This window comes from Diaporthe batatas (assembly GCF_019321695.1).
Source record: "Diaporthe batatas strain CRI 302-4 chromosome Unknown Contig00007, whole genome shotgun sequence".
In the NCBI taxonomy this organism is placed as follows: domain Eukaryota; kingdom Fungi; phylum Ascomycota; class Sordariomycetes; order Diaporthales; family Diaporthaceae; genus Diaporthe; species Diaporthe batatas.
The window spans coordinates 1336198-1400228 of NW_025408554.1; the positions used below are offsets into that span (position 1 = coordinate 1336198).

Here is a 64031-nt window from a genome sequence, read left to right on the forward strand (position 1 = left end):
CAAGCATCATGCACTTCTACCAGTTTCTCATGGCAGCACTTGCCTTGGTCGCCGTTAATGCTATGCCTATCGAAGGTATGTGGTTCCAATTCATTTCTCCCAGACTGGACAATGTCGTCTGACCAACTCAGATCCCGAGTCATTCGAAGATTGGTCTATGGCTCCTGAGGCCGACAGGCCTGTTGCCGAGGGTGCCGACAACGTTGCTGTTATGTTTTGAGGATAGGAAATCTTGATGCCATTCGAGGCTCCTATGAACGGGTATTTGATATCCTACAGTCAGATCGAGTAGTTTGATGATTCAGACGCGTGGGGACAGAATGTGATAGATTTTCAGGCTTGCACCCTCTGATTCCTCCGTGTATGCGTAGAACATGTGCAATTCATACTGCGGTGACGAGATTGTGGCTACGGGGTAGGTTCTGTTGAACCTAGAGTACACACTAGGGGACGGGAAGGAGGGCGGGAGGAACCGACGGCAGTGGCGACATCCCTGACAATCAGCCACGGCGCATGTCAGGTATCTATGGTGGTCCCACCACCTTCTACGTGTTTTTTCAGCCTTGTTTGTGGTTTTACTGTGTTCGAAAGACCTCTGATGAACTAATTCAGACCTCACAGCCAACACGAGTGGATAAAAATTCATCGTAGTCGAGTGGTCATCTAAAAACAACATCATTGGCTTGTGTACGACACGTCATGACACTGTTTCTCCTCTGCAGGAAGTAATTCCAGTTTTCCGTTGCATCCAGTTCCACGTTGCATAAGTCCACTTCTAGAAGAAGGCCATCATTGGATGCATTGTAAGACTCTTGCGGCTGATTTTCATTCCGCCGACCTTATCATGTAGGATCGCGCAGCAGCGCAGCTTACATTGACTGTGATTCTTGGCCCCCAAGTGCGGGGCAGGTTGTCTTGAAGGATTTGGAGGATCAGGTCATGATTGGATGCCTTGTGGGATTCTTCCGGCTCAAATCTCACCCGGGACCGACGTTGCACCGCGGCACATCATGTACAACCACCACGCATCGAAGGATCGTGGCAATAGAGCTGTTGTATGCGGAAGGCAGAGCGAAGCAGCTGAAATTGACAGTGCTTGGCCCCCTAGTGCGGGGCAGGTTGTATGAAAGGATTCTGCAATGCTGCATGCGAGTGGGTAGATTTCGACTCGAGTGATCCCAAATTAAAATTCGCACCATTCAGATGAGATTACAGAAATGAAGACTGAGGCTCCGGCTCCTCGTATCCCAGCCTGACTTTTTCCCGCACCGCCCGCATATTCTTGCATTGGTGCCCTACAATGCCAGGGCGAAGGAACAGAGGGTATCATTACGAGCTGTCGTGACGCGACGAAACCTGTCCAACATCACACAACGTATTCTTGGCTTGCCCATGCGACAACGCGCGAGACAAGCCATCGTGTACAGGAGTAGTCGGTGTTGTAACCACCTACTAAGTATGTGCGCATGCAGCAGGCTTTCCAAAATCCTGCTACAAATTTGGGCAAATCGTACTAAGGAATGCATCACATCAGCCCCAGGATGCAACGTGACGTTCTGCACCAACGTATCGCACTGCGTGCATCCCAAAATTTTCAGGGACCGGAGTCATCATCAGGCTGTCGAAGTGGTCAGGACGACAAGCACAATCTTCCAGACATTCACACCTCAGTTTTCTAGGAGGCATTGCGCCAAATACCCCGAGGAAAAGAGGCTATAGTGTAGTCCTAGGATATCCTCTCGTTTCTGCAGATCAGCTTTCTCCATTTCTTTCCAGAAATGTCTAAAGAACGGTCATATGTCACGGAGCCGGGATATGTCATAGCGGCTGCCATGCTGTTGTCCGTCCTGGACGTCATTGCAGTAAGCCTAAGGTTTTTGGCCCGGATCAGACAACGAGATGCACTCAGAATAGACGATTGGCTTGTGCTACTTGCGACAGTGAGTTCACCATTATCAGGACATCTTACTAGTGTTTTAAACTTACTAGATGACAGATTTTGGTCATTGCCATTTCCATAGAGGTAACTTATGGCGTCTCCCAAGGCGCTGTTGCTCATCCAACTCAAATACCTCCCGAATTTGCCGGCGATCCCCTTGAACTCACGACGCCTCAAATATCTCTTGTGTATAAGGTAATTGAATGAGTAAGCTTTAGATGAGACACAAGTGTTGACACAGTGACAGATTCAATGGGCCTTTGATCTGATGCTACCTTTGGCACTGGGTAGTGTCAAGACTAGCTTCCTATTCTTCTACTTGAGAATCTTCGTGGTGAACAGGAGAAGCCTGGCTGGCTACCTTCTCGGCGGTCTGATTATACTAGTGACTCTGTGGTCTATTTCCTTCTTCTTTGCATCCCTTTTCCAATGTCGATTGCACTTCTGGGCTCTTTGGGGATCCACTTCGGACATTGTGAACAATTGCGTCCAGACGATGCAATTGGTTCTCGCAGTATGCATCACGGGATTTATAACAGATCTTTGCATTATTTGTGCCCCAATACCGTTGGTAAGCAAGCTCTCCGAGTCCATTTAGGCTTATGCTTACCGATTGACAGGTCTGGCAGCTCAAGCTTTCCACGGCCAAGAAGATATCCGTCATTGCAATCTTTCTTCTGGGATCAATGTATGACATATCTAATTTGTGAAACCCACTTGAAGGGTCCGCCACTAACCAGTGTCTTGATAGAACCATTGTGGCTTCCCTTCTACGACTAGTGATGATGGCTCGGCTTGTTGTGTTAGGTTTTTCCCCAGATGAGGATGGTCTTCGTAAGCAAATCCCCAAGCCATATCTAACATGGTGTAAGTTCTAATACAGTTCTCAGTCGTTGTTACTGAATACCTCTACTGGGGAATTGTTGAATGCGGTGTGGGGGTCCTCGCTGCTTGCCTCCCGACCCTTCAATCTCTTTTTAGACATTGGTCCTTGGCTCCCGTCATGACAAGTATTAAAAGCTTTCTCAGCACCATTTCAACGCCTTTAGAGTACGCCAAGTTCAGGGGAACTTCCCAGGGTTCTAAAATGACTGGCCATCCGGATCATGTACCACTGAGCAGGGACGACACCAAGCCGGGATCTTCTAGGTCGGAGGCCGGTATATTAGAAAGAGCGACTGACATTGAGGCGTATCCAATGGAGCAGACGAGGGCTCATAACCTTGTCTAAAGGATTTTATTTCACACTTGAATCTACCTGAGCTCAAACATTCATTTAGGCTGGTACTTAGGTTTATTGTTGCGCAGGATGCACTTCGACAATTAAATAATCGCAGAGATTTAATTGTGAATTGGGTTTTATATGAGTTTTAGCCATCTGCAGATCTTTCTGAAGTTGTACCGGATCAGGGAGTTTGTACATAGTATCGTCTAGGATGCAGGGACGCTGATGGAGGTGTTCCTAAATTGCAGCTGGTTTGGTGCAGTAGTTCACTAATTGTGGAGTACCTTGGGAGGTGACACCGACATAGGTTCACCTGGGCATGTTGTTAGTCGCTGCAAATAGCCCACTAGATGTGGGGACTGCGGGCCTCTTCTCAGCGGCCTAGGCATCACGTTTTTACGCGATCCCTAACATCAGGCAAGCCTCCCGACTTTCTACATCAGCACAACATAGAGACGAACAAATACCAATACTCCCCACTATCAAGCCCACACTAGATTCATCTACTTAAACTCTACCCTAGAGAAGATTTCAAGAACTCCTAGCTCTCCATAGACCTCATCACCATACCCCTTAATAAGGCCCCTTCATTTAAAGCCCTATCATACACTTAGAGTAACCCCTTACTATAGATAGAAATCCACTACTCTAGTCTTACAACTAGAATAGGTTATAATATCTATAACACACTAACTTAACTAGCACCTTATACTTTAAAGCCTAATTAATTAATTTAAACTAATATACTCTATATTAATTAAAAAGATATCTTTAAATAAAATAATTAAATATTAATTATAATTAATATTTATAGGGAATAAAGATTTATAGGGTAAAAAACGGAAGGTATAAAGTAAGAAGTACTATTAGTTAATTAGAAAGCTTTATTCAACCTTCTTTCACTACTTATACTACCTTAATTAAATACTTTTTACACTCTAACCTATACCTATTAATTTATAAAAAAAAGACTTAAAGGGAGATTTAAGTACTTAAAAACTTATTAAAATACTTTAAATAATAATAAAGAAAGTAATAATAAACTATTAAAGTAAATAAAAGTAATAAGAATAATATTTATATAAAGTAATAAATATATAGTTAATAATTATATAATATTATTATTTTTATATAGTAAATTAATAGTATAAATTAAAGTTTATATATTTAAAATATATATTATTTTATACTTTTATTTTTATTTTATAAATCTTTATTCTTTATTTATATAGTAATATTAAAGATATTAATTTAATTAAATAAAGAAAATAAGCATATTATTTATATAATAAAATATTTTAAATACTTCATAAAGTTATAAAAATTTATAATTACTTTAAAAGCTTTATAAATTTTATATAATTATAGTTTTACTTCTATTCTATATATATTTAAAGATATATATAGTGTTTTATATAGTAATAAATATTTAAAACTTAATACTTAAAAGAATATAATATTAATAATAATAATTATAATATAATAAGTATTTATAATTTTAACTTTATAATATATAAATAAAGTTAAAGGGTATTATTTTAATAATAATATTAATTAAAATATTATAAAAGTTATATAATAAAATTAAGTTTTAAAAATAATTATTATATAAATAAATTATATTAAAAAAAGTTTAATTAAAAATTATTCTTTTAAATATATATATATATATATATATATAAGACGGTGCCCCTTAGCCTTATCTGTATATCGTAAGGCTAAGGCTATAAGTATCTATTATATTATAACTATTGTTATCGGTATTATGTTCTTTCCAAGCGCTAGGTCTTAAGTGCTTACCTGTGGGAGCCCCTCGGGGGTGCAAGCAAGTCAACTGGATTCTAGCTTAGTCATCAGCTTAGTCAGCAGGTTCTTAGACCCAAGGCTGGGGCCTTCGCCCCAGCCCGCCTACAGCCTAACTTAGTAACCAACCAACCCAATACACTCTTTTCAGACCTAACTGCTTACCCCCCCATTTATCTGCCACATTACCACTATATAAAGGCGCTATGTATGTCCTTGGATGTATACGGAATAGAAGTGAAACCACACTATATATATATATATATATATATACTTTATAATAAAACCTTTATTAAATAAATATTATAATCTTTATTTAAGTATATAGTTATTAACTTTAAAAGAATTTAAGATAAAGAAATAATTTATAATATACTATTTTTAAAACTTTTATAATAAAGTATTAAAACTTTTAAAAGAGTTTTAAAAGTAATTTATAAAAATAAAAAAGATATAATAAATTTATCTTTTTTAGTTTATATTTTATTATTAATAACTATTAACTTTTTAATAATATAGAAAAATATAATAAAAATAAAGAAAAAGTGAATTTAAAATTTCTTTTAAGAAAATTATAAAGATATATATAAAGTTATTAAAACTTTATATATAAGCTTTAAACTATTAGAGAAGAAATAAGTAGTTAAATTAAAAGATAGTTATATAATATAAAAGAAAAATATAGTATAGTTAAAGTTTTTATAAATTTTTAAAATAATATTTACTTTAAGTTTTATAAAGTAATTAAAGTAATAATAACTTTAAAAACTCTTTAAAGAATTATTAATAATAAACTAACTTAAATTAAAATATATAAAAATATTTAAAACTCTTTTATAAAAGCTATAGCATAACTCCCGGCAAGGATGATCCAGGTGTTGAGTTCAATAGAATGTTACCTACCTACTCCGTACTTAGTAGGTAGGTAAGCGGGGCTGTGGGGGCCCCACTGCGGCGCTTGAGTGCTGCTGTGGTTGGCGAGTTTATGGGTCCCCTCTCAGCCATTCACCAGCGCGATTTTCTCCATGTCACTAACAAGTATTCAATACTTGGAAGTTGATTGTGAACCGCTCGCGGTGGATACCGTGGTCGGCATCCAGTCGAATCTTTTATTGACTGCCCTGCTGGAAAGCCGGGGAATCGCAACCGACCAATTCACCGTGGATCAATGATCCACGGCCGACATCAGGAGTCAAAGACAAGAGATCCTCTCCCCTTCTGAACTCAACACCTACGTCCATCTTCGAGGTTCTTCTGAGTCCTCTCACCCAAGGTCCTTTGTTAAGTACGAAATATTTGGTACTATCTATTTGTTTTCGGAACCAACCACATTCAATCACCATGGCAGATCACCAAAAATTTGCTCCTAAAGGCACTGTCCTGCTGACCGGAGCCAATGGCGGACTTGGAGTAGCGATGGTCAAGAAGATCGTTTCGCGACCAGACCTAGCTAATCTTCAAGGGCTCTATGTGGTTCGAAATGCGGCATCAGCCCCATCACTGCGTTCCGCTGTCGCTGGTGCCGTGCGTCCTCATCCTCACGACGTGATATCGCTGGATCTCACCCGGCTGGATGATGTACGCAAGGTGGCGGCAGACATCAACGCACGTGTGGCATCTGGGCAGATCCCTCCGATCCGTGCGCTTATCCTCAACGCCGCATATCTCGAGTTTGAGCAGCAGACATGGACAGAAGATGGATTCGATACCACTTTTGCGTCTGCTTATCTCGGCCACTGGCTTTTGACAATGCTTCTCTTACAGAGTCTGGACCACCAGGTCGGCCGAATTGTTGTAATAGCTAGCTCTGCACACGAGTAAGTACTACTGGTTCCGATATTGATTTTCCTGCACTCCCTTCCATCGTTGTTTTGAGTGGCATAGTCCCTTGGTCTCTGGACCTGGCTGATGACTTTAAATGTAATTAGCTCGCAAGACAGGCGGAACGATGCGGGTGGCCAGTATCTGGGTGAGAAGTGGCAGACAGTATTCCACGACAGCACTGAGCCCATCGCAAGAGGCACATGGAGTACTACCAAGGAAGATCCTTCTTTCCGCGGCGGCTTCAGGCGTTACGGCGCAGCGAAGCTCTGCCAAGTCATGATGATGTAAGTTCAGGCATCCTCTCTTTTGCAACATGCGGTTGATTGTGCGGCATTCGAAGACTAATCATCCTCGCAGGGCTGAACTCCAACGTCGCGTCGATCTTGACCACGTTCTGAGCAACATATCCGTGCTTGCAATTGATCCTGGTTCCACGCCTACTCAACTGATACGACGGGGCAACTGGATGATTCGTGGACACTGGACCTTTATTATGCCATGGCTCGTAATTATTCTTACGTGGCTGTGGCCCAATGGGTCAAATCGGACCACCAAAAAGTCTTCCGGTGATCTCATTGCAGCGGCGTTCGACTCTAATCCCACACTGGGCGAGAGGCCCAAGGGTCTCTATTTGGACGGCGAGGAGCCACGGCAGATGGCTGCTGAGGCCCGTGATCCCAGGAAGCGTGAGATCCTTTGGCATGACACCGTAAGGTATACGGGCTTGAAGGGCGACGAGACGGTCCTCTCCAACTGGGCATAGAATAGCGGAAGTTAAACTTGAAATCATCACTGCGGTCTATATCATTACCGCCTTGCATATAGAAATAAATTAATTCTTGCACACTGGGATTCCCGTTCCTCGATCTCTGAGAACCAGAGGCACTCGTTGAAGTGATGTCTTGACTGTACGGCATAATAGTACCGCATTAGTACCTAGCTACCGCATTAATCGGAGTCGTGCTGGTGCGATGCATTTCACTGTCTGTGGAAAGTTACCAGCAAAAAGGGCAGAAGAGCTGACACGGTTTCCCACATCGATGTCCAGATTGGAACTGGTTCTGGACCACAAAGTGGAACTCAGGTCGCACGCAAGGTGGAATCTAGGTGAATCGGGCAAGGTGTTGGATACATCAAAATTGGAATTGACTAACCTATTTCGGGTTGCCGACCAATCCCCAGCAAGCTGCACGTCCGGCACGTATCAGGGCCCACTACCCTCGTACCTAGGTAGGTGTTGGTGTTTTGTGGTATTGAGGGTGGGTAATGGACGATCCAATTGCCAAAAATGTGTTGTACACCACAACCAACAGAAAGTCTATTCTAGACTAATAGCAAAGATCGCCAAAAACTTCTGCCTACTGGACACTTGGGCGGACGAAGTATTGGGTCATCTGTCATGCCGACCCTCGCTTAGCGTGGGTGGAATTTTCAGGACGTTGCCCGACTACACCACTGTGTGCTCGTTGCGGGGCGGCGCCTGCGCAAGTATGCCTTCTCAGATGCGACTCGATGCCCGGTTGTTCCGGAGTTTGTGCCGCGAAATGGATCGTACTAAGTCTTCATGCAACGGTAAGGCACACTCAGCGGCAGAGGCGGCCTTCATTTTCAGTCATCTCCCGGTGCAGCAGGAGACCTCCGATCTTTTTCTCAAAGCATTGTACCTGGATTATTAGTCTTAAGAGATGGCATAGTTGAGTCAGAGTTCCCGCTGGTGGTCGTGGTAGCGACAAGTGAACTGGATGCCAACTTAAGTACTTAATACAGCTTTAACCACATTATATTTTTTATTTAATTATTTAATTATTTATTATTTTCTTAACTTTTAAATTAATTATTAGTTTATATAATAAATATAAAGTTAATAATTATTTAATATATAATTTTAAACTTATTTATATATAAAGAAAGTTATTAACTTTTTTTATAAAGCTTTTTTTTTATTATATTTTTTATATATTATATAAAAATAAATAAATTCTTAATAATAAAGTAATATATTTAAAAAAATTTAATTTTTAAATATTTAAATTTTACTTTTTTATATAATATTTATTTAATATATAATAAATAAACTTTATTTAATTTTTAAAAGTTTTAATTTTTTATAAAATTTATATAAAAGTTTTTAAATAAGTTTATTATTATAATATTATTATTCTATTAATAATTATATATTTAAAATAAAGACTATAATATATTTAATTTATTTAATAATAGTAAATTTAAGTAATTATTAAGTATATTAATAAGGAAGAGCTAACTTATTAAATTTTATATTATAGAATTCTTTTCTTATAAAAGTTATTTTAAAAACTATTTTAATTTTATTATATAATTACTTTATTAACTTATTATAATAAATTAACTTTTAAGTTACTTATATTAATAATATAATATTATTAAGAATAATACTTTTAATTTTATAAATATAATATAAAACTTAATTATATACTTATATATTATATTCTTTTTCTATTAATATTAATATTATATTTCTTTAAATATTAAGTTTTAAATATTTATTATTATATAAAGGCGCTATATATATTTTATATATAGAGAGATTAAAAACGAAACTATTAAATACTTAATATACTTTAAGGTTATAGTGTTATCACACACATTTAGAGTAGATGCAATTTTATTATCTTCTATATAGCCTAAATAGAAATTATCTAACCTAAATGGATACATAGATGCATATTAAGGCCTTGGCCCGAGTACGAGCTGCACTTCCAGCTAAGCACTAGTAGTCGACTAAGCTGAGGTCCACAACATTTCGAGCAAGCCATGATGCTCGGAATTAGCATGAAGCCCGCCAACAACGCCTTGCAAATGGACTCCTCTTACAGCGTTAAATATCGAAACAAATGTAAATTCAAAAGTGAGACCTCATCCGTAGTTGAAACGAGGTGTTAGGAAAGAAGGACATTAGGCTAAAATACACACATCTACCGGCTTCCTTGTGTTAAAGATCATTTTCATCATCTAAATCCGTCCTCCGTCACTCATGCCTTCCGATTATCCTGTTGTCTTTCACCCTAAGTCACTATAACGGGGCACTATATCTAAGATTAAGGGAAATCCTATAAAAAGATTAAAACCTTTTTAGAAAGTTAAGTAGAGTTTATTTATAATATATAAGATAAATATTATATAAGGAAAATAAAAGTTTAAATATTTAAAAGTTAAATCTTCCTTTTTAAATATATTATTTTATTATTAAAAATTTATTTAATTTTTATATAATATATAAAGAATATAATAAAAAAAGAAACTTTATAAAGAAAGTTAATAACTCTACTTTATATAAATAAATTTAAGAGTATATATTAAATAATTATTAACTTTATATTTAAAATATAAATTAATAGTTAGTTTAAAAGTTAAGAAGATAACAAATAGATAAATAGTTAAATAAAAAATATAATGTGGCCGAAGCTGTGTTCGATGAAAAACTCCATAGATTGCACGTCGCAGCGATAGACGCACCAAGTGGGTAACGGATGTATTTTTACACTCTAAAATGCATCTGTTGGTGGCTTTGCCAACGATATCGCCCTGCCACCGAGGCATATTCGAGCTTGGGACGGCATTTGTCATTGGGATGGTTGTCCTGGGCTCACCATGACCTCGGGCATCAGCCGGGCGAACATGCTCTCCAGGGCTCATGTCACAAGCATGTCTGTCCCATATCGCAGACGTATTCAGGTCAGGTCCGCCTACCCGTCACTCATCCTACCTAGGCATATGCAAGGCCCTGGTTCCTCACCATACTGTCGCGCGAAGAGTCTAAGTTGAAGTTCGAGAAAAAAAAGCTCTATCTACGTCGGTACGTGGGAAGAAAAGCAATTCTGGGACACAATTAATCCCAACTTCATTTTCCAAAAACGGTTGACGGCAGCTTCGAATTTGCAATAAACTTGGCAATGCTGCTCAATACTTTTCTGCAAGTGGCCGAGGGCAACTTGGCACTGTGGCTCCTTTATTTGCTGGTTATATTTATTACATGGACTGCTTCGAACGCATTGTCACTTCGCCAAATGCGTCCTGTGAGTCTCGTGTCATCCTGTTACTGTTACAGAATTACCAAAGACATCATCGCATCTGCTAACATCTACTTTAGAAGAATATCATGATCGTTGGCGACTGTCTCACCTGGGGCAAATGGGCGACAACCTTGAAGTTTATCACTCATGGAAGTGAGACCATTTCAAAGTCGTATCAGAAGGTCAGCATGCAGTGTAGCGTCTTCAATTCCGGTTCGAAATTGCTAATTTGTCTCGCAGATCAGACATGCGCCGTTCGCCGTACCTGCAGTCAAGGAATATATGATTCTCGTATCACGGCCGGAGCAAATTCTGGAAGTAGCGCGGTGCCCTGAAGCCATTCTGTCATTCCATGCCGCTATGAAAGATGTCAGTTTGTTGCCTTCAGTTTGTTGCCTTCATAAATCTCTCGTGCATCGAGAAAATTATGCTTGCCCATCACATTAATAGCGTCTGCGACACAAGATAACCATGATGGGATTCGAGCACAATCATATTGACCCAGACGAGTATGTCACATTGCAAGTGGTAAAAGTTCATCTACGTAAGAACATGGGTGTCTTCAGCCCCGTAATACACAAGGCAGTATTAGAGGGCTTTCGAAAGGAATTTTTGAAGGCCGAACCCAAAGGAGGTATGTGGTTTCGCTTCTATTCCGTATACGTCCGAGGACATACATGGCGCCTTCATACGGTGCCAAAGGAGGTATACTCCCCGACGTGCACTCATATGAGCTTAGACTAGCAAAATATCTGACAAGCGCCTTGTTAGGGACATTATCCATCTTTTCGGTGGCGATGGCTGTTGTGGGAAACGTCAACAATCAGATATTCTTCGGCGACGAACTGAGTAAGCCCACTCTCAAATGCGGACTCCACAACCGCAATAGAGCGCCAACACTGATGCTATCCAGGCAAGAATGAAACATTTGCGAAAGCTGCATTATAGTACCCCTGGCACGGCTCTACCACAGCCGAGCTCTGCAGATATGTCCCTGAATTTCTCACGCCGTACGTATCTGTGTTCTGGGCCCACAAATGCTTTGCTAACAATCACCATTATTGCAGGCTTTTCGGTCGATGTATGATGTATTGCCTGGGTTCAATGCGAACTGTGGACAGATATCTTTCGCAGTTGGTTCACCGAAGATAAGAAGAAAGGTTGAGCAGCACTAGCATCAAACATGTAGGCCGTCCATTCATACATATGTCTACAGAATTCCCAGACTAAAAATGTCTAATCAAGGTCGATATCACGCAATTCATTCTTGATACGTCGAAGACTCCCGGTCAACGTGACCCGGTCCGGATGAAACAACTGATAGCGGCGCTCCTTTTTGCCGTCTCGCTGGCTGTGCCAATGGTGAGATGAACAGTCCACATTGCGGCCTGGAGATGCAGGGCTAACGAGAGTTCTACAGGCTGCCTATTGGGAAATCCTCAATCTTTGCATACACCGAGACTTTGTGCATCTATTGCGGGATGAAATCTATAAAGTTGAAGCGAGAGGCGACGCTGACCCGATCAAGAGCCTCCGGCTACTTGACTGCTTCCTGCGAGAATCGGCAAGACTCTGTCCCCCAGATGCAGGTAAGTTAGTATTCCTTGTTATGCAAGTGGGAAATTCAGGTTAATGATAAACAGTGACTATGCAACGCAAAGCTGTCAAGGCGTTCCAATTCTCCGATGGAACTTTCGTTCCTGCTGGAAACCTCATCGCTATACCTCAACATGCTGTAATGAGGGACCCGGCGCATTACGTTGAGCCTAACCGATTCGATCCTTATAGATTCTACACTCCTGAAGAGCGAGACTCAAGCTACGCTGTTCACAAACTTACGGATGTCAATATGCAGTACCCATACTGGGGAGCGCCCACTAAGCCATGGTGAGCCAGTCCTTGAGCCCCACGCACTACATACTCGGGAGTCATGCTGACAGGAACATGATGCTGCCAAATAGCCCTGGTCGCTGGTATGCATCAGACGTTTTGAAAGCGATTCTCGTCCACCTCCTCAGGAACTACGATTTTGACCTTGTCCAGCCGGCGAACTGCTCGCCCTTGACAGTTACGACAGCACTGGCACCTAGATCTGAGGTCAGAATGACGCTACGTCACAGGGGTGAATAGCGATGCTCTTCACTGACACCTTTGTAATTCGCAAATCATGTCGTATGTAGCCGCTCCGTCTAATAAAATTGTCAACACCACAAAAATATTGCCCCCATACCTAAGTACGCCCCCGCCAGCTCCGACTAATGGTCTGCAGTCAAGCGGGTTTATCGGCCTCACAAATCCAGAATTGGGGGGAAGATGCTGCGCGTATATATTTGCCGTGTTGATTAGGAAACTAGAACCTGGCCAAATAGTTTCGTTTCTAATCCCCATACCAGTAGTTTTGTTTTTAATCTCCAAGTATAAAGAGAATATAATAACATACCCAACCCACATTCTAACTATCCTTTAAATTTAACTACCTCTATACCTATATTTATATATATATATATCTATCCCTACTCTATTTATACCCCTTTATAATTTTATAAAGAATTTTTTTTTAATTATTAAACTTTCTTTAAATATTATTTTAATTATTATAAAGAAATATAAAAAAGATTTATAATATATTTATAATAGTTTAAAGGAAATATTTATATAAAAAATTTTAAAATTTAATATAGTTTATATATTATACTTTATAATTATTTTTAATATATAAAGTAAATTTATTATTTATAAATTCTATTAATTTTCTTTAATATTTAAAAGAATTAATTAATATTATTTTTAATTAATTAAAATAGTTTAAAATATATTTTAATTTATTAAAAATATAAACTTTAATAAATTAAATAACTTTTTTTTAATACTTTTTATTAAAGAAAAATAATTAAAAACTTTTTAATCTATTACTCTATCCTTAAAAATTATAAATATTAATAAGTTAAAGCAAAATAATTAAAAATAATAATAAAAACATATATTTATATAATTTAACTTAATATAACTCTTTATTATTAAAATTATTAAATTAATTAACTATTAAAATATTAATAAAAAATTAATAAAAGGAAGTTTAAAATAATATTTATAATTAACTATTTTAAAAGTAGTAAATTATTTTAAAAGAACTTTAATCTATATATATAAACTTTTTTATAAAATATATATTTATTATAAATAAATCTTTAAACCTTTTATTATTTTTAAAGAATTAAATATATAATAATAATAGTTTTTATAATCCTTAAAGATTATAAAGATTGATAGTTTATAATAAAAATAAAAGTTAAATAAAAAGTTTATTATAATTAAATAATTAAAAACTTATTAAAATAATACCTTTTATAATTAATATATATTATATATATATTATAATTAACTTTATATAAAAATATCTTTTAAATAATATTTATATTATTCTTTTATTAATTATTAATTTATATATATTTTAATTATTTAATATATTAACTTTTAATCTATTTAAAACTATTTTTAAAATATATTTATAATATTAAAATAATTATAATTCCTTATTAATAATTATAAAAAAGGTTTTTTATTATTATTATAAAATATATATTAAAACTTTTATAAAATTAAATATTTAATTTAAATAATAAATAATTAATTTATAATTACTTTTAAACATAAAGCTTTTAATATATATTTTATTAAAACTAATAAATTATTAAAATAAAAAATAAAAGTTATTATTAAATAAAATAATATATATTTTCATATTAAATAATATTTTTATTAATTTTAAAAATTATTTTAAAACTTTTAAATAATTATAAAAATTATATAATATAATAACTAAATATATTTATAATAAATATTTAAACTTTATATAATAACTTTTTTATAAAATTTTAAAAATTAAAATTAAAAATATTAATTTAATAATATTTATAAAAAATTTAAAAGTTAAAATATTAATTAAAAATTAATAAAATAATTTAAAAGAAAATTTAATTTAATTTAAATAAATTATTTATAAATATTAAAATAATTTAATAAACTTAAATTAAAATTAAATAAATATTTTAAAAAAAAAATAATTAATTAAAAACTTTAATTATTAAAAAGGATAAAATTATAATAATAATATAAATAAAGTTAAGGTAAAAAGGTAATTAAAGGAGGAGGTAGTTAAATTTAAAGGACGGTTAGAATGTGGGCTAGGTATATTATATCTATAAGTATGTAGCCTTAGCCTTGTACTAAACAGACAAGGCTGGAAGGTATCGCTCCCGACAGCACCGCTTACTAGAATCCTTAACACAAGTAGCCTAAGGGCTAAGCTACTAGGGTAGAAAATAAAGCTTCCTTCTAAGGAGAAGTTTGAGAGTATGTACTAAGTAATTATTAACTTCATATATAAGGTACGGGGTGGAAAGTCTGAAGGCCGAGAAGACAACTAATAGACAGATAGTTAGTTAAAAAAAATATATAGGGTGACCGAAGCCAGCACATTCTGTATGTTTTGCATTAGCGGATTGCCTCGCTGCCTCTATGGCGAAGACCGCTAGCTCATGAAAGTGAACTCATATGAACCTGGCGTGGTCCCAATCCGGATCTTAAAACACTTGTGGAGTCACCAGCATGAGCTGATCAAAGCCATGTGCACCAGGAGCATGTTGCGCAGAACGCCGTGATGAAGTCTGTTCTCTTTACAATCCAGTTCGTTTTATATATCATCAACTAACTCAGGGCATAATTATAGAGAGAAGTTAGTCTAGTCTGGTAATTAAATAGGTTGTATTCTAGTAAAGATATAGCCTTAATAAGATCCCTATTTCTAATTTAATAGTAGTTCTTACTTATAAGTAGATTTATCTACTTATATATTATTAAATTAAACCTTAATATATACTTCTTACTTTATTATAATTTCCTTATTAATTATAATTACTTTAAGAAAAAATTTATATATATTTTATTATTAAACTAAAATTTTTAAACTAATTATAATTAATTAATTTAGTTTAATAGACTAACTTTTATATATATATTTATAATAACTAATTAATTAATCTTTTAATAACTACCTTTATAGTTATTTATTTAACTATATATTATTATTTATTAAAAATTAATAATAATAATAAAGTACTATCTTTATTAATATAGAATATTATTATTAATAATAAAAGGATAAAAATAAACTTAATATTATAAATAAGTTAATAAGTTAATTACTATATAAAAATAATATATAATTTTATAATGTATTTTAAATATTAAAATTAACTTTTAAAAACTTTTACTTAACTAATTAATAATATACTTTTAAGGATATAGAATAGTTAATAATAATATATTAATTAATAGTATTTTTAGATTTATATATATAATAAAGTATAATAAAATTATATTTATTAATTTTTTATATTAATTAACTATTAATAAGATTATAAGAAACTATTTATAATATTTTAAAATTTATATAAAGAGATTATTTATCTTAAACTATTTAAATAGCTTAATAAATAATATAAACTTTAAAAGAATATTTATTTTAATAAATATATTAATATAATTAATAAAATATATATTATAGTTTATATATTTATAAAAGTAAAATAAAATAAAAAATTAAAAGGAATTAATATTATAAAATATCTTTATTATAATTAAAATAATAAATTATTTATATTTATATTAATAAATATTAAAAGTTTAATAAATAATTAGATTTTTTTATATAGTATATAAAAAAGTTTTATAATTTCTAATAATAAGTTTTATTTAATAAATACTAAATTTAAATAGTAAAAAGTTTTAATATTATTTTTATTAATAAAATATTATTTATAAAATTAAAAGAAGGAAAAAAAGGTACTATTTAATATAAAGAAGTTATATAACCTTTATTATATTTAACTTTATATTATAATAAAGTAAATATTTAGGTTATTAAAAGGAAATAAAATTATATAGATTTTTATATTTAAATATAATATTAAATAGTAGATTAAATTTATTTATATTTATATAATTTTTAAAACTTTTAATTAATTTTAATAAAATAAAAAAGAAGGATAAAATAAATAGTTTATAAAATTTAAAATAAATTATTTTATACTTTTATTATTATAAAGTAAAATATATAATTAAGTAGATAAGCTTATTAAATTTAAGGAAAATAATAATTATAAATATATAATTAGATTATTATAAGAAATAGTATAAAGTTAGTAATTAAGAAAAAAGGAAGAATATAGTTATATTATTTATAAAAATAGTATTAATTTATAAGTTAAATTATTAATTAAAGGTTTAAAGCTTAATTTTAAAGTACTTTTTAGATAAAGTATTTTACTTTAATATTATTTAATTAAAATAGGGTATTTTAATTTAAAAGTTTTTATTTATTAATTAAATCTTTATATTTATATAATTAAAATTAAAATTAAATTTTATTTATTTATAAAAGATATAGAAGTTTTAATATTTAAAATAAAAATATATTTTATAATTAATAAATCTTTATAATTTATAGTTAAAAATATTAAAATTTTAACCTTTATAATAATACTTTAATATAACTTTATATATAAAGGAGTTAAAAATATTAAATTAAAATATATATTTTAAAATTTTTATATAATATAATTTAAGGAGTTATATATATATATTAATTATAGCCCTTAAAATAGTTAGTAATCTTTAATAATTAGTAATTCTTTAAATATTCTATTAACCTACTTATTTTATAACCTTAATTTAACTTTTAATTTAATAAGTTTTTCTTTTATTAATATTAATCTTTTATTTAATATATTATTTTAAAGTTTTTAAAGCTTTTAATAAAATAGTTTATAAAATTATATTAAATAATATTTATTTAAACCTTTTATTAAAATATAATTAACTTTATTAAGAAATATATTTAATTAATTATTTTTATTATATAATATTTTATTATATTTTATATAATTAATTTAATTATTTTAAATTATTAAATTTTTATTAATTAAGTTATTAAAATAATAATTATTATTATATTATTATTAATAGATTTTTATTTAATTAAATAAAATTATTAATTTATAAAGATAGATAGTATTTTAAAGTTAATAAAGTATAATAATATATTATTAACCTTAAAGGCTTAGTTTAGATTATTAAAGTTATTTTATAAGTTATAATAATATTTATATATTTATTATTTTATTTTATTTTTAAATATATTAATATTTTTATTTTTAAAATAAACTTTAATATTATTATATTAATTTCTAATTTAAATATTACTTTTAATAAAAATATTATTATATATATTCTTATTTTTAAATTTTATTTTTAAGTTATTATAAATTATTTAAATATTAAATAAATATAATTTTAAAGTTTTATTTTAAATCCTTAATTAACCTTAATTCCTTATTATATATTATATTAAAATAGTTAAATAAAGTAATAAATTATTTATATTACTTCTTTTTTATTATATTTAATTTTAATACCTTAATTAATTATATTTATCAAAATTACTTTTAAATAACTTATAAATTAATTTATTTTATATTAATATTTATTACTTTAAATTTAATAATTTAAATAATTCTTTTACTTTATACTCTTATAATAGCTTTATAAAGTATTTTATTTAATTTTATAATATTTTAAAAAACTTTATAGGTTATAAAATAAAAATAATAATCTTTTAATTAAAGTAGATTATTATTTAAATATAAATACTATTATAATTAATAATATAACCTTTTACTTCTTAATATATCTTTAATTTCATAATATAATTAATAATAATTTTAATTAATTAAAAGTTTAATTAATAGATTTATTAATAAGGAAATTATAAATAAATTTAAAGAGGTATTTATTTTTAACTTTAAGTATAACTTTATCTTTTATTAATAATATTATAAATATATTTAATAAAAATATATATTCTTAAAATCTTTAATATTATTATTAATATAATTAATAAAGAATTTAAAGTTTATAATAATAGCTTATAGATATATATATATAATTAGTAATACTTTAATTAACTTAATTATAATAAAAAACTATAATTTTATAACTATAATTATAATAATTTAAACTTTTTTTTATTAGACTAACTATACTATAATAGATAGATAGTAATAGCTTTAAACTTTAATAAATAACTTTTTACTTAATATTTAAAAGAGTATAATATTATATATAAGTAGTTTAATAAGAAAGTTATTAGATAGGGGTTCAGACTAGACTAACTTCTCTTTATAATCACACCCTTATAATTTTATATAATATAGTTGTCTAGTTATGTTGTCGCGGCTAAAGACGGGGATATCATGGAAGTCCTCCTTGATCAAATAAGCCGTGGCATGTTCCCGGATGATGCCTTCGCCACGCAATTGATCGAATCACGCAAATCACAAGCTCGGCGATAGCGCTGCTAATAGCTGTTCTAGCCTAATTCCTTCATTAGGAAACAAGACAAGTGCCTAAGTATAGCCCTTATGCATATTAATATATATAGTTAGGATAAGTATATTCTATACACTAGCTATTACTTTTTACTACCTTTCTATTAAATAATATAAGTAAATTAATTTACTTTAAAGAATAAATAAATATAAAATAAAAATTAAATAGAAGTTATATATTATTTAATTTAATTTTATTATTAATAAAAGAATTAAAATTAAATAAATATTATTAATATATTAATTATAATAAAGTTTAAATTATTTTTATTATAAAAGAATTAAACTTTTAAATAAAGTTATATTATTCTTTTAAAATAATTTTAAGTTTTATAATATTTTAAAATTAAAAGTAATAAAAGTTTAAAAATTTATATTAAAAATATTAAATATTTAATTTATTAAAAATAATATTAAAATATAATTTAAAGTTCTATAAATTTAATAATTTTATTTATATAGTTTTAAACTTTTATTAATTAAAAATAAAAATATAAATTTAAAATTTTAATAGCTTTATTTTTTAATATATATATAATAATAATACTTTTAATTTAAATTAAAACTTTTTTTTAAAGTTTTTAATTAATTAAAATTATTTCTTTTAATTTCTTATATAATTAATTAAACTTTTTAATTAACTAATTAATATTAATTTAAATAATAATATATTATTAAAGTAGGTAAGTATAGTAAGTATATAAAGATAAAGTATTACTATTATAATTTAAAGGTTTTTAATTTAATTTCTATTAATACTTCTTTTAATTAGAGCTAGGGGTTAAGGGTGGTAGGTGGGCCTTGTAGGGGTCCCTATAGGTCCCCTTATTAATAAGCCCATTACACTATTACCTCTCACCCTAAAGCCTAAGGGGTAACCTTCCTTTCTTCCTTTCTTCCTTAGGTAACCCTACTCTTTAAATCCACTCTATTTAATGCAAACTTCGAGCCTTTATACTATAAAGCTTAAGTAATGTCTTACTTTTTAAAAAAAACTTTTTTTATCTTTAAAAGAATAACTTTTATAAGTTTTAAAAAAGTTATTTATATAATTATATTAAATATAAAAATATAAAAATAAAAATATAAATATAAATATAAATATATAAATATAAATATAAAACTATAAGTTTTAAAACTTTATATTTAAAAGAATATTAATATTAATATTTTTTAAATTAATTTTTAAGTTTTTTATAAATTAATTAATTAAAATTATATATCTTTTTTAATTATTTATATTTTTTTAAAAAAAATTAAAAATAATAATCTTATCATAGTATAATATTTATTTATTTATTATTAGAAATAGTTAGTCCTTTAGATTTTTTTTTCGTCTTTTAGTAGGGCGTGTAGAGCGTGTGGGCTAGCAGTCGTGCCTCGGGTTGTAGTGTATGTGTCTAATTGTGCTGCCTCTACCTAAGACAAGCTCGGTGATACGAGTCTCCGTCTTCTTGCACACTTGTCAACTGGGATACGTGGAAAGCTACGTAATGGCCGAGTGGGTGTAAAAGTTTCGAGGTTGGACCAGCTCCTCGGTCGCATCACGTCCCAGCAAGTGTGGGTCGTGGTGGGACACAATCGTCACCCACGCCGAGACCGGGGCTCGAGATGATCCCACATCTGACGGGGTACATGGGTGTCCAAGGCCATTCTAAGGTGTGGAAATCTTATCAGATCATCTGATTAGGTGCTATCTCGGGCACAGGTTCGCTTGGCACACCAGGATCTAGACTACACTACAAGCCCATCCATGTCCTTGCACCACCTCGCTAACTGCATGTGGCAGCTTCAACGGCCAGGCCGCCGACTGGGCTCGGCCTTGGCCTCGGAACATGACGGTGGTCCTGTTCTGGGTCCCGTGCCAGTGTGGGTGGAAGCTCGAACGGGTAAAGAAGGGGAGATGTCCTGACAGCCCCACGGCGTCTCCATTCTCAACCTGAACCAGGGCCTGCGACTGGCGGGATGATTGGCACGCTTGCGCCCTCTGTTTGAGGCAAGGTGCCCAGGTTGGATTTTCTGCCTAGCAGCCATGGCTGGACCCATAATTCCTCGATGCCGTGGTCCGAGTATCCAAGCAGCCCCCGGCTCGAGGGAGAGGACCACGGCCTTCAGTACGTGGGTGGCCAATATGCTCAAAACTTGTCCTTGAGGGCATGCTCGTATAGTGCGACCAAATTACGATTCACACGAGGAATCAGCGGCAGCATCAGCGAAAACGGATCGTAATCATCGAAATCTCGCTGAAGTGCTTCGAAGGCTCGAAGACACTCTCACCTCAGGATATACGATGGCTACACAAACTTTGCCCTCGGCCATCGAGCAGCCGAGTGTTGAGCGCCAAACTCCGTCGATTCTGCATGGGCCCGTCGACCCTCCACTGAGCGACTTTACCCTCGGTGAACTCCTCGAACTACAGTGCCAACACAATGGGGAGGCAGATTGCATCAGCATCCCCTGGACGGGAGCTCGCTGGTCCTACGACGACCTCCGTCGGCAGTCCAGCCTCATTGCACGCGCCCTACTCGCCGAGGGAATCCGGCACGGCGACCGAGTGGCCATCATGGCTGGCAACTGCGAGCAATATGCGGCCATCTTCTTCGCGACGGTGAGGATTGGCGCCATCCTCGTTATACTCAACAACACATACACACCCTCGGAAGCCATGTACGGACTCGAGTTCACCGCGTGCAAGGTCCTCTTCACCACCAAGAAGATCGGAAGGACAAATAACGAGCCACTGCTCGCACAGGTCGCAGCCAAGGACGACGCGCCCAAGGTGGTCATCCTGAGGGGCGACGGTGAGGGCTATAGGACATACGAGGACATGATCCTGCAGGGAAGCAAGCAAGACAAAGCCGAGCTATACAGGCAGGAGACCAAAGTATCCACGTACGACGTGTGTAACCTCCAGTTCACGAGCGGCACGACGGGAAACCCCAAGGCAGCAATGCTCACGCACCACAACATCGTCAACAACTCTCGCTTCATCGGTGACCGCATGCGCCTCACCAGCCACGACGTACTCTGCTGTCCACCGCCGCTGTTCCACTGTTTCGGCCTCGTCCTCGGGCTCCTGGCGGTGATTACCCATGGTGCCAAGATCGTGTACCCAGCGGAGGTGTTTGATGGCCCAGCGACGATCCGCGCGATCCAGGAGGAGCAGTGCACCGCACTCCACGGCGTGCCAGCCATGTTCGACACGCTCCTGGCGCTCCCGGAGGCGGCCTCCCTCGACGCATCGCAGCTTCGGCTCCGCACGGGCATCATCGCCGGTGCCCCCGTGCCGCGATACCTGATGGAGCAGCTTGTGTCGCGGCTGGGCATGACCGAGTTCACGTCGTCGTACGGCCTCACCGAGGCCAGCCCGACGTGCTTCAACGCCTTTACCGACGACCCAATCCACACGCGGCTCACGACGGTGGGCACGCTGATGCCGCATGCCTACGCCAAGATTGTCGACCGCGACGGCAACACGCTGCCCGTGGGCCAGAGGGGCGAGCTGCTCATGGGCGGGTATCAGTTGTGCGCTGGGTACTGGAACAACAGCGAGAAGACGGCCGAGGTCATGACGCGAGACGAGAACGGGATGCTGTGGCTGCACACGGGCGACGAGGCCGTGTTCGACGAGCATGGGTACTGCAGCATCACTGGGCGATTCAAGGACATTATCATTCGAGGTGAGCTTCCGGGGACCAATCTCTCTGATGCACAGTCGGACATGTACCAGGGCTAACATCATATCCCAGGCGGCGAGAACATCTACCCTCTTGAGATCGAGGAGCGGCTCATGGCACACCCGTCAGTCTCGCTCGCGGTGGTGGTGGGCCTGAAAGACGAGCACTACGGCGAGGTGGTGGGCGCGTTCCTGGACAGCAAGCCGACGGCCAAGGGTGCTGAGTCGCGGCTCACCAAGGCCGAGGTGCGCGAATGGGTCACCAAGAGGCTCGGCAAGCACAAGGCGCCCGCCCACGTCTTCTGGATGGGCGAGGGCGGCGTGCCGGCCACCGTGCCCCTGACGGGCAGCGGAAAAGTGCGCAAGTTCGAGCTGGCCAAGCTGGGCGAGGAGATGCTGTCGAAGCAGGTGGGCAAGCAGGCCAAGCTTTAGATCTTGTTGCCCACCCCCTTCTTTGTTTTTCATGTTTACACTTGTTTCCATTTTGGATGTGGTTCTGCTGTCGGAGTTGGAGGAAGAAAGATATCCCAAGAGGTAGATATTAGATATTAGTAAACGGTACACGTACATAGCCTTGACCTTCTTCTGCTCACCTTGTCCATCAAGTTGAGGCATAAATCCACGTAGCAACTTTGGACTGTTGGCCAGCCAAGAGGATCTGCCCAGGGGGTCTCGGGCGATCAACAGATGACCAGCCAATCGAGGGTGGCGAGGGGGGCTCAGTCAGGAAATGCTTGTTACTAAAGTAGCCTCGGATGTCGCAATGGGAAGGGCCTAGCCCCACGCCAGAATTTTTATCTGATCAAGCCCAAGCTGCCCAAACCCCCCAACAGTGCAGCGAGATCGGCAGCTGGACCAGCGCTAATTTGACGAGATTTTTTATCAGATCCGCAAGATAACTGGGGCACTTAACCCGCTAAAGTTATCAGATCCGTGCTAATGCAAGCCTCCCCTGTCCGTCGGTTCCAAGCGCGCGTGGGAACATTTGCCTGGGGCACCATTCTCGGCCGCAGCTCAGCATGATTGGGAACACGTCGTATTTGCCCCCGGAGGGAATGGCACCCTGGACCAGGCCGGCCTCAAGCTCAACGTCATTTGACGACAGCATGTTTTTCGGAGTAGGAAAGTTACGTTTACTCGTCGGCTCCTCGGCCGTACCTGACACAGACTCGAGGGTCGATCCTGGCTGGACCCTGCACGAAGTTCGAACCGAGCAGGCGGTCGCCTCGATACGGGGTGGTATTCAGCAATCGGGGCCCTCTGCGGGCCGACTTGTGGAATTCTGTGTGGAACAAGACATCATCATCTCTCTGCAATGGAATCGACGATGCCCTCGTACTAGCTCTTCTGCGCCGTCTGCGAGCTGCTCATCAAGCTTCAACCCACGGCGTTATCAGACAGGCATCATATACGGTCTGAGAACTTGGAATGGCACGCTTCTCGCTGGTAGACTGGCCTTCGGCCGACCCAGTCCTCAGGCTCCCACACCCATACCTGACCCCGTACTTCATCACAACCTCCAGCAAGGCGGTATCATCCTCCTCAGCAAGGCTATACCAGCTGAGCACACCTGAACATGCCGGGCCCCACACACATGCTCCTCCAGAGCCACTGCACAGCACAAGTCTGCACTTCAGCGAGCCCGAGCATCTCAAGTCCGGCGAGCTCCCTCCCCAGTCCAACAACACGGCATGGGCCCGCGCACGGCGCTCGCCAAAGTCCAGCCTCATCTGGGACGGCGACGCAGCACCAACGCTGGCACAGGCATGGCTCTTCATCTACGTGCTGTTTACCGTCAGGCCGGACGAGGAATTCATCCGCCTCAGCCTCGAGGGCACCGGCCATGAGATACTCGCAGACCAGCTGCGCGCCACCGTACTGGCCGTCGACCACCCGCAGGATAGCAGCCCGGGCGCGAAGACACCGCCCGGGGAGCTGATCCTGCTGCGGGCATCCTTCTGGCAGGGCGCAGGGTCGCCCTTTGGAGCCCGCGGCGCCTGGGTTCCCACCGACCGGCCCGGAACCGTATACGCCTCGGCCGCTACCCCAGCCCTGACGTACATGATGACCTCGAACGCGGGCACGGCGCAGGTATGGCACCCCAGGCGGGCTCCCAAGCCCCGCCCGGGCAGCACAGTCTACTCGAGGTGGGTGCCGCACCTGCGCGAGACCTTCAGCATGGTGGCGCTGGACCACACCGACCCCTCGCACCTGGAACTATTCCACAACTGGCAGAACGACCCGCGTGTCAGTGCCGGCTGGGATGAAGCAGGCACGCTGGAACAGCACCGCGAGTACCTGCGGCGGGCGCACGAGGACCCGCACCGGCTCGCCGTCCTGGCGGCCTTTGACGGGGTTTTCTTTGCCTACTTTGAGACGTACTGGGCCCGTGAGGATCCCCTGGGCGCGTACTATCCGAGCCGCGACTTCGACCGCGGCCGCGAGAGCCTCGTCGGTGACGTCCGCTATCGCGGCGCTCACCGCGTGGGCGCGTGGTGGAGCAGTCTCATGCACTATCTTTTCCTCGACGACCCGCGCACGATGCAGGTCGTCGGAGACCCCAAGTTCACAAACTCGACCGTGCTGGCGTACGACCTTGTCCACGGGTTCAGCCTCGACAAGTTCGTCGACCTGCCGAACAAGAGGGGCGCGCTTATGAGGTGCTCGCGTGAGCGCTTCTTCCAGATCTGCCCGCTTGCCGAGGACGAGCGAGAGAGGAAGCAGAAGGTTGTCGGAGGGACGTTGGTCGGCTTGGTTCCAAAGCTCTGATGTGCGATGTACGGACCAAGTCGTGGGGAACGTATTGTATATACAGCTGGCTGGCTGACTTTATTTCAAAGCCATAACTATATACATCTAGAATTGGGCTCACTACCACCTTAAGTTCAACCTGGTTTCGGATGTCAAGGTCAATGTGTGTTGGTCGCCAGCTCCAATGGGGACTTCATGTCTGTTTCAGCGGTATTTCCGATCACCAGATCATTGAACCCAATCAGCCTTCAATAGGTGTGCCCTTGGGCAGGCCAGGTTCCTGCCCGAGCCGCATGTGCCGCCAGCAAATACCAAAGCCCAAATCATCGCCGAAGTACGCTCTCATGACCTCCTCTCCAGCATCTACACCCTGTCCGGGGCTGTAAGACATGGCTTTCTTGCCAACAGCCAGCCCTATCACGGGTGGTACCTCGCCCAGCTCGAGGAACTTCGGCGCCGTACCATTGAGCTTCTCCAGAATGAGCTCATGGATGTTGTGCGCCGCATAGTAGCCCATGTGCATCGCAGCACCACATCGTTTGATCCCCGACCACTTGATAGAATCACCAACACAAAAGTGCGCATGAGCGTTGGGCACGTCTCCCGCAAACCTCATTTCAGGCCTGGCCATGATCAGGCCGTCCTCCTCTAGCGCCGCCTTGGGGAGAAACTCGGTCGACGGCACAGATCTGCTGACGGCCATTATGACGACACTGGCGTCCATCTTGTGTCCATCAGTAAAGGTCACCTCCGTCACCTTGCGGCCGCCGTCTCGCGTGACCTCCTCGGTGTGGTCCAGCCGCTTGCCCAACAGGGTCTCGACGCCAGCGTCCCGGATAAGCTCCAACGCCTTGTCCTTGCACTCGTCCGGCAGCGGCTCGGAGCTGAGCAGCTTGTCGCGGGAGTGCACCAGTGTGACGCGGACCCCCGGGTGGACCGTCTTGAGCTCGGCAGCCATTTCTATGCCCACTGCGCCGCCACCTACAACCACCACGCCCTCGCGGGCCTCTGAGACGGCCGCGATGTGCGCGCCTGCCTCGGACAGGTACTGCTTGCGGTAGTGGGATTGGGGAACCACAGGCCACGCGCGGCGCAGGCCGGTGGCCACCACGAGGTAGTCATACGCCAGGTCCCTCGGTGCTTGCGTCGATGTCTCGAGGACTGTGGCGCGCTTGTTGGACATGTCAACCTTTGTCGCTTTGCCTTGGATCATTGTGATCTTGGGCGTCTTCAGCGCGGCCATGTCTTCGTATTTGACCCAGGCTTTGGAGGCGAATGCTTCGTCCGCGAGGGCTAAGGGAGATCCTATCAGGTGGTCTTTTGACCATGGTTAGTATCAGTATGCACTCATACCTGTGCGGCCGGTAATTTCGACACTCTCGATCATGGACAAAGAAAAGTCTCTGGACTCGATGTGACGGACGAGTCTAGAACATACAGTAACCATCCCGCTCATCCACAATCGTAATGTCGACGGGGACCTTGCCGTCGTGACCTGGTACGGCTCCATTGCCTTGCCGTGCTGCGCGTCCTTCGGTCAAATCAAGTAGATTGAGCGCAGCAGACAGGCCGCCGTAGCAGCCGCCAAGGACGAGCACTTTGAAGGGGGCCATCTCAGACGAGTCAAACTGAGAACCCATGGTGACGAAATTTGAGGCGAACCGGGGAGAATAGCACGTAAATGGCCACCTGCTACTCAAGAGGGCGAGCTGTGACTTATGGACAAGGCAGCGACTGGGAAGAAAGTGGAATCCGCGGGGGGAGGAGACTGCTAGATATCGCATTTTCAAACCAGGTGAGAACACCAGCCCTGAAGCCAGGCCGGGAGGGCACCACCGCTTTAAGCATGTCTACACCCGCGAGTCCGGCCTGGGCAAGCCGGCTCCAGTGGGGGCGGTTGACAGTAATTATGACTGGGCTACCAAGACACGACTGTTCTCCACAACGATCCTAATGAAGCGAGGGGGTTTCCCTGCACGAAGACGCCCTGCAATGTCTTGGCTCCCCTTTTCGGTGGGAAGGATCTTATCAGATTGATCAGATAACGGATACCATCCCCATCAGCTCGCTTCCCCGGTCGGCCCGGAGCTTTGGTCGGCCACGACTGTGCTTCTTCTTCCGGGTGGTGCCATTTTTTTCTACTGTGGAATGCGATCGCCATCCCACATGTGAGCACCGGATCGCCTGACTTGTCAAATCCGATCCGACCAGGACGGCCGTCCGCCAGTATTTGGACCGCAATTTAAAGCAACAGTCATGCCCTGGTATGAAAAAGTAAGCGGGCCAGAACATTGCTCGCACTGTTCACAAATACTAAGTATGGATACTACTACATATATATCCCTACTAATATAAACTTATTTCTTTATAGAATTTCTAAAGGCTTACCTTTATAAACTTTATTTAAAAATTATATTTAAATATTATAAATAAAAAACTTTTTAATTTTATTTATAAAAATAAAATTAATTTAAAAACTTTAAATTTATTATTAAATATTATTATAATTAAAAATATATAAATAAAAATATATAAATATATATTAATTATAAATTTTAATTATATAAACTATTTATATTTTTTTAATTTTATTATTAAATTAAAAGTAAATACTTAAAATTTTAAGAAATAAAATATAATATATCTTTTTATTAATATAAGTTATTATATATATATATATAAAGAGTGGTTTAGTTAGTTAAGTTGAATTATATAGAAGGGAGGAAGCCAGGCCTGAAGGGCTAGCGATGAGTCCCTCACTATAGTCTACCATCTAGAGTCACATAACCTAAACTATCTACTAATTGCAATTACCTCTATTCCTACACTTTTAAAGATTAATTTAATTAAATTTATTATATAAAACTTTTTATAATAACTTTATAATTTATTATTATTTATAATAATATTTATTATTAAAAAATACTTTTTTATATTAATATATTAAATTATATTTAATTAATTTAAATTAATATTATTAATTTTAATATAAATTAATTTATTAAAAGTTAAAATTATTATATAATTAAAAATTTTAAATTAAATAAAATAAATAAAAATAAAGTTATTATTTTTTAATTAAAGTTTTAACTTTATTTAAATAAATATTTATTTATTAACTTTATTATATTATAAATAAAATTATTTAAAAATAGTTATTTAATTAAATTAAAAATAACCTTTAAATAAAGTAATTATACTTTTTATTATATATAGTATTTAAGTTTATAATTTTAATAACTTTATTTAAAGAAGAAAAAATAATTATTAATAATTAAATTTATATTTTTATAAAAGTAAATCTTTATTTTTAAAAATATTATTAATATTTAAAATAATTAATATATTTTTAAAAATATTAAGGGATTATAAGTTTAATTTAAAATATATTAAAATCTATAAAATTTTAAATTTAAATTTAAAGGTTTTAATTTAATATTTATATTTATAAGAATAAAAGTATTTATAAAGTTTAAAAAAGTTTAAATTAAATTAAAAATTAAATTAAATTATAATATAATAAAATAATTAAATTAAAATTAATTAAAAATTATAATTATAAATATTTTTAACTTTATATTTAAAAGTTATTTAAGTAATATATTATTATAATTATTATAAAAATATAATTAAAGTTAATATCTACTTATTTAATAATTATATCTACTTACTTAGTTTTTTATTAACTACTTATTTAGTATAAAAATTTATATATAGAGCCTATATAAAACTATATACCTAACTAAGATTCTCTAAATTTTTAATACTTTTAGTATAAGCCCCTTTTAATACGCCTTTTAGTATACCTTCTAGCACACCTTCTAGTATACCTTCTAGCACACCTTCTAGCACACCTTCTAGCACGCCTTCTAGCACGCCTTCTAGTATACCTTCTAGTACACCTTCTAACACACCTTCTAGCACACCTTCTAGCACACCTTTTAGCACACCTTCTAGCACACCTTCTAGCACGCCTTCTAGCACGCCTTCTAGCATACTTCTAGCACACCTTCTAATATACCTTCTAGCATACCTTCTAGATTATATATATTTAAATACTAATTAAATATTTAAATATTAACTAAATATTAAAAGGTTAAAAGTTTAAAGTATTAGAGGGTTAGAAGGGGTATTAAAAGGTTAGAAAAAGTATAGTTTTTACCTTTATCTTTTTAGCTTTTAACCTTTTAGCATTTAGTTAATATTTAAATATTTAGTTAGTACTTAAATATATATAACTTAAATAGTAAAGGTGAAGGTAAAGGTAAAGGGGTGCTAGAAGGGGTATTAGAAGGGGCTTATATTAAAAGTATTAAAAATTAGAAAAGAAAATTATACTATAAGGTCTCTTAATATTAACTTAAAAGGTATTTATAAATATAAAGGAGTTACTTAAAAAAATTAATATTAAATAAATAATTAATAAAAACTAAATAAATAAATATAATTATTAAATAAATAAATATTAATTTATATAATTATTAATTATATATTATAAATTATTTAATTAAAGAATTATAATAATAAATTTAATAAATTAATTATTTTAATAATATATAAATATTATAAAATTATTATTTTCCTTTAAAATATTTTAAAGTTTTAAATATTTAAAAGTTAAGTTATAATTTTTAAATTAACTTTTATATTTATAAAAGTTTAAAATTATTAAATAATATAATATAAATAATAAGTTATAAATAATAATTTTTATTATTTTAATTAAATTAAGTTATATAAATATTTTTAATAATATAATATAATAAAAGTTTAATTAATTATATAAAACTTTTAAATATAAAACTTAAATTTATATATTTAATTAAATTAATTATTATAATAAAAATATAATTATTAATTATATATTATAAATTATTTAATTAATAAATTATAATAATTAATTTAATAAATTAATTATTTTAATAATATATAAATATTATTATATAAATATTATATTATTATTATAATTAATAATAAAATAATTTTATAATAAAGTTTTATTATATAATAAATATTTTAAAATTAATAAAATTATATATCTTTTAAAAATATTTTTAAAAATTTAAAATTTATAATTAATTTATAATATTAATTAATTTAAAATATAATATTAAAATATATTTATTAAATAATATAAATATTTATAATTCTTTTAAATTTTATAAATATTTTTATAAATATATAAACTATAAATTAAAAGTAAGTTAATATATTTAATATAATTACTTATAATAATATATATAATATAATTAAATAAAACTTTAATTAAATTATTAATATTAAATATAAATATTTTAATAATAATTATAAAACTTTAATAAAAACTTTAAATTATTATTATTTTATTATATTTAATAAAGTTATATTTTAATTATTATAGATTATTTTTATACTTAATTACATTCTTATTTAATTTATTATATTTCATTCTTATAGATAGAGTGTAATATCTTACTGAACAATTTATTTTACATATTTATCCCCCAGTGGACCTCATCAGATTTTCAGCATTTGCATGCAATGGAACTGTGAACCCTGAGGAAAGAAGAAAAAGAACAGAAGAGACTTCTATAAAATGCTGAGGACCACACAGTGCAGTCAAATGGCAGCCACAATAACCATCACAGACATGAGCCAACAAGATTGTCTCCACAGATAGTTCCGACCTTCAGCCGCCGCATTCGTTGACGTTGAAGCCGGCGAGCCTGCAGAAGCAGTGCCGCTCACGGCGTCAGCGTCTGGGTTCTCGGCAAAGACGCCTCCGAAGGGACCAGAGTCCGGTGTGACGCTGGTGTCCACCGAGGCAGCCGCGTCCCTATAGTCCTGGAGTTTGGACACATTGGGCTCGTTGACCACTCCCGCCATACCATGTTCTTTACAGTGATTACCGAACTCGGGCCCGTTCTGCGAGCAATAGTAGACAATGGGGTCTGTGTCGTTCACAGTGACGCGGAAGACTGTTGACTGCAGAAGGTTGGCGTCAGTCGTTGGCGCTTTAAATTCTGATGCGGCTGTAGTAGGTAGGTCCATTCGGACTTACGTTTTCTGTGTTCGTGTTGTCTTGCACGAAGAAACCTGAATAGAAGCCTCCGGATGCAGCCGGCTCGCAGGGCCGGTCATAGTCGCCCCTAACTATGCTCCGGTTATGGGCTTTGAAATGGAATTCGAGGATATCTCCAACATCGGCAGTGGTGTTTGTTGGATCAAAGAACGGTGCCTCGCCGGTGGACTTGATGACTACTATTTTGGCGGTGGTAAGGAATGGATTTGCCAGGGCTGTGACAACGAGTAGGGGGGTGAGTAGATGCATTCTGAAGACTGGAAATAGAATGGAAGGATATCGTGGAGCTCGGGCGAGGATGGAAATAAATTATTGGATCGAGGGACAAAGGTGCCGTAGGGATCGATCGACTTTAAATCATTACGCAATATCACAAGTACGGTGCAGCTTACGACGTCCTTATGAACGGGGTCCATAAATACAGTTGCGCGCAAGGGCTAGTCGGTTTGATCCGTACATGCTCCGTCGAATAGCATGCCCGTACTTGAGATTTGCCCCGATTGATTCTTCAAGACGCGTGCCGCTTGTTTCTGAAAGCTGACCTCATGGTGGCACAAACCGGAAGCTTGAGGACGATTGGCTTGGCACCACCTCGCCCTGGCCAACGAGATGCCGAATGTTTGCCTTAGTCGCTTCATCTTTATGTACAATGTCCGCGACTATGCATGTCAGCTTACCCGACTGCAGCCTTGGTCTTATTTTTATCCGCAGGGCGACGCAAATAGAAAATCAACTTAATGTGCGGCTCAAATGAACCTACTTGGACAAGCCTTTACCGGACGGCAGGTAGAGACTCCGAGCTCATCTCATTCGCCACCTTACTCTGGACCTTCCGCTCCACTTGGGTCCAGGAATTTTGGTCTCTCACAGAATCAAGATGTCTGATATCATGGCCCAACAATGATTAATTCACTCACAAACTGATAGATGCTCACTGTATTTTTTTTTAAGAGCTGGGTCTGGAGCGCTTACCACCGCATGAAGGCGCCTTGTATGTCCTCGGATGTATACGGAATAGAAGCGAAACCACCCACGTATCAAAGACTCTAATTATCTCCTAATAATGTTACGTGATCTATTCTAAGAGTAGCCGGGATTTGAAATCTCCAGTGCGGACACAGAACGAGTGGCCCATTGACTCTGGAGATTTGCTAGTCCCCTCCCGGAGCCTCCTCGACGCAAGTTCACAGATCCGTAACCAACCATAGAATTAAGAGCTTTCAAGAATGAAAAACAAGACACGAGATTCCAATGGCCGCAGACAATCAGAACAATCTGATGAGAGCCCGAGCTGACCTCCAACCCTAATCCAGTCCAAACATGACGTCGGAGTTTTTCTTCGCCGAACGAGACTTGGACGCTGACGCTGACACGGAAGTTGAACTTGGCCTATCACCATTTCTGGCCTTTTTCGGCGTGTTCGATACGGCTGCGGGAGATGGTAGTCGCTTGCCACCTGGGGTGGTTGTAGGTGGTTTGAGCGTATTACTCTCCACCGCCGCTCCTATCTTTGTTCAGGCGATGGTCGGCTCGGTTGGAACAAAAGACTAACCACAGCTACCTCCTGTACCACAGCTGCCTCCTGCACCACAGCTGCCTCCTGCACATTCCGCATCATCACCATTTGGCTGGGAGCCCGGCAACGGATTCGTTGATGGATCGACTCGAGGCGCAACTTCCTCTAGCCCGCCGGTGTCCGGGTCGTAGACCAAGCCGTGGATGGCAATGTCCCTGTCCGGCTTCGTCGGGTCCTGTGCGCGGATGGCTGGGTGGTTCTGGGGAGGACGTCAATAAATGTAAATCCGGTTCTCAGATCAGGGAAAAGTAATTACCTGGACGAACCACCAGTCCTTGCGCACAGCAGCGTAGGGGCATCCGAAATCGTACCATTGCATGTCAGCGATCGAAGAGGCACCCGCACATGCAATTTCTGAGGGGTAGAGGTTCTGCATTATAGAGCCTGCGAGGCCATTGAGTGATATCATTCCGCAACCCTTATGTTTGATGATGAAAACCTCTTTCACGGCCAGGAAATGCGTGGAGATGATGATATCCCGAAGGGCAGCTACGCAGCTTCCTCCAGCATTGCGAATGACATGTGCTTCGCCGAGGTTGATCCCAAAAGCCGCTGCAGGATCAATGCGGGCGTCAATGCAGGTGACTGGGAAGGACCAGAGTTCAAGTCAGCGTGGTGAACGCGATGTAAGGGCTAGTTGGGAGTGGTGGAAGACGAGTAGCTGGCAGAACGTACCGACAAGATATCTTTTCGAAGGAAGTATGTTGAGTTTTGTTGCACCCGGGGGACGCGAGGCAACGTAGCGTGCGTTCGCCTCCAACATCGCCCTGCGATTCTCAGTTTGCCTTCTTAGAGCCCGAGCCATTGTAAAAAGTGGCCAGATTACAGATCTTTCACGTATTATGACTTATATTCAGAGTGGTTGCAAATATTCCAAAAGCATACTTCTGCAGCAGGAGGTTGCGCGTGGTAAATATTTGTAAATGAACTGCTTTGGCAATGCAGGTTGCCCTTTGCGGCCTTTGTTTACGGGCTGTCATCCACAGGAATGTACCTGTGGACGCAAACGGCGAGCACTTGACAAAGCACGACGATGGTCCCAGATCTGATCCGGTATTCATCTCAGAATGTTGTTATAATTCATAATACACATAGGATGGTATTAAACGGATATCTGTGAACACATCTTTTGTGCTTTTGTTCTTGTGTATTTCGGCCAGTCAAGATGTCTACTCCCGTGCTTTGTCCTGATGCCTTCCTCCTCGTCTCTAGTGCGGAATGGAATTCCGTCCCCAAAATGAAATGATATCAGTTCTTTGATCTTTTCAAATCACTTGCTTGTCAAAGGAGGACCAACATTTGGACGATCAGTCGGTTGAATTCGACACTAAGTAATAGGGAAAGTCATTGTAAATTGTCATGGCCTGGCGGTGGCATTAGGGCCAATGTCCAACTTGGCTACTTCCGTCCAGCTTCCTGGGAGGCAGAATTGTGATTATGATTTGCAAAGATACTTGGGCTTCCACCATATAATCGATAGCGGCGGGACAGATGTGAAGTCACAGGCTGACTGCCCATTCAGCACTTGAAATGTATATAATACAGTACATATTTATGCTAGTATGCTTGCAGCAATGGGGCTCAATTACTTACAATAAAATGTTTTCACTCAGCTCGAGGCCGCCGTCAACAGAAGCTTCACGCAGCTGGCGGGCGTGCTGCACTGTTCGTTTGGCGGGAGTGCGGTCGACGGTGAGGCGAGGAGGCACTGGACCAATGCCAGTCTTGTGCCCGGTGGAGGAGAGGCTGCATGTGTCCTATGAGCTCGAGTGGGCCAAGTCGCCTGGGGGATTTAACGCGCGGACTTTGAGGGTGTCATCAATGGATTGCTGGGTTGAGAGCAGCGACAACCGCTTGAGCCATACACGCAATCTCACAGCGGGATGATGCAAACCTATGGGGCCGACTCCAGAGTCTTGTTGACGTTGGTAGAAATCGATGAACCCTCGTCAATGATGGGTCTAGATTGGGCTCCAGTCCAAGGCTACCTACTTGAGTACTTAAGTACCTAGGTACTTACCCAGGTACCTACCCTAGGTAGGTAGGTATCACACATGCACATTATTTGAGATTCTAGTCGTCTTTCGTATCTCGTCGTCTGCCGTATTGTAGAGATGTTGAATCTTAATAGGCTAAGGGCACACACTACCCTAGGAGACTTGCTTTGTCTGACTCAATTTGTTTCCTGGATATAACTCATGCAGGCCGACATTAGCAGCATGCCAGTGCTTGATTCACCCATCGCCGTTGGTGTGATTGATAATGCCGTGGCAGTGGTCCGCGTTGCACATTGGCATTCATGAATTGATTGGGCAAGAAGGATCTCATGCCCTGCATAGGGATACGTTTAGAGGCCTCAACAGCTACCAAGCAACCATGCATTGATCTGAGCGGTAATATTTGAGGCTCAGAATAAGCAGGACCTTGCAATTTGCTCCGGATTGAGTTGGAGCTATGCCCACCCATCCCTTACCATTTTGCGAACAACGGAACCCCCCTTAGGACAATCCTTTTGATGTACACATGTTGCAAAGGCTCAGAAAGTAGGTCGAGTGGGCAGACATCTCATTTGGCCAGATCACTAGGAGGGTTGACAAATGGCTGGGGGAAAGCTGTTGAACAAGTGGTTGTTTTGTAGACTTTGTCTGTGGTGCCATTCATTGTCAGACGTGGTCGGCAAGTGGCATATCAAAGACTCTGCATGGCCATTCTTGCCAAAGCAAAGCATTGAACGAAGGTCCCAATGTTGGTTGACTCACTTGCTGGGTCGGACTGCCAGTCCTGCTTCATGACGGTCACTTCGGAGTTGAGCCGGGGCTGTTCAGAGTAAGACGGAGGATTGACTCGCACCGGCGGTGGCTTCAGAGCTCCTTTGATCAGTGGTCGTTTTAAGTTATTGGGGAGCGGTTGCAGTTGGTCAGGCATTGTCAATTGACTCCAGGACTTCAGACCGGGGTTGTGGTTGCACACCAAGGAGCTGGTGAGACGTGGGTGTGCCAAGCTGCAGTGGTGGTAAACTTTACGTCTTAGGCCGACGGGTCCCAAGATTGGATGACGAGCTTGCGGGCATCTGCCTACATGGAGTAATACCAGTTGACAGCAAGTGGAACCCGACAATGCCTCGTGACGAGGCTCAATGGTGCGCCAGAACAAAGCACCCGAGGAGGGCCAATAATTCGCACACCCGGGCAGCGGTAGGACCTTTCTGGCCTTCCAGGCTCGATGATTCCATGTGAGGCTGCTGTGCGATAGAAACAAAGTCCGCAGAGAGCTGACTGATTACGGGCATGTGGATGAAGCACCTGGATGAGCAAGACAACATTGAAGGAGGGCACAGGGTCCCCACTTTTCCATGATCCAGGGCGAGATTTCTACCGAGCCAGCAGGGATCTGGATCTTATCGAGGCTTATCAGCCCCGTATTTGTCACAGCCAGCCAATCATGGTCTGACCTTCCCCCACTTTCCCGCCTCATTCCCCGCCATCACCAGTCGAAAAGCGGGCAGGTGCGCTTCACAGTTTTTTTTCCCCCTTCTGCGACGCTTACCTGGGATGGAAAAGAGGCGACGGGACTGATGAGGGGATGTGTGCGGGAAGGTGCAAGCGAAAGAGAAAAAGAAAAAAAAAACGAGGTTGGACAGTAGCAAGGGGCAAGGGGCAAGGAGCAAGGAGCAATATTCATTGACAAGCGACAAGCGACAAGCGATAGTAACAGGGTGGTGGCAGTATGACTCTTCCCAATTTGCCAACGTTGTGGCCGCTCATGATCTGCTGTTACTAGGTGCATGTAGGAAGTAGCACTGAGTAGTAGTTCTGATTGATAACTATGACTCTGCAAAAGCTTCCCCATCCCCCCAGCAAAATGGTTCCTTCTTAAACCAAGCCAACCCCGCACCCTCCGCTACCGGCCCTCGACCTCGACCTCGACTGTCTTGCTCAATGACCCAGGCCGGCTCACCAACGGCCCCGAGTGACAACACCATCGCGACACCGGCGCCCCCCAGATCCGTTCGCCAGCGTGCCTGGACTGTTGGAAGGTCCCGCCTGCCCTGCGCCGTGCTGCGGTAGCGGAAACTCCCCCGTCCTCTCCGGATCTCCATCCCTCCATCCCTCCCTCCATCCCCCCTCCGTCTTTTCCCCTGCCCGCCCACCTCCGCCACCGTGCAGGTGTGCATGGACGGCTCTGCAGCCCCCGGAGCAGGCGCCGCAGGCTCGGCAGCCCAGGCCCAGGCCCAACACGGCCATGGCCACGGCAATGGAGGTCCTGCCTCCTCCATGAGCCCGACAAGCCCGGTTTCCGCCCGGAGCCATGTCTTGTCCCACGCCTCCGCACTCGGTGCCAATGGCGCCGCCAAGCGCAAGAGGAGTTCTGTCGGCATGGTCGGCAGCAGCCCCGGCAGCGCTGATGGTGACGACGACCTCGGCGCCGATCAACACGAGAAGAAGAGGCAGCCCGGCGTCAAGAGGGCTTGCAACGAGTGTCGCCAACAGAAGGTGAGTCCGGCCCATTGTCCCTGCCACAACTCGTGCTGACCAACGCGCCTGGTGTTAGCTGCGATGCGACGTCGTACAAGATCCCTTCACCAGCTGCTCCAGATGTGTCCGCCTCAAACTCGACTGCAAGATCGAATCAAACTTCAAGCGCGTTGGCAAGCGCAGCAAACATGCAGAGATGGAAAGGGAGATCGAGAAGCTGCGTCGCAATGTCGCAAAGGCAAGGTCGCAAGGCTTCATCCCGGACGAGGATGACCCCATGGAGTCCCAGCTACAGTCTCCCGTCGTCGCCAGCGTCTACTCCCACACCAGGCACCCCTCGCTCATGGGGTCTGACGAGGCCGTCTCGTCCCTGTTGCACCTAAAGCGCGGCGGCTCCTACAACGTGCCTCGCATTTGCCGGGAGCTCGACGAAGTCCGCTTGACCGAGGACGCCGAGGCCCAGCTGTTTGCCGAATACTTCGCCCATTACGACCAGTTTCTCCCATTCCTCAACCCTAGCCAGTCCCCCGACCAGTACTATGCGCAGCATCCCCTGCTCTACTGGGTCATGATCTCAGTCGCCGCCCGCAGATACCATCCTGACCCCTCGCTACTCGGCAATCTTTCCGGCCCTCTCACCAATCTGCTGTGGCAGACCATTGGCGATGTGCCCAGCAGCCACCATGTCGTCAAGGCCCTTTGCCTCCTGTGTACATGGCCGCTTCCCACAAGCACATCCTCTTCAGACCCAACACAGATCTTGTGTGGTGTGATGATGAAGGTCGCCACCCTCATCGGTCTCCACAGGCCTCATCACATCAATGACTTCTCGCGTGTTGTCATCGACCTGGACAACGAGCAGCTGCATGACCGTGTTATGACGTGGGCCGTCACCAACATTGTCGCCCAGTCCATTGGAACGGGCTACGGCCAGCCCGCGTCCAGTCTCTACGACTGGACACTGGCCATTCGGCCTGGTGAATCTGGCCCCTTCCAGCTCTCACCGGATCTTGAGGCTCGTCTACAGATCGAGCGATTTTGCGACAAGGTTTCCAAGGAGATGTACAGCAATGCTAGCGATCCACGGGGCGTCGCTGGAGATGAGCACCGCGCCATGCTCATGCGTGTGTATCGCCGCGAGTACGGAGAGCTGCAGGCTTCGATAATGTCTCGCAACCTGTCCAGGGTCGTTAACCTTCACCTGAAAGCTGCCGGCCTCCACCTTCGGCTGGCCGGCTTCTTCGACTCCCACAACACACCCGGCTACATGGACGACCTGATGGGTCTCTGGAGGGCCAGTTGCAGTTTTCTGGACTACGTCCTGGACAGCAAACCAAGCTCTCCGCATGACCCCCATGGCGAGAGTGATCTGCTCCGATACGCCACCAACTACATCCAGCAAATGCTGGTCGCTGCCGGCTTCGCTTTGCTCAAACTCTTGCGGTCCTTCTTCGCCAAGTCCGTAGACTACGAACGCGGCCGCATACTGTTTCACCGCACCATCACAGCCATACGATCAACCAGTGTTGTCCAGAACGATCTCAACTGGAGGCTCGCTGAGCTCATGGTCCAGATCTGGAACGGAGCCCGCGCCGAGAAACGAAGCAAATCCTGGCATGACGAGGACTCGGTGCATGAGATCGATGACAGCCTGCAGTTGCAAGTGCGCTGCAGGCACAGCATGAGTCTTGTCTTTGACTCGATCTGGCACTGGAGAGAAGAATACCAAGCCCGTGGCCGAGGAAACCTCGACTGTAAGTGGAGCCCCCCCGCCTGCCCTCCGGCATCCGTTGCTGACGGAGGGCACGCAGCGCTGAAACATCCCACGAATCCAGATTCCGCAGAGCACTCATCGGCATCATCGACGCATCTCGACCCCCCACTGAGTTCCGCACATGGCCTGCCGGCCAGTCTCCTTACCGCCTCCAACGGGGCCTTGACGCCTAGTGGTGGCTCTGGCTTTGGTGGTGGCCAGGGAGGACTGGGCGGTTCAAATTATGAACCGACCAACTACGACTTCTTCGACCCCCAGCACTGGATGCTGGATGGACTCATGGACTTCAACTATTCCTTCGTGCCGGAGATGGGCGCCTAGGCGGCACACCAGGACCCAGGATAAGGACCATTTGGATTCCAAAGACTTGCTGTATCAAACTTGAGAGAACTCGCGAATGTAGATGGATTTGGTGGGAACCCAGCCCCTTGTGCGACATGTCCCGACCAGAGGCGGTTGCAATGGTTTTGATTCAGTTGATACATTCATCGCTGCAGGCTACAGTTTCTGAGGATCAGACTACGGCTCGGCATGGAAACAGCGAATGCTCTTCGGAATTTTGTTCATTATGCAGCGAGCTCTAGCCATAATCATGTCACAAATACCCAATACTTCGACATGAACATATAGCGTTCGAAGGGGAAAGCCAGCAAGTGCAGGATTTTGTGATCCAGTCAACCTTGAGTAAAGAAGGTCGCGCACAGCCAAGCTGGATTGAGAATGTTACGAAGCTTCAAGTCTGCGCGGGAAATTGGTTGAACGATTTCTACTGGCCACCATTGTGGCAAGATTGATTCCCTTTCAGCGGCGAATATCATTGATGCTTCATACAGGAGACAGGAACGGCAGGACACAAAAAGGATAACAGACGGACGTCCTACGATTTGCAACTCCCGCTGTGGTACATTTACATTGTACATAGAGGTACGCGCCAGTGGGCGACGATATTGGGCACTCAAGGATCAGGGTGATATAACCAGGAGGTGGCGTTGTGTCATGTTTCCGTTTACTTGACTGCGTTGCTTATTCACAATGCGTTTTGCCAAGTACCATCCGCACTTCCCTTCCCACCCACCATTTTGACCGACCTGCTTGGCTTGGTGGGCTCTGGAAATGACAGGGAGGCGGAGGGGTCTGGAAAGATTGCCTCAGAGGATTTGTCTTGCGTCTTCATTGTGGTGGAATGTACATGTGGAGGTAGTATTCCCATTTGGGTATCTCCGACTGAGCGACAAGTGTAGGGCTGGCCGCGTGCAGAGAGTGTGAAGCTAGCTAGGTAGCCTGTCGATGCTTACATGCGAAATCAGGGATCATGAATGCCAGTGCTGTTGAATTCTTGGGTCTCTCACACATTGATGTCACTGAGTGCGTGCGTGTATGGGTCGACTGCTAGCGTGACGTCCACGAGGGTCTCGTCGGTCCCATGGGGTCCTGGCCCATGCTCTCCCGCAAGGGTCGGTCGGGGACGTGATATCGAATGTTCTATCTTTGTTGTGCACAGTAGCGCGCTACCACGCTACAATGTGCAATCGTACCATCACTACCACCATCGTCACTGCCCTGCCGTTGTGGTGGAGAGGTGACGTGGGTTGAAGAGCAAAAAAAGTGGTGACACCCGGCCAGGCGTGCGGTGTCTGTCTGTCTGTCTGTCTGTCCCCTTGTCGCGTGGCCGGGCTGCGGCGCAGGCGCAGACTTCGGGCGCTCACTCGCCGCGGCGGTTAGATCAAGGCAAGCGTCGTAGGATTATGGCCACATAGGCGACCAAGCAAGAGCCATGTGTAGGGGTGTGTGTGGGGCAGGGATTGCAACCGGCCGGACGGGGAACAAAAAAAAAACGTGGGCTTTGGGGGCCTGCTTGGGTTCATCTTCTGGGGTTGCAGGACAGCAACCTCGTCATCCATCGGCCCAAAAATGAGTCCATGTATCGTCACGGCGCAGCGACACCTTGCGGGCGGCCGCGTGCAGCCACGAGGGAGGCGTCCATGCCGCACGCACACTCGTGCACATTGCAATCCCTCCTTCTCTTTCTCTCTCTGTCTCTGTCTCACTCTCACTCTCACGCTCACTCTCCCCCTCCCTCTCGAATCCCCGCTCGGGGTTTGTAAGCCGGTTCATTGCGGCAAAAGCCGCGAGGAAGGAAGGGGTGTGCCCAGTCGGCCTGGTCTCCATCGTGGGTTTTGGTTGCGCTCGAGGTGGCCTCCCACACGACACATGTGCACTGCAACATTCTGCCCTGCCCTGCCCTGCCACGCTGTGCCCCGGCCGTGACCTGGGCCACGCGCCGAGCCCCGTGTCTTGCCTAGCCGGGGTCTCGTAGGGCAGAGCACGAGAAGGGCGGCGCTTGCCATGCGGTGGGGAAGGGTGTCTCTCTTCCCACGTTCTTCTTCGATGGCGTTCCATTACTGGTCAAGTTCCACTCGGGCTTGACATCGAGCCAGGTGTAAAAACGTCCCTGCTAGTAGTGCCGATCAGCCTTCCTAGTAGTAATGGCTGGGGGAGTGCTCAACACCGGCCTGCCCGGCGAGCTCGGCCGGTTAGCCACACCCCATCCGATCCGGTGTGTCTCCGGATGCACAGGCCCACAATACAAAGCCACAGCCGCCAGCCCGGCATATTGTCCTGCGAGGATACGCCGCGGTCTGGCTGTAAATCCCCAGGAACAAAGAGGGTCTGACTCAAAAGACTCTCGGCGGTTCGCGCCCGTCCACCACCCCTGATACAAAAAGCCCTTCCTTCAGTGCTAACCAGGGGGCCAGCCCACGAGGGGACCCGGCCGTTTTTGTTGCGGTGGCCCTCAAGCTGACCCTCTCGCGTCTAGCGCGTCGTCAGACCTGCCTGGGGCTTGGATCCTGCCGTCGAGGCCGTCGCAGGGTAGCAAAAGCCGTTGCGTATGTCCGGGGCTAGCTGGGGAGAGGATCTCCTTCCCGGCCGTCTTGGATGGGTCTGGGTTGTTTTAGCCGCAAATATTGGGACATGTGCTGACCAATCCGGGTTCATGACCCACGACGACGACGACGCTCGAGGGTGTGCGTGTCGACACTACACCTGCGCGTGGTCGTCAGCGGTACTGAACTATTGAGATGGCATCCCACCCAGAACCTCTGGCAATAACAGTGGGTCGCTTGGGGGAACCTTGCATGTTCGCGCCTCTCTCCAAGACCTCTCCATACGCCAACTCTCTCGCGCCCCTTGTCCCGGGACGTACGGAGGTTGCCCTCACTGGGCGCCATTCTCAGCCTGCCCCTCCCTTCGGGGAAGAAACGTGGTCGCGTGGTGACATCGTCCCGTATGGCCGGGATCCAAAGCGACTGTCTGGCTGAGGTTGAAGGCTACCAGGGAAGTCGGAGCGGTCTGGCCATGTGTCCATCGCGGCTCCGCACTGGCGGACCGGCGCCGTCGGGGACGGAGAAAAAGAGGGCTGAAGACATGGGACGAAGGAATCCACCCAAATGGGGGCTTCGAATTCGAGCTGCATGTGCTGTGCCGTTGATACCGGACACGTGCTGGGAAATGATCTGTCGCACACACTCCCCTGAACGGTAAGGGAGGTCGCGATATGTTGCCGTGGCTCGAGTCCTTCGAACCAGTTCTCCGACGCACCCATACTGTCGGGTCAGACATATGCTGCTTCTCGAAATTGCGTACAGAGAGCTGAATGTCAGGTTCAGCCACCGACCAAACCACGAGACGCGAGTTCCGTGCCACGCTGCCACGCTGCCACGCTTGGCTGGTATGGTATACTGCACACTTGGCCCCACCGGCCAGCCTGGGGTTCAGCGGAGTCTTACACAGGAGAATATGAGCATATGAAAACAAATAGGGTTAAATACCAGCTGCAAGCCACTGGCCTATCCGTCCGTGGGGGATCCACAGCGGTGTGAAGCTCAGAGCGAGGGGTGAGCCCCATTCCGTGGATTCAGAGAGACAGGGGCTTCCGTTCCATGTTCAATATGGGACGGATGATGATTCTGGAAGGTAGATGTGAGCACGGCAAAACTTTATGGCCTGGTGCGATCTTCCATCAACCGTGGGATGGGGCTTGAGGCTCTGTTGTACCGGTGCTGTGTCCTCGTACCCGCATCACCCCCGGGGGGACTGGGCGCGACAAGACCCCCCCCCCAACCTTCGCATATTCTATATGGGCCCGGAACTTTTGCCCACAAGCCATTGGTTGCGATGCTGGACGGCTGAACGCCCAGGGGCTTTGCGGCTTCATACCGTGCAGGCAAACACTACACCGCGATCGGCCCATGGCGATGATGCCGGTCCCCACAGGCGGAGCAACACCGCTGCATATGCAGGTTGGACCTTTTGTCTTTCCCGCCGCAAATCCACTATTTGTCCCGCTTGTCAATGCTGCCCCGTAAGGCGCCCAATTGCGCCAACATGCCCGGCAGACAGGCCCTGTTCAACAAAGTTGTTTGGTTCCACGCCCACACGGAAAACCATCCGGCGTGCCCCCCGCCCACTAGACGCCGAGGACCACAAGGGTCTTGTGGGGGCAGTCCTGAGGAATTGATATGTCACATTGGCTTCAGGTGCGTCTCCAAGACGTAGGCTGGTAGGGCTGGTGATTCGCAGCGCGTTTTCCTATTTCATCGTCTTGTGATCCGGCCGGACGGCTGGCTGGTGGGCTTGGATGGGGCGGAGTCCACGATGTACAGTACTTCGCGCCTCACTTTTGGAGGGGCTGACCCAGCAAGTGTGGGTAGTATCCTCTTTTACGAAGCTCATTCTGGGTTCTGACACCGCGCTCGCTGAGTAAAGCACGGCAGTCCATTGTCAGCACTCAATCCCTAGGGCTGAACATGGTACGCATGCCCAGGTGTAAGCCTGGCAGGTGCATGTCTGATAAGACAACAGACAGGCCTGTGGGCGCTGGTTGGTCTCTAGGCCACAAATACACGGCCTGCGTAGTTCATACCAAGTAACGTTACTGGCTTTGTCTTGCTGTTGATCCATTTGGGATTCTAGTCAGTCAGTGGGTGTTTGTTCCAGGAGACAAAAAAAGTCAAGACTTTCAGGACAACTGTCCAAGGCGTAATTCGACGCTGAGAACTCTACGGGCCGCGATCCGACTGCTCAGGCTCAGATGGTCCACGTGCGGCCAGGCCAGATCAGGCCAGCACATTGCGGTCGCCTGAGCATTTCCAACGTGTCAACCGCGGCTCTATCTGCAGAGAAGCGGAGCGTGGTAAGCGCTTGCAACACCTTGGTATGAGTAGTTGCCTCTTTTGCCCGGGTCTATTGACGACGAATCGGTCAGTTGGTTATTTCCTCTTGAACGAAGGCAGGCACCACGAACGTCGCGAGATGCTATCACCAGGGGTATTCCTGGCTGGTTTCCAGGGCCTCGACGTGGTGAGTACATGATTTCGCCCAGCAACCAACAGTGTTCACGGCACAAAGAAGGTTACTATTAGAGGTAAAATAGGATGTGTCGGTTGGCGGGATCCCTGTGCTCGTAAGGCACAGTTCGCCTGAGGCAATCCTCAGAGCAGGAAAGCGGAGACTGGTAGGGGAACGCTCGAATCCAAGAGGCACAGCAGACAGACGCTCGCAAGCCGGACACTCCTGGGGAAACGACACCATCCAGGAACAGGACAGTATCCTCCTCACTTGATCTCTGCATGTATTGGCTCCAGCCCAGACAGTTGAGAGATGAGGTTCGCATAGCTGAGCCGTGCATCAATGTACAGCCCAACCGCGATGAGAAGATCCTCGGCCAAATAATGGACGCTGTCATCTCACTGGTGCTCTCGGCTGAACTCCCCTCCGGATGCTGGGACAAATTTCCACAAGGGATTGCACATATCTGGTGTTTCAGTATAGCAGTTGTACCAGATACAAGTCAAGTGACTGTGGCAGGAGAGATCAATGACTGGATGGCAAAGAAATTAGGCTTCATCCAGTCCCGCGCCGCTGTGGCCCTCAAGGGTGTGACGATCACGCCGCATGACTGCAGATAGGCTGGAGTGTCGTGGCAACAATGCTCGTTGGTCGCGCAAACAGCGTCTGTTTCACAGACTCTGTTGTCTGCCCCTCGATTATTGCCGCAGACTGTGATCGGAGACGTTGCCTATTCAACAGAAGAGGGATAATGTGAGCCGGTTTTCAAGATCACGGACCGGATCTGACCAGTTCATGGTCTCGGGAAAAGATCCTCGTGCATTCCTCCGGGGGTTCAGCTGATGGGGGAAAGCAGATCTCGGGGCCGGATCAGAGCAGCCCAACAGCGTCAGCGTCAGCGTCTTTGTAGGTGTAGGGGGCCAGATAGACTTCACAGCCTTGCGAGACCCGTCATGGAGTACTAACAAGGCGAATGGACGATCGCTAGTCCCTCCTATCGCTCGGCCGGCTGAGAAAGGTAGGGTCCTGATGACCGAGTCAATGGCTCAACAGCCATCTACTCTGATGGCTGTTGAGGGGGGGAGGGGGTTGACTAGCAGTCTTGAATCACATCCTCAAGATCGGCAGCTGACGATGCTGTTGGCCGTTGAGCCGTGTCTATTTTCGGTTGCCCTGTGATCTCGCCTTGTTGCCACTGAGCTGAGTACTGGAGTTCAGAGATGATCATGCCATCCCAAGATTCGCTGTCTCTTACGCAGTAGATGATAGCACTCCCAATAACCAGCTCCAGAAGTCACATTTCAGTTATTCGGGCCTCGCAGCAAAGTTTAGTTGTGGCCGAATCAGTGCTGTCGGTCAAGTCAGTTGACGCAAGCCGCCTGCGGTCAGGGGGCTACCCCTGGACAGAGCAATGGCCACAGGTTATCTCAGGTCATAGGAGGCATTTGTCATCGTAAAGGCGATATGCCGCCCCGCTACACCGTGAAGATCTGATCGACTGTCCAGTCCACCATACATAGAGCAGCCATGGATCAGGGATGCCTTGGGGGGGGGGTTCAAGTTTTGAGTGATGACCTGATGGCTGATATTCCCGAGATTAGACGGCAAAGAGGTGGGGTATAACCCGTTGCAAGACAACAACGAGTGGCTGCCCAGATGCTAACAAGCATGCTGATTATTCGGGTGTCCCTGTCAAGCGCTCTCTTAACTGATTGTTGGTGACCATAGATTGGCTTCGCACTCGCTTGGATACCATGGTCTAAACCCTTGGAGCCAACACGGAGTTTCCAGGAAGACAAGAGGTGGCATTCTCTGTTCCATTTTGTGCGCCACCCCGCCCCCTCGTTGAAGATACTCGCGATGAGCCTTCCCCGTTTCGGGATGGACACAATCTTTACCGCCATCGTCAATGCGGAGATGAAACGGTGATCGCAGCCGTGGAAGTAGCGCCCGCGTCTACTGCGTATCTCCCAGTTGTTGCGATACCTGGTCAGTCTGGAGCTGGCTACGGGGAAGCGATCACTGCTGGAGAAGGAAGGAGATGGCCAATGCAAAGTTACTGGTGAGGCAGATTAGCTCGCAATTAGCCAAAGATCTTTTGTGCGATTACAGTCGAGAAGAAGCACTAGTGTTTGCTTTGACCGACACGCTGCTCTAGCGGGCGACCACGAGCAACGTGGGCGGCAGCAAGTCGTTGGCGGTTGGTTCCCGACAGGTTGGAAGCGCTGAGTGGCACAGTTGCGTCAAGATCAGTTGCAGCTGTCGTGGTTGCGTGGTTGCAGCAGAGCTGCAGTGCAGCACGGCTCAGTGCAGGTTGGGACAGGGCTTGTGAGGCTCTGAAAATGTGCTACGATCAGGAAGCGTGTCTGTTGGGTCGGCTGAGGTGGAGCGAAGCGTTGGCAGGTCAGATAGAGATATCAACTGCATAGACGCGGCCCTACTGCGAGAACAGGCGCGGCGGGTTGGATAACAGCTGGCACACGACACGACTGAGCCACCCGATCGTCCCAACAGAGCGGTATAGGCGCTTAGCAGCAGCAACCTCGAGTCATGGGACTCATGGGGAGATAGTTCTGCGGCCCAAACGATGTCCCTGGGTCCCTGGGTCCCTAGGTCCCTGGGACTCTTTGGCCCTATTTTCAACTCCTGCGCCATCGCCGGCCGCATCGAGCCGGCCGCGGCGAAGTCACGACGGGTCATACTTACATACCTAGGTACATAGCAGTGCCGGGTGGGCAGTTCTGCGCTGGTCCCGTACAAATTTTCAGGATACCTAGCCGGCTCCAGCTCCAACCACCCGCCCCAGCCACGGCCCAGTCGGGTCGGGGGACAACGAAGGCGAGGCAGACTGAAGGTCGGGGAGTAATTGGAGGTGACAAAAAGTCGTGTTCAGGATCAAGCATCAAGGAAGGCTTGGACTGGCGGGACTTGTTGCCCTGCTGGCGGGTTCATGGAATGAAGAGGGCCACTTTTCGAGGACATCGTCGGATCGGGTAGGTGTCTCGCCCCTCACGCGGCCGAGGCGGCCGATTGCTAATGCTCTGCAACCCAGTGACTGTTTTTGGCGGGCGGGTGGATATAGACGAGTCGAAGCCGGCAAGAAATCAAACGGGTGTGCGGATGAGCAGGGGACCTCTGTTACCGTCACCGTTGCCGTCCCCGTCGGACGGTGACCATGACCTTGAGCGGCGAGACTCGCAAAGTAAGAGGCTAGGTGCCGAGCATGTACCCACAGCAATGTGAGTGGTGACAGGTGGTCGTTGTAGTAGTCTAGACGTGTTCCAGGTAGGGCGATGCCAATCTGAGGGCAGCCAGGACCGGCGTCGCAGGGGACGGTTGCTCGTTCCGGCTGCTGTTTCTGGCTTGCCGTGCTGCGTTGCGCACCAGTTGACCCGTGACCTGAGGGGGAGTGGGTCCGTCGTCCATAATCAGTAACTGGCAACTGTGACCCACCGTTCGTCCATTGGCCGGGCCCCGACCTGCAGGGTATTTTTGCGCAGGGGGCTCCCTGCCACCGCTGATCGACGATCCATCCAAAAGTCCGCCCGCCTGCCCGCCTAACTTCTCGAAGGGCAGGAGCCACTTGCGCAATGCGACCCGACAAGAGGCTGCCAGGCCTGCCTGGACGGACGGCCCAGATTTGGACTCGACCAGACTCGACCCGACTCAGGGAAGGCAGCACGATGAGTGGGGAACGCAGTTGTTGGAGAGTCATGTTGCGATGAGGCTCTGCGTTGATCGCCTGTCCACGTCATGGAGGAGGGAGTTGCGAGGACAAACGGCTGGTGTGGCAGTGCCCCTCTCCGCTGCCTTCCCCCCTCCCTCCCTCTTCCCGCTCACCTGTCCGCCTTGTGCCTTGTGCCTTGCGCCTCGTGCCTCGTGCCTGGCTGCCTGGCTGCCTGATGAGTCTCCTTCTGCCTTCTCACGCCTTGTGCCCTGTGCCTGCCCAATCCCGGCGCCCACCCACCGGCCAGCATGAACAGTAAAACGGCTGGGTGGGTGGCTCAGTATGCTAGGTACTTGGTTTGGTCTCATGTTTGGGTCTGAGTTTTGACATTTCTGCATCTCAAAACATGCCCCCCTTCCCAAGACCCCTCCCTCATGACTGTGTAGGGCAGGGAGCAGAGATTAGAGAGCAGAGCAGGACAGGACAAGCACAGCAGGGCAGGACAAGCAGGGCAGGGCAGGACAAGCAGGGCAGGGCAGGACAAGCAGAGCAGAGCCTCATTTGATCGCATTTGGCCTAGCCAGTAACGAGGTGGGGATGTCGCTGTCGTGTTTTTTGAGGGGTTGCTGGTGCCCACCGGGTCCTGGCGCCTGCAGAGCCGGAAGTGCTGTGGGTTCGGCGCAGTCTCCCTACAGACAGATGGACAGGCAGAGAGATGCAGCCAGACCGCCCAAAGATCTTTTCGGTTGTACTTGTCAAGTCCTGTCGTGCTCCCTCGTCTCCAAATTTCTGGGATGTCGACCTTGGGTCGTGTCACAGTTGCATTCTTGTCCCTACCGGGCGTCACTGGCGGCTACCGCGTACCAGCGCCCCGTTGCCAACGTTCTCGATTTTGACGCACCAACGCGCCAAACTGTCAGAGCTCACACGCCCACATCGTGTGATGAAATCAGACCGTTGGTAAAGATCAGGGCCGTCGCCCTGAGCTGCCAATCGAGACCGTCCGAAATAAGCGCTCGACCTTGTGTGCCAGGAAACCTGAGGGAGGGTGGGCGTCTGGGATCTAGGGCTGGGGAGCTGCCACAGCACGGCAGCTGCAGGCGCCTCTGGCACGATTCTCAGGGATCACCCCAGTTCGTTTTGCATCGACCTAGCCCCAAGCACGCCTAGCGCGTCCCGACGGAACGGCACGCTGGTTGACTGGTCGGCGGGTTACATTCAGCCCCCAGGATGCTCCATTTTCCTGCATGGGATGCAACACAAACGGTACCTCCAATTCGACGCGGGGGGCTGGTCTCATCTTCCACGCTCTCATAGTGCACCTCGTTTCTTGGCGTTACAACGCTCCCTCTTTGAAAGTCGTGCTGTGCCGTGTTTTGGCATCCTTACGGTACTCAGGGATTTCGGTTTCCGCAAGCTGTGTGCACTCTTCTGTAACCCGGTACCCTTCGCTCTCCCCGCTTTCTAGCCTGATTGCGTCAACCAGTCTTTGCCGTCCGTAGGCTGTCGGTCAACTATGCGCGCAGAGGTACCTCAAAGCTGGGGTGAGTGGGAGGGTTAGGCATGTGTAGTGTACCACAGTTGCGTGCCTGAGAGAGAGAGAGAGAGTGTGTGTACGGAGCATGTGCGCGTGTTTGAGTGGCCGCATATCGGTGACCAAGCCTGACCTGTTGGGGCGCTTGTTTCGGCTACTGGCCTGTGGTCCTCGCCTGAGTGTGTCTCCTCCCACAAGGCACCGGCAACCAGTGATGAAAAGATGTCGTTGTTTTTGGCTTGTTGATCCTGCTGGGAGCTGTGCCTGGCCGGGCCGTTAAGGATTTGATCCCATGTAGAGATTAGCCACGCCTGTGATGAATTTAGCGCAGGATTCGGAGCCTTGTGTCCTGTCCACAATTTGCCGGTCGTTTTCCACCTGATGCCGTTCTAGCGCGACCAGCTTCTCCCGTCTCCAGGGTTGTGCTGGTCTGGGCACGAGGAGCCTGACCGTGGTGTGCCTTTGAGCACTGACTGAATTTTATGCTTGCCGTGAATTCTGAAGCGAAACCCATCTTGTCAACCTCTCATGATCGGCAGTGTCCACCACGGAACCAAGATCGCGCCAGTCAGCCAGCCCCGGTTGCCGCGAGCTAGGATCGCCTCGCCCATTTTTTACCAGCCCGCCATCCGGGCATGGGTCAAGGGCCACATAGGGGCCCAGGTGTGTCGTGTTCTTCTTCCAGTCCCGATGTTGGGCAAGTCCATTGAGGGCTCTGCGGCCGGCCATATTTTGGCTTCAATGATGCGGCCCGAAAAAGGGGGGAGGGCACATCGGGGCGTGATAGGCCGTGGTGCTCGTACTTTGCCAAATGGTACTATGTAGATCATGCATGGTATGTGAGCAGCGCCGGCATGCTCGCTTAGGGGCTGATTCGAGGTCCCGCTGGCGCTGGCGCCCGCGCACATGACATATCCGGGACGCGGGAGGTGAGGCAGGCATCCCGGCTCTGGCAACACGTCGATCCAAGCCCACCGGAAGATGCTCCCGAGATGATGCGTCTGTGGTGCGTTGGGTGTTGGGTTGGGACGATTGCGGCGGTTCACGAGCAGTTTATTAGGCGGTGGTTGTTGGGAGGAGAGCAGGCGGGCGGGCGAGCAGGCGAGCAGGCCGTGTGCGCGCCTAATTTCCGGGTATTAGTGCGGTCTGTGCTGAGCCATGCGTTGTTTTGCCGTGCTGCTGTGTACCTAGGTATCTAGGTACCTAGGTACTGTGTGTCTGGCAGTGTGTGTCTGGGCCAGGAGTCCAGGACAACAGCTCCCATTCGGCGCCCACCGAGTGAGGAAGCGATGGAGGGTGGTGAGGAAAGGAATGTCCTTGTTGCCCATTAGTGCCGATTGCGCAGATTAGTCTGGCCTGCTCGCTATCTCTCCCGAGGCCTAGTCCCGTTCGAGGCCATCCCCCCTCCAGCCCCAGCTGCCCCAGCAGCAGCAGCATCGCCTTCCCCAGACCCCATGTGTCGAGCCATCCCAGCCCGCAACCCGAGCCCGGCTGCATCCCCCTTTATGCGTTCATAAAACCCAATGGTCATCACGTCGGTTTGTCAGGCATCTGGCATGTGCGTGTGGGTGTGCGTGCGCGTGCATGTATTCGTGACAGGACGGGAAAGAAGGGGGGAGGGGGAGGGGGGAGGGGGGGTTGCGGTGGTGCATGCACATGTGGTTTGGGATGGGCTGGCAGGCTGGATGGGGGTATGTAGGGCAAGGGCGACGACTGACAAGATGATGACGGGAACGGTCGACTGGTCAAACACCGAAATGGCCCGTCGTCAAATCACAGCCCCTGCCCCAAGCTCCAACGGCGGCCCACCTCTGATGCAACGCCCAGCGCCTGCCTGAGCCAGACTGCAATCCGTGCTTCTCCGCTGGCGACGATCTGTTCCTCATGGGCAACTGACAGGGTTCCCTGAGCCTCTCAGTCCCTTCAGTCCCTTCAGTCCCTCCGGTCCCTCTGGTCTCTCCAGTCTCTCCAGTCCCTTGAGTCTCTCGGACCCCTGTTTCGCTCTGGGTTGCCGATGGACAGAGCCAATCTCCTCGTCCCGCAATGTCTTTTCCTCACCCACTGCCTAGCGCCCCTAGCCGTCTTCCCCGACCTTCACCCATCACCCCTTCCCGTGCAACCGTGCAACCGTGCAACCGTGCTTGCCTCGCCCTGCTGCCCACGCACACGCACACGTACCCTATGCTGTGCTGTGCCGTACCCCGTCTACATCTCATCCCGTATCTCCTTCTCCCCGCCTGCATCTGCATCTTCAACTTGTCTCATCTTGTCTTGCCCCCCAGTCTGCCCACCCACCCAATGGCGGACTCCCCTCTTTGTTTCTGGCTCACCGTTCGACGGCCCCTTGACTGATCCTGACTGGGTGTGAGGCCGTGGCCATGCGTCGTATGTAATCGCTTCCCCGCCTGTCACGAGCAAGAGACAGAAAGATCAGCCGTTCCCTGGCCAGGCACTTTATGTCAACTATGTCACCTCATCCAGACCTGTCCAGGGTCTCCAGACAATCTGTGCCGCCTGCCCGCTGCTAATTTCCTCTTCATCTCAGCGGTACCCTGTCTGGGCTGTCTGGCTGTCTACCTCTGATTTGTACTCCGTACATGAGGTTGACAGCAGCACTGAGAACCTGCTGCCCGACCGAGGCTGCTTTGGGCTGAAGTCATCGTCAGTGGCCAGCTCGATCCTCGACCACTCATCATCCCGGCCAGCGTCCCAGCCGCACCTGGCCTGGGCTGCGTCCCCACTCGCCCTGTCCATGTCTCCTGGGGTCTCGCAATTGCGCCTCTGATATTCAAGTACTGGTGCTGGAGATTTGTCTGGCATACTGCGTACTGCGTACTGCGTGCTGTTATTACCTGGTATCGACCGCACTGACGCCGCAGCTAGTGTTGCTAGCCGAGGACTGCGTGCGGCATGCTGCTCTTGCGGCCCGGGCGGTCTTTGCCCCGAAGACCCTGCCATGACATGGGGACTCGGTCTGGTTGCATGAGAGCTGGAGAAGGGCTTCCCAGGAAAACTTGCCAAATCCACCCTGCGATCTGCCCTACCCTGCCTGCCTCTCGCGACCCTGCTCCATGGGGCTGAGAGCCAGCCGGATTGGGAACGACCACGGCCCACGTCAATAACGCGTACCCACCTGGCCTCCTGCCGCACTCGCTTCTGCCATTCGCGCTGTCAGCACCTCAGGCGTGCTGGCCACCATATGAGCAGCACCCGGGCGACAGTGAGGCCTTAAGTCCGAGTCGGCGCCCGGGATATGGTCAGCCCAACCAGCTATACTATGTATCGCTGGACGGTGGCTCGTGCCCTCGCTGAAGAGGCGCACTCTAGCGACCACACTGGCGACCGCACTGGCACCTCAACATTGCCTGGACCTTTGGATTTTAATGTCAAATCTTAGAGGGGCTGGTGGTCCAAGTCACCCCACTGTCGGCTTTGTCCCGTTCGCTCCGTTGACCTAACTTGTCGTTCTGTATCTCTACGCGACCCGGAGTGGAGCAACGCGAGGACCCTGTCTTCTCGCCGACTTCAACAAGCCCCTCCCCCCAAAGGACCCGAGGACGGAACCCACTGCGAGTTAGAAAAAAATGGTGTGGCCTGTGGTTCATGGCTTATCGGCGGCACAAAAACTTCCACCTATTTCCGGCTCCCATCCGCACCCGCTGCCCCAGAGACCCCGGCCCACTTGGCGGCAGCCCCAGTATATCGCACACATAGTACACATCGCAACGGCAGCAAACACCCCCCGGGAATGACCTGATGTCAGAAGCCAGCTGTCAGGGGTCACCAGCAGGGGCTTTGCCAGCCCTGTACACTACACCAAAAGTTGCCGAGGGTCTCCCTCTAGACAAATGTACATCGCATCAAAAATGTGGCCAGGCCAAGGCCAGTGGCATTGCTGTCTCCGCCCCTGGCTGTGAAGACAACTCTATTCCAGGATCTCCCTGCTACAACGCGGTACTCCACGCCGGACCCTACTTTCCTGGGCTCTCCCCGGCTTCTCTTCCCTGTCCTAACTTGTACTGCCCTGCCCTGCCCTGTCCTGCCCTCCGCCCAGACTTCCCCATTCATTAGGCGCTGTCGAGCTGCAGACATCGAGCCCTATGCCTGATCCACACATGCTTGTGTCCGTGGCCAGTCTGCCTTCCCGGTCCACACCCCTTAACTACACTTGGTTGATCAGGACCACGGCTTCAGCAGCCTTGTATAATACCCGAACGGGATAGTGCAATGCCACTGTGGGAAGCCCCCCCCCCTTCGAGCCTTGAAACCGGGCCATCCAGCGGCTATCATGCGAATCATGAGCTTTACCGATAGTACCTGTCAAAACTACCACAACGGCCGCGTCGCCGACGGGCAAGGGCCCTCTCGCCCGTTGCGACCGCAGCTACGGGGTATGGAGTACGTATTGTCTACATAGTACCTCACAGACTTCCGTGGGCCCTGCTGGTCTGAGCTTCCTGGGTTGGTCCGTCACGGTGTTGCGGTTGTATCTAAGTAGACTGCCCCTTGTCGTGACTTCCCTGGTCTGCCACCCCTGCGGGCTGGACAAGTCTTCCTTTCGGAAAGCTTCTCTGCCTCCACCTGCCGTCTCTATACATGTCACTCTGGGCCATGGCCACCGCACCTCTCTACAACAAGGTGTGGGTGCGATCCACCTCAAGGTACGTACACTCTACCCACCAACTCAGCTCTTAGCTCAAAGACAGACCCCTCGAGCCTCTGCCGATGGCGAGGCTCTCCTTTAAAATAAAGACTGCTCCCCTGACCTCCCCAAAGACCTCCAGAGGCAAGATCATTATCATCCTTTGTCGAGACTCTGGTTATACAAGAACCAACCGTCCCTTGCTTCTGCTCTTCTGCTCGAGCCATCGAATCAAAGGTGGAGTTTGATATTGACCTCGCACGAACCGCCACTCCATCACTCAGCTGGGAGACATCATACCCAAAGCAGGCTTCTTTGAACAAGACAAAAAGGTTGACCTCACCTCTCCCCGGATGCGAGCCCTCATCAACATGGCCTCGAGTCCTCAGTATCTCGCCCATGGTGCGCACGACCAGGTTGGCACAAATACACCTACACTGCCCGACGGCTCATGCCCTGGTGACCAACCAACAACCGTCTCCGCCTATCCAGATCCAGACCAGATTTACTCTTCCGTGAGTCTTCCCTCCGCTGCTACTGTGCCTCCCGCCTCCCTGTACACATATGTATGTATCTATATATACACGCACGCGAAGGAACGGGCCCGGATCTCCTTCACCACCTTCATGCCTGAACTCCCTTGAGCCCTTCAACTGACTGACACCAACAGGTCTCTTCGGCTTTTGATCAGCCTGCCATTGTCGACGACGACAATCTCTTGACTCCGGTGTCTAGCGCTGCTTCGCCGCCTTTGCACCAGCGGTCCAAGCTCCAGTCGCCGTACCACCACCAGCCGCAGGACTCTCCTCAGTGCCCACAGCAGCCAACTCCGCCCAACACATCCACGATGTATCCCTACTCAGACTACGTTAACAGCACAAGCCAGGCGTCTTCCCCGATGACTGTTCAAGCCACAGTGACCCAGGCATCATCACATGATATCCTCGGGCCCTACATCCAAAGCTCTCCAGGCCACGAAGAAACCATCCCTCCACCACAATCAGCCCCATACTTTGGTCACTACAGTGCATCTAGCGTGTCTGTTGGCACAGAGCCAGATGGGTTGCCCTCGTGCTATATAACAGATGTCATGGCCGAGAATCCCTACGGGTTGATGCGTGGCCTGCCAGACATCCACAGCGGATCCTACACCCACAGGCCGCTGGCCCCAAACATGCTGCAGCAGCCTCAGCAGCCCCAGTACCGCCGCGACGTGCTTCCAATTTCAAGGCTTTCCCCAGCAAATTATGGGCGCCCACCACCCGTCCAGGTTAAGAGGCACCCCAGCCGGAAGTCCAGTGCTAGGAAGTCTCGCGTCAAGAAGGAGCAATCGAACAGCCCGCCAGCCATGTCCCAGGCCTTCCAATTTGACGATGCCAGCAGAGGGGGCAATCCAGTGGCGCCAGAAGAGGATGTCTTCCTGGACCACAAGGCACCCGCTGATCTGAGGCGGCTGTGGACCATCAGGCAGAAACATTTTACCAGGAAGGGGCATGGCATGTGGGAGAATATCATCAGGGACTTTCTTGGGGCTGAGGAGGCCGACAACCTCAGCGAAGATAAGAGGACGCAGGTCAAGGCGAACCTGCAGATGAAGATTCACAGGGGTGTCTTGAGGCATGGCATCTGGCCAGAGCGCAACGTAAGTAACACGTCTAACTTGCATCATCACGGTACATTTTGTGCCATTCCACCTGGGGATCGAAACCGCTGACAGCTCTGTCTCAAAAGAAAGCCGCACTGCTCCGCGCCTATGCACGATGGGAGGAGAACCGTTACAACGAAATCTTCAGGCTGTTCATGCTGGAGCTCGAGAGCGAGGGCCAGCCCCCTGCGTACGAGTGGAAGAGTGTCCACGTCGAGGCTGAGTTGGTCAAGGAGGGCTTGGAGCAGAAACAGCGCGAGCCATCCAAGGCGCGCAGGAGGCGCGTGCAAATTCCAGCGCGTCACCGCGCTGCCGGTGGCCACAGCTCCTCACACACCAAGTCGTCTTCTGTACACCAGCAGCAGCGCCTGCCAGCGGTGTTTGACCTGACTCCCGGGTTCGGACACTATCCCGGCCAGAACTATGGGCATCACCAGTATCATCCATATGCTGTCGGCGGCGGGCACAAGCGGGAGATGTCAGCCGGGTCGTCGTCGTACGACATGCTGGTCGAGCAGCTACATGCTCAGCCCCAGCCGCCGCTGACGGATGAGCAGCACGAGCAGCTCATCGACGAGTGCCTGGAGCGGACTCCGTTTGAAACCGACCCGGATCCCGCAATGGCAGTGCTGGAGCGACACAACAACAACCAGCAGCATCAGCATGACGATGTCAAGATGTCCGACGACCCTTATCCGGAGGAACAATTGCCACGCAGCCGCCCGTCCTCGTCCTCGCTCCCGGCAATCAATGGCATGATCGCTTCGGCATCCGCGTCGCCTGACATTAACGCGCAACGCAGCGCAGCCGTGGCTAGGCAGGCTTGCGGCGAGCTGTTAAAGCACTCGAGCGGCCCAGCACAACACAGCAACCACCACCAGTACGCAGGTGTGTGATTTATTCGGTCGCTGCTGCACTCAGCATTGCCAATCGGTTGTAACCGATGATGTTGACCAGGATGACTCGTTTACCATTCTTCTTCTGCTTCTTGTTCTTCACACCAACCCATTTTGCGAACCCGTGCCGGCTTTTGGACCTATTATGTCCTTCCTGATGCGGACCGGATACGAGTACAGCAAAGTTCGGGGCTAATGCAGCCCTATTCTACGAGTCTTTCATCCTCCAGCCGTTTTCCACCCCTCCTCACGGAGGGCTGTTGCCGATCGAGCCTCGGCGCCTACGTTCGGGAGGAGAGAGGGAGCTAGACCCCCCCTCCCTACTCTTTTAGGGATCGTGTTTCCCTTTGGCTCTGCTTTCACGCTCCTTTTTTATCTTTTATTCTGTGGCACCCAGTCTGATGCTTGATACCTCCACACTATTCGTTATTTCGCAACTGTTGCTTGCTATCTGGGGTAAACGTTGGGCTCTTCAAGGCAACAGGGGCCTTAGACTTTTCTTATGACCTACTCCTCACCACCTTCTTCTGTGCTGGGAAAAAGAAATTCTCTCCTTGTGGACTCAAAATTGCGCTACTGGTCGGGAAAGGAGGGCGGTACTGCTGTTAGTATTTTGGTCTAAGGTTTTGGGTTTGTTTTTCTGTTTGTTTTCATTCAACGGCGGCTATGCTTCACATTTAGAGATTCCCAATTTGTTGTCAGTTTTTTTCCCCCTCTTCTAACTACAAAGTCTTCTCACTCTCTGCGCGGAAACGGCTGCCACCAAGGCCTTCTTTTCTATCCTCAAACACTCTTACCCTTCTCTCGTACATAGATAGATTTAGTCTGTCATATCTCCAAGGGCAATATCCCAAACTTGAAATATTAGTCGTTAATGAACACCTCGTCTGCCTGCTCTCAGACACGTCACAGCCACACTTTTTTTCTGCAGCCTGCGTGTGCCGCAGGCAGCGAGACAGGTAGTCACAAGACGGGCAAAGCCCGTAGTGTACCGAGCGCCAGGCTTGTGGTATTGCTGCCTTGCGAGCGTGCCGAACACAGCCCACAGCCCAGCTTGCTCACAAATGGGTCAGTACGAGACCGATGGCACTGTAGACGGAGGCTACTTCACAAGGCCCCAAAGTTAAAAGTCAAAAGTCAAAAAAAAAAAAAGAACGCCCAGGGAGGGGATCGCCTCGATTTGCAGTGCTAGACTGGTAGGTGCCGAGGATCGCCTGGGCTTGGGTGTTATGGGACCGGCTGTTGCGTTCCTGACACTGGCCAGGTGGCCAGCAGCCTAGAAGCGTGCCAGGATAGGCGCAACTTGCCGGATGAAAACGGCGGACTAAGGACTTTGGCCAGGGGGGCATAGGTACTCTGCAGTAGTGCAGGTTGAGGCTGGAGGGGCGCGACTAAGTCCCGAGGTTTGCGCAATAGCAGAGCAGAGCCAAGTACCCACGGAATGACGGCACGCGGCCCCTTGACGTCTGGTCGTGTGGGGGTACATTCTTTTACACTAGGGAGATTTAGGGCTGAAACAAGAATCGCGCTTTGGGCTGGGGGAGAGGCGGGATGAGCAGGCAGGGCAGGCAGGGCAGGGCAGGGTGGAGTAGAAGGGGGGGGGGGAGTTGGAGGATTGTGGAACGGAAAAGGTGGCAGGACAGGAGGCAAGTGGTCAAGTCGTCGACACTACTGTGGTAGCTTGCTGACGGCAGGACAGGGTTCTTGTGCTCGATCGGCTCGACTAAGCACTCTATTTGGACGTGAGTGCAGCGCATTTACTGCGCAATGGCGTCAAAATAAAATGAGGGTTCAAGCAGCGCACCGGCGACGCGATCCTGCAGTTCCTGTCGTCGACAAGAGCAAGCAAGGCCAGCCGGGAGCGAGCTGGCCCCTTGCACCTTGCACACAAGTTCCCCTGGCCATGCTGCCAATATCCAAGTGACTCCACTGACTGGTACTGTAGCATGGCGTGCGAAAGAACCTAGGTCAAGTACACAGTAGCTCACCGAGTGGGCCGTGAAGGAGTGGCAACCTTGCAGACCGCAAAGACCTGCCCTGACCTGGCCCGGTAGCTACTGTGTACACTACTTGGCCTTGTCTGCCAGAACAGGGCCCACTGCACTCCCCTACCCCTACCCCCTCCCCCCTCCCCCCTCCCCCCTTGGCAGGATCGCGGCAAAGAGGTGCCTCTGGCCTCCGGCTCTGAAAAATGAACCGCCAGCGGCGCGCCAAGGATCAATAACGGCTGCTAATAAGCGCCATTGTGCGTCTGTGCTTCCACGGTTGGAGGAGCCAACCTGCCAACCAGCGCGATGACACTTTATGTGGTGTCTGCCCGATTGTACATCCCAGTCCGAGTGACCAAAATCGTAATGCACTATTGTAGAGTAGAAGGTCATCGCGCCTAACAGACAAGACAGGGTGGGTGGGGGCAAAACATTTGAGAGCGCGTTGAGCAGCGAATCCCGCAAAGGCATGCTGGCATACTAGTCGGCGCCCGGGGGGCCAGGCGGGCGAGAATGTCGGTGAAGCTACCAATAGTTATTATCGGAGGTTCCTCGATAATGCTGGTTCATTTTTCCCCCCTACGCTGGCAGTTCCGTGCACCTGGGCAGCAAGTAAAGTTTCGACCCCCTGGCCCCCCTGCCCAGCCTGAGTGGCTCCAGCGCGTGCAGCTGCGTCTGTATGGACAGCTCAGGTTCCGGCTGTCTGGAAGCGAGGCGCTGTGCTGCAAGGCCATGCATCTAATCAGGAAGTTGTGAGTGCTCACTGGCCGGATGGAACTCTGCAGCCTCGGACTGCATGGCCGGATGGGGTAAGACGCGGTGGGCGGTGATGTGTATTTGGCCAGCCTGCAGTAGTGTAGATGGCCTGCAGTATTGCGCCCGCACAAGTGCGCACACAAGTACTTGTTGGGCAGCCTGACAGGCTGCCTGTCTACCAGTCTTCAGTGTTGAGAATGGTGGTCTTGACCCTGGGGCGCGGCGGCTTCGTCTCCACGTGGGGCTGGGACAGCCAGCAGCAGCAGGCTGGCTGGCAGGCAGGCAGGCAGGCAGGCAGGCAGGGTGCTCGCCGGCACATTGCTGGTTTATCACGGGTACGTACATGAACGTTCAAGGCCGACGGCTTTCGGCCGTGTGGTTATTAGGCCCGGGATGCATGCAGATCTTGTTCCTCGAGAGCCGGGGCGCTGGGGGCCAAAAACCCCGTCATCTCCGCCACACACGGGACACAAGAGTGCAGTCGTATGATGCAGAGTGGTCAGTCAGTCGACAGGTCAAAAAAAAAACCACCAGGAAGTGTGAAAAAAGGGCCAGAGGGCTGAAATCAAAAGCGTTGCATCCCGTACCACATTACATGCTGCTCAAGTGGGCAGAGAGAGGCTGGTGGTGACCTTGATGCGTGGCAATGGAGGGGTCTGGGCTTAGAGGCACTACTCCGTACCGAGTACATGGGGCATGGGGCATGGGACAGGAGTTCGGCGGCCCAGCGGCACAGATCGGCTGGCGACATTCTCAGCCATGAAAGATCTGGACGACGGGATGAGCACGCGGGGCCTGGCATGGTTGCTATTCCTTCCCGAATGCAGGCCCGAAGCGTCACTCGGAGGGAGTGTGTAGTGTACCATGTAGAACTTCACAACGTCTTTTCCACACCCAAAATAGCACCGCGGGTCAGTGGATGCAACCTCTGGAAGTGGAACACTGACGGACGGTGTAAGCTGAGCGGGCACCTGACAGACAGCACATGAGTCACGGAGGCTTTGTTACGGGGCGAGAGGGGACGGTGGAGGGGGACGGGGGAGGAGACAGTCGGCCAGTGGCTCGAAACTTTGTGCAACCGTTTCCTGCAGTGTGCCACGGGATGTCAGTCGATCTAAGGCAAGCCACGGGGCTGCCACAAGGCGAGGGAGGCCCAAGGTTGCAAGGCGAGCCAGCCGTTCTGCCGGTCCGCAGCGGCACGCATGCAGCAGGCTCCTTCTGAGCTTTGATGCGTGGCTCGCTTGGACCATGGCCGCACCCGGGGATTTGGAAGCGAGCGAGAGGCAGGTGTCAATAAGGCGAGTTCCGGCCTCCAGAACCTATTATTACCGAGTACGGAGTACGGAGTGCACTCCTGGGCCCCGGCTGGTGGCACAGAGGGTCAGGCTCTCTCTGCAGGACGCATGCCTGGCAGCACAGGGACGGTCGACGCCCGAATATCTGGTCGCCGAAGCCGGTACGCCCGACTGCATTAGCCAAGGCCTTTCTTTATCTTTCTCTTTTGCTTTTTCCTGTGCGGGCTGTCGTGATTTCTTCTGTTACGTTTGAGTGCCTGCAGTACAACAAGAAGCTGGGCCAATGCGATGCCCTCCTGCACGAAATATCCTGCAGGAAATTGAGCCTTGGGGGCCGGGTCGCCTGTAGACGGCCATGCCACACTCACTATCTGGCTATCTAGTTGTCTAGGCATGCGGCACACAGAAATACGAGTCAACACCTATGCCTCGGTATGTTGACCCGGGCTGCTTGCTGCATGCGTGCATGCGTGCATATCTGTTCGACCCAAGATCAAGGGACAGAAGCTGTAGCCGGGCGTGGCCCCCAGGCTCAGAAGCCCTCGTGCGGAGCTGCCGCCGGCTCGAAACCGGCCTTGCAGCCGTGTGCATACAATATATCAATACATATGCTGTGCTATGTCGGTCTGTGACAGAACGCGGCTCGAGCACTCGAAGTATTCTCCCCGTCAACAGGACCTCACGAGTAGGGGGGCGGCTTTGAAAGATGCGACGTACTGTTAGTACACTGGTGCTGGTGCTGGTGCTGGTGCACTGGCCACGCCCATTTTCTGTCTCTTTCTCTTTCTTTATTTTCCTTTTCCTTTTTGGGGGGGGGGGGTGTCAATGTCAGGGACAGGACATGTGCAATGCAGACCGTTTTAGTCAGCAGCCGAGCGGAAGCAACGACTCACCAAACCGAATCCTGGCAAGATGACAGCATAGCTCATTCGGGAAGTCGATCCCATGTTTGTAGTCCTCGACTCCTGCGCAAAGCAACATCTGCATCAACACATGGCCTATTGATTCAGTAGCATCAAAGGCGTGTATCGGACTCATCCGTTGATCGGTGACAACATAGGCAGCCGCTCAGGCCCAAAAGTCTCGCAACACACAAAGACATGGTAGCGTGACTACGGAACCCAGTCCGTTCGATCCATCCCTCCTCCTCCTCGCCCTTCTCGGGCGCGTTCCCGGGAGAACCCAAGGCCCTATGAAGACGTTTAGCCATTCTGGTGTCTGCTGCAGGTGACGTCTGCTTGGCATGGCTTCTGCCCCGTCGCTCTCGGTGTCATGGCCAATGCCCTGCCTCTGCGTCGTGCTGTTGCTCGTCGCATGGCTCGACCAGACCTGGGCCATGCGGCCCGACCGCATCGCCACCCTCCGGCACGAGACCGTCGAGATGTTCTACCACGGTTATGACAATTACATGAGGGTGGCATTCCCCGATGACGAGGTATGCTCGCAACAGCGCGGCCGTGTCTGGACTATGGGCTCCGCGCTGACATCCTAGCCCACAGCTTCGACCTCTCACATGCGCCCCTCTGACCAGGGACAGCCTTAACCACAACAACTTCGGTCTGAACGATGTCCTCGGGAACTACTCCGTCACCCTCATTGACACCCTCTCGACCCTCGCCATACTAGCCTCTGCTCCCCCCGACGACGAGGGTACCGGAGCCAAGGCCCTGCACGACTTCCAGAGTGGCGTGGCGGACCTGGTAGGACTGTACGGAGATGGGAGGCCGGGACCATCAGGTCTGGGCACACGGGCGAGAGGGTTCGACCTCGACAGCAAAATACAGGTCTTTGAAACTGTCATCCGTGGGGTCGGAGGTCTGCTCAGCGCGCATCTGTTCGCTGTCGGGGAGTTGCCTATCAACGGCTACAACCCAAGACCCGCGGGTGAGACCGACCCCGACAACCCCCTGGAATTGCCCCCGATACCATGGCCCGATGGCTTCAAGTATGACGGGCAATTACTGCGCCTGGCCCTTGATCTTGCGCAGCGCCTGCTGCCAGCTTTCTACACCACCACAGGCATGCCGTATCCACGTGTCAACCTTCGCCATGGCATCCCGTTCTTCCCAAACTCGCCTCTTTTCTACGATGCCTCGGGCACCCAGAGCGCCAACACCCCAGGCCCTGCTGAGATTACGGAGACATGCAGTGCAGGAGCTGGCAGCCTGGTGTTGGAGTTCACCGTTTTGAGTAGGCTCACTGGCGACCCTCGGTTCGAGCAGATTGCCAAACGAGCTTTCTGGGCTGTTTGGAACCGGAGGAGCGATATTGGTCTCATAGGCGCCGGCGTTGATGCAGAGCACGGCAACTGGATTGGAGGCCATGCTGTCATCGGGGCCGGCGCTGACAGCTTTTTCGAATATGCGCTCAAGTCACATATCTTGCTCTCGGGTCATGAAATACCCAACGCTACCGCCCCACAACCGCGTGCTCCCGGCAGCACCTGGCTAGATCCCAATGAATTATGGACACCGCTGACCGAGGAACAAAACTCGCCGGCGGCTTTTCTGGATGCCTGGCATCATGCACACGCCGCGATCAAGCACCACCAGTACGACGAGACGGGCCATCCGCACTACGTTAATGTCAATCTCCTCACTGGCTCCCAAGCCTCCCAGTGGATCGATAGCCTGGGCGCATACTATCCCGGTCTTTT

General features: G+C 46.3%; 10 protein-coding genes across 10 annotated transcripts in view; 7 read left to right on the forward strand and 3 right to left on the reverse strand.

Annotated features, from left to right (window-relative positions):
* Positions 1-1606: 1606 nt before the first annotated feature.
* Positions 1607-3467, forward strand: KVR01_006647 (uncharacterized protein). The gene is made up of 6 exons (XM_044794049.1): positions 1607-1940; positions 1997-2134; positions 2187-2510; positions 2560-2627; positions 2691-2773; positions 2830-3467. Exons 1-6 carry the CDS (start codon positions 1779-1781, stop codon positions 3168-3170), a joined length of 1116 nt encoding a protein of 371 aa, XP_044644078.1. The 5' UTR covers positions 1607-1778; the 3' UTR covers positions 3171-3467.
* Positions 3468-6015: 2548 nt separating this feature from the next.
* KVR01_006752 (uncharacterized protein) lies at positions 6016-7576 on the forward strand. The gene is made up of 3 exons (XM_044784864.1): positions 6016-6784; positions 6896-7075; positions 7149-7576. Exons 1-3 carry the CDS (start codon positions 6309-6311, stop codon positions 7552-7554), a joined length of 1062 nt encoding a protein of 353 aa, XP_044644183.1. The 5' UTR covers positions 6016-6308; the 3' UTR covers positions 7555-7576.
* A 13791-nt stretch (positions 7577-21367) lies between these two features.
* On the forward strand, positions 21368-23523 carry KVR01_006955 (uncharacterized protein). The gene is made up of 2 exons (XM_044786078.1): positions 21368-22970; positions 23040-23523. Exons 1-2 carry the CDS (start codon positions 21581-21583, stop codon positions 23396-23398), a joined length of 1749 nt encoding a protein of 582 aa, XP_044644386.1. The 5' UTR covers positions 21368-21580; the 3' UTR covers positions 23399-23523.
* A 484-nt stretch (positions 23524-24007) lies between these two features.
* On the forward strand, positions 24008-25837 carry KVR01_006863 (uncharacterized protein). Its single transcript, XM_044782409.1, has one exon. The coding sequence runs from the start codon at positions 24395-24397 to the stop codon at positions 25733-25735; it is 1341 nt and encodes a 446-aa protein (XP_044644294.1). The 5' UTR covers positions 24008-24394; the 3' UTR covers positions 25736-25837.
* Positions 25838-25958: 121 nt separating this feature from the next.
* Positions 25959-27357, reverse strand: KVR01_007059 (uncharacterized protein; the record flags this gene model as incomplete). Its single annotated transcript, XM_044783242.1, has 2 exons — positions 25959-27010; positions 27156-27357. The coding sequence occupies 2 exons, from the start codon at positions 27355-27357 to the stop codon at positions 25959-25961; spliced, it is 1254 nt and encodes a 417-aa protein (XP_044644490.1).
* Positions 27358-31170: 3813 nt separating this feature from the next.
* Positions 31171-32265, reverse strand: KVR01_006497 (uncharacterized protein). Its single transcript, XM_044787697.1, has 2 exons — positions 31758-32265; positions 31171-31681 (listed from the first exon to the last, which is right to left on the reverse strand). The coding sequence occupies exons 1-2, from the start codon at positions 32025-32027 to the stop codon at positions 31316-31318; spliced, it is 636 nt and encodes a 211-aa protein (XP_044643928.1). The 5' UTR covers positions 32028-32265; the 3' UTR covers positions 31171-31315.
* Positions 32266-33325: 1060 nt separating this feature from the next.
* KVR01_006845 (uncharacterized protein) lies at positions 33326-34159 on the reverse strand (the record flags this gene model as incomplete). The annotated part of the gene is made up of 3 exons (XM_044790720.1): positions 33326-33553; positions 33611-33939; positions 34030-34159. 3 exons carry the CDS (start codon positions 34157-34159, stop codon positions 33326-33328), a joined length of 687 nt encoding a protein of 228 aa, XP_044644276.1.
* A 2748-nt stretch (positions 34160-36907) lies between these two features.
* KVR01_006743 (uncharacterized protein) lies at positions 36908-40936 on the forward strand. The gene is made up of 3 exons (XM_044791431.1): positions 36908-37847; positions 37906-39583; positions 39641-40936. Exons 1-3 carry the CDS (start codon positions 37527-37529, stop codon positions 39922-39924), a joined length of 2283 nt encoding a protein of 760 aa, XP_044644174.1. The 5' UTR covers positions 36908-37526; the 3' UTR covers positions 39925-40936.
* Positions 40937-54664: 13728 nt separating this feature from the next.
* On the forward strand, positions 54665-58123 carry KVR01_006996 (uncharacterized protein). The gene is made up of 4 exons (XM_044794874.1): positions 54665-54814; positions 54930-55310; positions 55466-56437; positions 56527-58123. The coding sequence occupies exons 2-4, from the start codon at positions 55149-55151 to the stop codon at positions 57334-57336; spliced, it is 1944 nt and encodes a 647-aa protein (XP_044644427.1). The 5' UTR covers positions 54665-54814; positions 54930-55148; the 3' UTR covers positions 57337-58123.
* Positions 58124-62220: 4097 nt separating this feature from the next.
* KVR01_006596 (alpha-1,2-mannosidase MNL1) overlaps positions 62221-64031 on the forward strand; it is a 4249-nt gene continuing 2438 nt past the window's right edge. The window contains exons 1-2 of the mRNA XM_044789275.1: positions 62221-62810; positions 62875-64031. The exon at positions 62875-64031 is cut by the window's right edge and continues 2438 nt beyond it. Coding sequence (XP_044644027.1) covers positions 62619-62810; positions 62875-64031 — 1349 coding nt within the window. The 5' untranslated portion in view covers positions 62221-62618. The remainder of the gene's footprint in view (positions 62811-62874) is intronic.

What these genes read in the sequence shown, in the direction of transcription:
- KVR01_006647 (XM_044794049.1), top strand. Translation starts at nt 1,779, where the DNA reads ATGTCTAAAGAACGGTCATATGTCACGGAGCCGGGATATGTCATAGCG. An exon ending in GGCTTGTGCTACTTGCGACA is followed by an intron (nt 1,941 to 1,996) that starts GTGAGTTCACCA and finishes ACTAGATGACAG; the next exon opens with ATTTTGGTCATTGCCATTTC. An exon ending in CCCAGATGAGGATGGTCTTC is followed by an intron (nt 2,774 to 2,829) that starts GTAAGCAAATCC and finishes TACAGTTCTCAG; the next exon opens with TCGTTGTTACTGAATACCTC.
- KVR01_006752 (XM_044784864.1), top strand. Translation starts at nt 6,309, where the DNA reads ATGGCAGATCACCAAAAATTTGCTCCTAAAGGCACTGTCCTGCTGACC. An exon ending in ATAGCTAGCTCTGCACACGA is followed by an intron (nt 6,785 to 6,895) that starts GTAAGTACTACT and finishes AAATGTAATTAG; the next exon opens with CTCGCAAGACAGGCGGAACG. An exon ending in CTCTGCCAAGTCATGATGAT is followed by an intron (nt 7,076 to 7,148) that starts GTAAGTTCAGGC and finishes TCATCCTCGCAG; the next exon opens with GGCTGAACTCCAACGTCGCG.
- KVR01_006955 (XM_044786078.1), top strand. Translation starts at nt 21,581, where the DNA reads ATGGCTACACAAACTTTGCCCTCGGCCATCGAGCAGCCGAGTGTTGAG. An exon ending in CAAGGACATTATCATTCGAG is followed by an intron (nt 22,971 to 23,039) that starts GTGAGCTTCCGG and finishes ATCATATCCCAG; the next exon opens with GCGGCGAGAACATCTACCCT.
- KVR01_006863 (XM_044782409.1), top strand. Translation starts at nt 24,395, where the DNA reads ATGGCACGCTTCTCGCTGGTAGACTGGCCTTCGGCCGACCCAGTCCTC.
- KVR01_006497 (XM_044787697.1), bottom strand. Translation starts at nt 32,027, where the DNA reads ATGCATCTACTCACCCCCCTACTCGTTGTCACAGCCCTGGCAAATCCA. An exon ending in ACAACACGAACACAGAAAAC is followed by an intron (nt 31,682 to 31,757) that starts GTAAGTCCGAAT and finishes AACCTTCTGCAG; the next exon opens with TCAACAGTCTTCCGCGTCAC.
- KVR01_006743 (XM_044791431.1), top strand. Translation starts at nt 37,527, where the DNA reads ATGGACGGCTCTGCAGCCCCCGGAGCAGGCGCCGCAGGCTCGGCAGCC. An exon ending in ACGAGTGTCGCCAACAGAAG is followed by an intron (nt 37,848 to 37,905) that starts GTGAGTCCGGCC and finishes GCCTGGTGTTAG; the next exon opens with CTGCGATGCGACGTCGTACA. An exon ending in TGGCCGAGGAAACCTCGACT is followed by an intron (nt 39,584 to 39,640) that starts GTAAGTGGAGCC and finishes GAGGGCACGCAG; the next exon opens with CGCTGAAACATCCCACGAAT.
- KVR01_006996 (XM_044794874.1), top strand. Translation starts at nt 55,149, where the DNA reads ATGCGAGCCCTCATCAACATGGCCTCGAGTCCTCAGTATCTCGCCCAT. An exon ending in CAGACCAGATTTACTCTTCC is followed by an intron (nt 55,311 to 55,465) that starts GTGAGTCTTCCC and finishes TGACACCAACAG; the next exon opens with GTCTCTTCGGCTTTTGATCA. An exon ending in GCATCTGGCCAGAGCGCAAC is followed by an intron (nt 56,438 to 56,526) that starts GTAAGTAACACG and finishes CTGTCTCAAAAG; the next exon opens with AAAGCCGCACTGCTCCGCGC.